This window comes from Elgaria multicarinata, chromosome 5 (genome assembly GCF_023053635.1).
Source record: "Elgaria multicarinata webbii isolate HBS135686 ecotype San Diego chromosome 5, rElgMul1.1.pri, whole genome shotgun sequence".
In the NCBI taxonomy this organism is placed as follows: Eukaryota; Metazoa; Chordata; class Lepidosauria; order Squamata; family Anguidae; genus Elgaria; species Elgaria multicarinata.
Genome location: NC_086175.1, coordinates 13,802,305 through 13,874,393, shown reverse-complemented (window position 1 = coordinate 13,874,393; position 72,089 = coordinate 13,802,305).

Genomic DNA, 72,089 nt, shown 5'->3' with positions numbered 1-72,089 from the left:
AAGAGAAAAGGCTTCAAAACGAACATTTTCAACTCCCCCGATTTTTAAGGAGAAATAGATAAAAGATGGGGTTTGAGGCACTTGGGAGGGCGGTGGGGGGGGGGGTAACAATAATAATCAATGTTTAGGAGGACTTTTAAACATACTGATTTTAAACTCTACAAAACCAGAGGTGAAATTAACAAGGGCTGTACATGACCTAGGAAAGGAGCCTTGTTTCCTTTAAACAACAATAATTCCCCATCCCTGTTAAAAGCTAAAGACCCACATTTACGGTTCATTCCTTGCCAGAAGCCTAAAGTTAGAACCTCTTGAGAAACTGGGAGGGAAATCTTTTTCCTGACTCTTCCACCCCCCCCCCCGCCCCATCTAGAAAGTTGGTGTCCTCCTCTTTAAATGTGATATAACCCATTTGCTACTGTCCCTTTAAAAAAGACAAGCTGAAAAAGCTGTGTAAGCTCTGATTGGCTGCCTGTTTGGATACATCCTTAGGGGGGACTAGAAACTGTTCGCCTGGGTTGGTTGTTTTTTTAAAAACTGTGCTGTTCCAATAAACAAGTAACGCCCCTCCCCCTTACATGCCTATCACCAAACAATTAGAGGCTAGGTCACTGTCCTGGTGGAAAAAACATTGGAAGAAGGAAAACTCAACCCCAGAGTTATTATAAACAACAAGCATTAACACACCCATTAAAGTTCAGTGATGTTGTTCAAAGGTGCATATTTTTTAAAGGGGGGCAGAGTCTTTTGAATGTAGCAAACCCCATAATGATCTGTATATGCATCTTTAAAAAGCGATTTTATGTGAATTTTTGAAGTCCCGTCCCTTCCTTCCTTCCCCCCCCACCACCTCGCAATCTCCCAAGAAAACGATAAAACCAGGAGCTTTGTCTTCATCTTGATTTAATCTGTGCTATATGTGGTAAGTGAGGCTTCCAGGGAAAGGTAACATTCAAAAGGGCTGTAAAGCAGCCGGTCTACGGTGGCCAGTTTAGAGAGAAAACCCTACAATCCTATGCAATTTTAGACAGAAAATCCAACAATCCTATGCATGTTTACACAGAAAATCCAACAACCCTATGCATGTTTACACAGAAAACCCTACAATCCTATGCATGTTTACACAGAAAATCCAACAACCCTATGCATGTTTACACAGAAAATCCTACAATCCTATGCATGTTTACACAGAAAACCCTACAACCCTATGCATGTTTACACAGAAAACCCTACAATCCTATGCATGTTTACACAGAAAATCCAACAACCCTATGCATGTTTACACAGAAAACCCTACAACCCTATGCATGTTTACACAGAAAACCCTACAACCCTATGCATATTTACACAGAAAATCCAACAACCCTATGCATATTTAGACAGAAAACCCTACAATCCTATGCATGCTTACACAGAAAACCCTACAATCCTATGCATGTTTACACAGAAAATCCTACAACCCTATGCATGTTTACACAGAAAACCCTACAATCCTATGCATGTTTACACAGAAAATCCTACAACCCTATGCATGTTTACACAGAAAACCCTACAATCCTATGCATGTTTACACAGAAAACCCTACAACCCTATGCATGTTTAGACAGAAAACCCTACAATCCTATGCATGTTAGATTGTAAGCCTATGCGGCAGGGTCTTGCTATTTACTGTTTTACTCTGTACAGCACCATGTACATTGATGGTGCTATATAAATAAATAATAATAATAATGATGTTTAGACAGAAAACCCTACAATCCTATGCATGTTTACACAGAAAATCCTACAACCCTATGCATGTTTACACAGAAAACCCTACAATCCTATGCATGTTTAGACAGAAAATCCTACAATCCTATGCATGTTTACACAGAAAATCCTACAATCCTATGCATGTTTAGACAGAAACACAGATGTATAAAATAGTTGTCGGCACTTTTGGAACAATCTATACATAGGGTGACCATATGAAAAGGAGGACAGGCTTCCTGTATCTTTAACAGTTGCATAGAAAAGGGAATTTCAGCAGGTGTCACTTGTATGTATGCAGCACCTGGTGAAATTCTCTCTTCATCACAGCAATTAAAGCTGCAGGTGTCCTGCCCTCTTTTAAATCTGGTCACTCTAGTATAGCTCCTGCACCTTGCACTGTTGTGATGAAAAGGGAATTTTACCAGGTGTCATTTGTATATATGGAGAACCTGGTGAAATCTCCTTTTCATCACAACAGTGAAAGCTGCAGGAGCTATACTACAGTAACCGCATTTAAAAGAGGGAAGGGCTCGTAATCCTTTACAAAAAGCCATGAAATTCAATGAACAAAAAACCTACGGTTTATAAAACAACGTTAAGGCCGTACACTTTTCCACCAAGCACCAAAAAGCGGGGAAATTGGGAGTTAAGGCTCGCCAGCCTTAACGCCACATCCTCCCTAAGGAGGCAGAAAGTACCAGTGAAATTCTCATTCTGCCAAAGCAGATAAATCATGAGGACAGGATGGAGAATAGGATATGCAGAGGTGACTGTGGGGTTGTGGAAAACTGATGACGAACAACTTAGAGCCACCTACTTCTTTTTTTGTTTAGAGCAGCCCTTCCCCAACCTGGTGCCCTCCAAAGGTGTTGGACTGCGACGACGGAGCAGGTAAGAAGCCCCACCCCCTCCTGCCTGGCCCTGCTGCCAGGTAAGCCCCAACCCACTTCCGTGTTCCATCGTCACTGTGCCCGGGCTTGAACTGAGCACCCTGGTCCATCCGGAAGCTCAATTCAAGCCTGGGCCTGGGGACAACAGAGCAGGTAAGCAACCCCCTCCCACCTGGGCCCTTACCTGGATCCGCTGTCGCTGCTGTGCAAACTGCGGCACCTGCTCCAGGCAAGCCCCCACCCCAGCCCACCCCACTTACCTGCTCTGTCGTTGCTGGGCCCCAGCTTGAATCGAGCGCCCTGGTCCACCCGGAAGCAAGTCCGCACCTGCAGCCTTGCTTCTGGGTGGACTCGGGGGCTCGATTCAAGCACGGGTCAGGCCATGACGGAGAAGGTAAGTGAGGTGGGGTGGGGTGGGGGCTTTCCTGGAGCTGCCACCGCAACAGTTTGTGCAGTGGCAGCTCCAGGTAAGGGACCAGGCAGGAGGGCGGTTGCCTGGAGCTGCTGCACTTTGTGCAGCGGTGGCAGCAGGTCCAGGTAAGGGGCCAGTGTGTGTGTGTGTGGGTGTTCTTACCTGCTCTGTCGTCACCTGGCCCAGGCTTGAATTGAGCCCCTGGGTCCACCCAGAAGCAAGGCTGCAAGTGTGGCCTTGCTTCCGGGTGCACCAGGGCGTTCAGTTCAAGCCCGGGCCCAACGACGACAGAGCAGGTAAGTGGGGTGGGGCCTTGCCTGGAGGCGCCCCCCTACGTTCCCCATCCTGCTGTCCCAGCATTCCTGACCATGGGACATACTGACTTGCAATGATGGATCGTCGTAGTCCAACACCTTTGGAGGGCACCAGGTTGGGGAAGGGCTGCTCTAAACAAAAAAAGAAGTAGGTGGCTCTAAGTTGTTCGTCATCAGTTTTCCACAACCCCACAGTCACCTCTGCATATCCTATTCTCCATCCTGTCCTCATGATTTATCTGCTTTGGCAGAATGAGAATTTCACTGGTACTTTCTGCCTCCTTAGGGAGGATGTGGCGTTAAGGCTGGCGAGCCTTAACTCCCAATTTCCCCGCTTTTTGGTGCTTGGTGGAAAAGTGTACGGCCTTAACGTTGTTTTATAAACCGTAGGTTTTTTGTTCATTGAATATTATACAAACATACAAAGCAATCCTAAGTATGTTTACTTACCGATAACCTGATTGAGTTCAATGGAAAAGAGAGGGCGCTTAATTGAGGGAAAACAATAACGCAATACTGAGTAGGGTGACCATATGAAAAGGAGGACAGGGCTCCTGTATCTTTAACAGTTGCATAGAAAAGACAATTGCAGCAGGTGTCATTTGTATATATGGGGAACCTGGTGAGATTCCCTCTTCATCACAACAGTTAAAGGTGCAAGAGCTATACCAGAGTGACCAGGTACAAAAGAGGGCAGGGCACCTGCAGCTTTAACTGTAGTGATGAAGAGGGAATTTGACCAGGTTCCCCATACATACAAATGACACCTGCTTAAATTTCCTTTTCAATACAACTGTTAAAGATACAGGAGCCCTGTCCTCCTTTCCATATGGTCACCCTAATACTGAGCTTCATTTGCAGAGACCTGGGCACCAAGACTTGACATGCAAATCTCTGGGGGATGGTAAGGAAAGGGTGTGATGGACCAGCATTCTCTTCATACGTCATACTTTTTGTGAACTGCCCAGGGAGCTTTGGCTGTCGGGCGGTATAAAAATGCAATAATAATAATAATAATAATAATAACAACAACAACAATGCTTTTACTAACACTGGTATAATACTGACCTGTAGGCAAATGTTGGAGATGAGCTAGTAGTAAAACCAAGGACTCAGGAAGATGTGTTGAAATCTTGTTCCTCAGATAATTTCCCATTCCAGACTGGAAGGCTTTTATAACCTGTCCTGTCCAGAAGAGTCCAAAGGTGATCAGGGCTAATCCAGTACCTGAGGCTAATGTTCAATCACACAGGTTTCAGTCCAATGGGGTTGAGGCTAAGGCACAAGTGATTGAGATAGCAGGCAGAGGTTAAACACAGTCAGTTAGTCAGATATATTACACAGTACAGAAGCAGAGTGGAGCAGGAGTCAAGGGTCAGTAGCATGAAACATCAAACACAGGGCACCATCCAAGGAACAAGATAGCAAACACTGTTGCTGAAAGAATAACATTGTTTCCACCACTGACTAGGCAGCCACTGCAGGCTTTTTTTACTGGAGCCTGTTAAGTCCCACCCAGGGCCCAGCTGCAGTTCGTCAGAGCCCTACTTGAGGAGTTGCTATCTCCTAAAGATTCCTTTCTTTTTTTGCAAATAAGCACTCCTTCTCACAGGAGCCCTACTAGACTGCTGCTGGAGGTGATAATATTCTTTGGAACCAGCGGGTTGCTCAGCTTTTGCCTCAAAGGCAGAGTCCCTCCCCCAAACAGGGATGACCCTGCACCATTTCCCCCAAGGGACCTGGCTCCTCCTGCTCTGGTGGCAGTGACTGATCTGGGGTGGTCTCCATTTCTGGGAGCTCTAGCTCTTCCTCCAGTGGGGGCATGACAAGAGAGGTGCAGTACTCCTTTCAGCCCAATGGTGAAATTCCATTTTAGAGAAGCATTCCAGTGGTGTGTAGGACCCAAAGGTTAAAGGGGTGAGGCAAAAGGCAAATAAAATAAAATCCAGCATATTTTAATTAAAAGTTCTTACTACTTGTAACTAAGCAACTGTTAAAGGTCTTACTGCCAGTAACGTAGAAGAGGCATTTCAAACTTTTAGAATTGCGGGGGGGGGGGACTTCACAAAAGTCAGGAAGCCATGAAAGAATTTGTGGTTGGAAGAAAGGGGGGCAGGGAAAGGGAGTGTGGCTATTTGAGGATCCCCAGATTGGGAACTCAGGACGGCCAGATTTGGCCCACAGTATAGGGTTCTGCACCCCTGGTCTAAAATCAGGCAGATGCATACAGAAACCCCTATGATGCAGTCCACACAGTGTAAGGAGCTGTTGAGGGAGGAGGGGGGAAATCTGAGCTTCCTTCTACCTACCCAATCCTCAGATATAACCAATTATCTATGAACTATGAAAGACATTCAAATTTCACTATTATTGGATCAGATACTACCAGATGCTAATATTATTTCACTGAAATATACAACACAAATTTGACAAAACCTAAGTCCAGCTAGAAAAAATATATATCGGGAGAATATTATGAATGAATAATATTTGGCACAAATTCATTTTAGCTACTCTAGAGGACCCAGATGTTGGATTAGGGACTGACCTATCATTATTGCAGTTTACTAGGGAGGGAGGCAGACATCCTCCATGCGATGGATTTGGACACATGGCCTCTGTCCTGAAATGCACAGAGAAGTCATTGAGTGTATGTTCAACTAAAAATGTTACAACTGTCTTCACCCTAAATTAAATCTGTCCCATCTGGAATCAAATCTGGCAGCTCTTCCAGTGTGACTCTATCCTGAATAAAAAGCATGTATTAGGCAGAACAAGCCTCCTCCTCCTCCTTTGTGGCTGGTAATTCTGAGACCAATAATCCTCTACTGATGAGCTACCACGAACCACATAAGTAATAGCTTAGTGTCCTATCACCCTTTGATTAAATTCTTCTTCTTCTTTTGACAGTGACATTTGCACTTGAGTGCTACAGAGGCAATTCTGCATGAGAGATCAGCAAATTAGCACAGCTGAGAGTCCTGTGATCATGTCCCCCAAGCTGTCTTCCTTTTCTCCAATGGAAAAAAATGTCAATATCTGTGTCAAGTAATGGGCAGAGCAATCCTATTATACCAGGATTAGAGATGCCCTGCTGCTATACCAGTAGAACAGCCACCTTGTCAAATAGACGCTCAGCCCAGGACAGGGGGAGAAGTGGAAGAAAAGTTTAAAATGATGAGAAAAGGCCAGTGATGCCCCCAGCATCCTTGGCAAGACCACGGAAAGCACACTGCTCCTGAGAGACTCCAGGCTGCCCTGCAGGAAGGAATCCGAGTCCCCAAATATCACACTCTGTATGCAAGCACCCCAGCCTCAGGACCCGATCAGCCTCCCCCGGCAACCAACGGGAACCCATGCCCATGAGGGAGGCCATCTTTTTTTCAGTTCAGTGCCCTGGTGGCCCCATTTCTCAAAACATCCAGGATGCGACAGCTGTGTTGCAAGAAGGCACCCAGTTGAGCTGCAGCTTCATTTTTCTAAGAAACAAAAAGTCGGGGGAAGCCCATTTTTAAGCACTATGACCTGCACATCCAAATGGCTCCCAACCTACGCAAATATCCCCTGCCTCCCAGTATTTGGATGGGTTTGCACTCCTTATGACCCTCCCTCCCTGGATAGTGAGACATTTGGGGGAGAAGTTCTCAGACATTTGGTTGAGAGGTAATTCCAGACTGGTTCTCAAGCTCCCATATGTGCTCAGTAGTAGGCAAACATTCTGCAAATTGCCCCCTTTTGGTGCAGAATCACCTTTCCCCCACACTTTCCCATTAGCAGAGTTCCCCCTAGGGAGCTCTCTCTGGGTGTGCCTGCATCTGCATGTGCCTGTGTCATGAGGCCAGAGAGAGAGAGAGTTCCATGCCGCATGCCCTATCACCTGTGTTATGTCTCCCTGTGCCAGGTTTATATACTGCTAGTTCTGTGCTGTGATCAGGTGCTGAGCTGCACTGTATCCTATTGCAACATCCTGGGTAGGACTGTTATTGATATGGGCATGGCCTTTTGAAAAACATATATATCCCCCTCCCATTGACGTTAAGGAGAGGGAATTGCTCTGCACCAGCTCTGGGGTTGGTGTGCATTTCACTGTGGTCTGGGGGAGCATAGGGGGCGGGTGGAAGTTTCCTTCTCCCAGGAGTTGCCTACATTCTACCCAAGACACTTTCTCATTTTGGCCATTCCACCAGCCATTCAACCCGGTTATCTTTGCTGAAGGAGTTCCACCAGCATAACTAACATGGTGGGTATTAAGGATGTGCAAAGTGGGTCTTCTCATCAATGGGAATTAACAGAAATGCTCACAGCTTGCTCTGTGTTGACATGCCCAATGATGTCTATGAATTTCACCATACAGATGTATGCATTGTGACATGTTTCTTGGATCATGCCTTGACTTGGGGCCTTCCTAGATGAGGGTTTAGCCTGGTGCGAGGCCCGGGCTCCCTGCTGTGCATGCAGATGACGCACAGGGGATCCCGGGGTCAGGCTGGGCTAAAACCTCCCTTGGCCCGGGATAACCAGATCCACTTTTGGGCTGGTTTTTCCGCAGCCCCGGGCTGAGAACGGGGCTGCGGAAAGTCTAGCAGGTTCTGCGGCTTTTCCCGGCTGCTTGCTTACTCGCGAGTAGCCAGGAGAAGCTGTGCACTGGCCGGGGTCAAGGGAATCTATTTTGTTCCACGTAAATGGGAAGGATCATTGCCCAATTAAAAGTGGAGTAAACCACTTCTGGAATGTTAGGATTCTGGGAGAATATGGGAAGCAAGCAGATTAGCCAGCTTCAAAACTTCTTGAATCAAAGTTGTCTCCACAAATTCTATATGATGTGGAAACTTGTGAGTCTCTAGATCTTGAGCATTTTCACAGTATTTATTGTTGTTGTTGTTGTTGTTGTTGTTGTGACTATTATTATTTGCTGTCAACAAGAGATTAGCAACATAATCAAAACCAGAAGGTATTCATTTATTTATTTATTTCACATATATACTGCCCCCTTAGCCAGGGCTCTCTGGGCAGTTTACAGAAATTTTAAAATTAAGATTAAAAACGAGTATACAAAATTTAAAATTCTAAAACACAGAACATACATAAAGCATTAAAACCGTTAAAAAAAACTAAACATGTGGTTGATTAAGATATCATGTGGGTGATTAAAAATATCATAAAGCTCAAAACATCCCACCTTCTCCCAAGGTCTAAAAGTGCCAATGAACTTCTATAACCTTTGGCCTTAGTCACAGTTAATTCAAGGATGCAGTCAATGGGTAGGGAACTCTTGCATACTCCAAAAGATGCAATATTTGATAGTTGCAATATACCCTATTCCAGCAGGGGGTAGCAGAAAAATAGGGCTATTGCAATAGAGTTTCCAACCAACAGGTGGCAACAAAAAGGCTCCTATAGCTTTTTTTTTTTTGTCTCTCTGCAGCTTCAGGCAAACATGTATTGCAAAACCAGATCCAAACTGCTGGTCTACCTCATTACCAGCTATTCTAGTAAGAATTTCAGCCCAGAAGGATGAGCCCTCCTATCTGTGACTTCAGCCCAAAAAAATCCAAGAAAAGCTTAGCAAAATCTCTAAGCTTTCAATGTAAGAATAGTTTAGCTCTTATAGATTCTGCAGCAACAAGGTTTAACAGAAACCTGTCAGCTCTTGAAGCTTCTCTCCACAAGGGAAATGTGATTCACAGTCTCAACCACCTTTCCTGATCTGTGTCCCGTCCTTCCAGTGCCACCTGTGCTCAGAGTGCCCCAGCACCTAAACTCTTCCTTACTGAGGCTGGATGATGAGAATGCACATATATCCCAAGCAGACATTTGTTTCTTAACACGTTCCTACTTAAAGTATAGTTTGCAGTATCAGCCAAAATGAAAACAATCTTCTTCACAGTAATGAATCTTGAACCAGCTCCCTCCATTTGAGAGCTTACGTGTGGTTTTCCCCTCTCTACCTTTACATTACTCATATTTACAGTGAATTCACTGAAATCAATGGGTCTTAAGTTAGCCATGAGTAGCTCAAGACCCATTGATTTCAGCGGGTCTACTCCGATATGATTAAATCCAACCCTTTCTTATTTTTAGTATCCAATTTTTAAAAGGGTAAAAAAACCTGTTCTTGCCTTGCTGAAAAAATCCATTTACTTTTAAATAATAATAATAATAATAATAATAATAATAATAATGATGATAATGATAATTTGTATCCCACCTTTTGCCCAGTACTGGGCGTCAAAGTGGTCTTACAAAGTTTAAAACATACATTATAAAACCTAGGAAAAGAAATGTAAAAAAAGAAAGAAAAACATTTAAAATACACAACAAAATTATAAGTCATTAACATAGATGGAGGACCAAATTACTCTCCAAAGGCCTGCTGGAACAAACAAGTTTTAGCCTGCTTCCGAAAGCCCATCAAGGAGGGAGGCAGTCTAGCTTCCCCGGGAAGAGAGTTCCAAAGCACCGGAGCAGACACCGAGAAGGCCCTCTCCCATGTTCCCAACAAGTGCACCTGTGAAGATGGTGGGACTGAAAGAAGGGCTTCTCCAGAAGATCTCAAAGCACGGGCAGGCTCATAAGGGAGAATACTTTCTTTCAAATAACCTGTGAAGATGATGGGACTGAAAGAAGGGCTTCTCCAGAAGATCTCAAAGCATGAGCAGGCTCATAAGGGAGAATATGGTCTTTCAAATAACCTGGACCAGAGCCATATAGGGCTTTAAATGACAAGTAAATGATCTAGGCAATAGCTTCTGTGGCTTTGACTCTGCCCAAACAAACAGAAATGTAATGAAACACATGGGCTTGATGGTTATCTGCATCACTCCTGAGGATATATGAAGGATAAGGATATCAGTAAAGCTGGCTGTATATAGCCTCCAGGATCAGAGGCAGGGTGGCTAGCTACAAGTCATGATGGCTATATATTATCTCTAGCAGTATCAGAGGTAGTATGTTACTGGGGAAAATAAATGAGACATTGCTTTTGTTCCCATGTCCTGCTGGTGGGCTTGCCATTGGGGCGCCTGGTAGGGATGTTTCATGAATTATCAGGTGCCTTTTGATCTGTTATCTGCTCGTTGAAAGAACCAGATTTTCCCCGTTTCCCAAATATGCACTTGCATAAATTCACACTTGCACCCCCCAAAAAAATGTTTAAATCCTCCCCACAATACTTTAGCCTGTGAGAAAAATGCACATTTAAAAATTTCATTTTATGTGCTTTTCTATGAGGAAAATTTGCACAAAATTCCAGAAAGTAAAAAACAAACCAAAACAAACAAACAAATAATCCCACTGGTCCAAATGTCCTCACAATCCATGCAATTCAGGACAAGCCAGTCCGTTGCAGAATCCATGAGTTGGAGTCATAGAAAGCTGAACTGATTTGATTTGTGTTGTCAATTACTCCGACATTCCCAGCATCTAGTTGGTGGCTGCGGGAACAGAATGCTGGATTGGCCTGATATAGCAGGACTCTTCACATGTTCTATATTCAGGAAACTATTTCCAATGCTTAACTATTTGTTTTTACCTGTGGCCAGACATAGCCCATACAGTGTCCCCATCCAGCCTGCACCCTTCTCTTCTTCCTCCTTTCCCCTTTCACTGGTAGAGCACATGCCTCAGGTTCAATCCCTGGCAACTCCAGATAGGACTGGAAAAAACCTCCTGCCTGAATCCCTGATATTTCCAGCCAGTATCAACAACACTAGTCTAGATGGCCAATGGTCTGATTCACTATAAAGCAGCTTCCTGTGTACCTTTGCTTCTCATAGAAAGGAACTTCCATGGACTTCAACAGAATGTCTTTAATTGTATTTTATGTATTGCTATATCAAAAAATTGGGTTAACCCTTCTCCATGCACTGTGAGACACACAAACACACACACACATACACACACATCTCAAATCATCCCCATTGTAATTAAGCTTGGAAAGTCTTTCATTGAATTCAGTAGATGACCTTTTCCATGCTTCACTGGAGCTTGGGAGGAAGACAGCAGTAGAGAAGCTGGGCGGCAGAGGTCACAGTTGGAGAATGAAGAGTTAAACCTACACTAATTGTGACGCCTCCTCCCCCCCACCCCCAATCCCAAATCAACAAGCTCATGATACGATTAGACTTGGGAAAAGCCTTTCAAGCCTAATTACAGCATGCTAGAGACCTTTCATATATGTGCATGGGTGCATCATGTGCATAAAAATGTGTGCATTATGTGTGTGTATGAAAGTGTCTTATGCTGGGAATGGCTGAGTGAATGTTATGGGTGGTAGATTCAGACGAATGCATGTGTGTATTGTGTGTGGTGTGGATGTGGATGAATACATGTGTGTATTATTATTATTATTATTATTATTATTATTATTATTTATACAGCACCATCAATGTACATGGTGCTGTACAGATTACACAGTAAATAGCAAGACCCTGCCGCATGAATTTTCTTCCCTTCTCTTTATTTATTTATTTATTACATTTATATACTGCCCCACAGCCGAAGCTTTCTGGGCGGTTCACAAAAGTTAAACAGTAAACATTAAAAAGTATACAAAAAAGAAAAAAACATCAGAGACATAAAAACAACAGTATAAAAACATCAGTATCCATTTTAAAAAAAACAGTTCTGGGGTCCGTTAGAAAACAAACTTAGCATTGTTAAATGCTGTTAAATGCCTGGGAGAAAAGTCTTGACCTGGCGCCTGAAAGATAACAGTGTTGGTGCCAGGCAAGCCTCATCAGGGAGATCATTCCACAGTCGGGGGGCCATCACCGAAAAGGCCCTCTCCCTTGTTGCCATCCTCCAAGCTTCCCTAAGAGGAGGCACTCGGAGGAGGACCTTAGATGCTGACCACAGTGTACAGGGATGTTCATGTCGGGACAGGGATTCCATCAGGTATTGTGGTCCCAAGCCATGTAGGGCTTTATAGGTTGAAACCAGCACCTTGAATTGGGCTCGGAAATGTATAGGCAGCCAATGCAAGTGGGCCAGAATCAGTGTTATATGCTCAAACCTCCCTGTTCCAGCTATCAATCTGGCCGTCGCATTCTGCACAAGCTGCAGCTTCCAAACCATCTTCAAAGGCTGCCCCATGCAGAGGGCATTGCAGAAATATAGACAATGGAAATGTCTTGATCTTAAGACATTTCCATTGTTTTCATTGGTTAGCCTTTTCACACAACATTTTTTGGCATGTGAAAAGAATCTGTCCCCAAAATGTAGGCATGCACAGATCAGTCAGTTTCATTATTCCAATATGAAATTCAGCTTGTCCCAAAGATTGAGGGTTGTTCGTTTGATTTAGTTTGCACGAAAATTCATAAGCATTTTTGTGCACACTACTCTTAATACATGCATTTTTGCTTACCATACAGTTTTTGGCCAGTCATTTCCCTAATATTATGCATTTATTAACATTATTTCCACCAAGATATGCATTTGCTGGTTGCAGAATTCTATTGCAAAATTCTGTTTAAAACACTGAATGATAAACATCCCAGGAACAATTAATAACCTTATCATATGTTGTCTCAGAGCAGAGCAAAGTTTTAACCTAGCATAAAAAAATGACAACATTGGTACCAGGAGGACCTCAGTGGGAAGAGGATTCCACAACTGGACAACCACCATTGAGAAATCTTTCTCCCTTTTTGCCACCCTCCGAACCTCCCTTAGAGGATGCCCCTGGATGAGGGCTTTAAATGATGATTGTAGTGTATGGGTAGGTTCATACAAGGAGACATCCTTCAGCAGGTGTTTTGGTTCTGAGCTGTGTAAAGCTTTATAGGTCAAACCCAGCACCATGAATCAGGCTTGGAATTATCTAGGTAGCCAGTGCAAGCAGGTCAGATTTGGGGCTATATGTCCAGGCCCTCGGGCCCCCATAATCAATCTGATTGCCACATTTTGCAGAAGCAGATGCTTCTGAACAGATTTCAAGAGTAGCTCCATATAGAGCACATTGCAGAAATCTGATTTACAAGCGTGTAGACTAACTGAAGCCATGTTATCCCTGACCAAATAGGAAGCACATTTGGGTCACCAACTGAAGCTGGTAGAATGTACTCTGCATAGGGTGACCATATGAAAAGGAGGACAGGGCTCCTGTATCTTTAACAGTTGCATAGAAAAGGGAATTTCAGCAGGTGTCATTTGTATATATGGAGAACCTCGGGAAATTTTCTCTTCATCACAGCAGTTAAAGTTGCAGGAGCTATACTGCAGCTATACTGTGACCAGATTTAAAAGAGGGCAGGGCACCTGCAACTTTAACTGCTGTGATGAAGAGGAAATTTCCCCAGGTTCTCCACATATACAAATGACACCTGCTGAAATTACCTTTTCAATACAACTGTTAAAGATACAGGAGCCCTGTCCTCCTTTTCATATGGTCACCCTAACACTGCATTACTGGGGGATACTGAGCCTCTAGTGACAAACATGCTGGAAGTCTAATGCTCAGCACGTGATCCCATGACAAAGGGACCAATTGAAAAGGGACCTTCAGATTATCATCTCCAAAGTAAACTGAAAAAGTGAAGTCTGGAATATTCATAAGAATACACTTTCTAATTGACACCCAGAAGCAAACTAAAAATAGAATTATTTCTTTGTAAATTGCTTTCAGTCATAGGAAGCAATATATAAATGTAATTAACTAAACTAAACTAAGGCTATCATTTCTAGACAACAATAGTCTCTTTTTTTCATTTTTTAAAAAAATATATGTTATTTAGTTATTTATGACATAGCAAAGTGGTTGAACACAAGATGGCACCAGAGTCCCTTAAAAAAGAAGTGTTTTTAAAGAATTCTGTTCTGTTTTTCTTTTTCATAAGGACCACACTTTCAAATTGGCACCCACAAGCACACTCCAAATCAAACATCCAAAACTAGTGGTTAAAAAGGGGGGGGGGAATCAATTAGCAGCTCCACCCAGCTATTACTGTCAATGCTATGATCATAAAGCAGTTTACTCATTTTAATAAAAGAAAGATTAAATGCATTAATTAGACAATATTGTTATTAAATGCTACATTCCTATTTGAAGCCTTGCTGTCTTCTCTCTCAGAGTTTGAAACAGAGATACACATTTTCTGCAGGTAGCAGAACTCTTAATTAAATCTGAAGGATTTGACACAATTGTCAGGAACTGTCCTCAATCCTATCTTCACATCTGTAAAGGCTAGAAACCAGCTGTTCTTCAAATCAAAAATTTCAAGAGTGTTGATTTCAGTAAACAGTACTAAACTCCAGTACTTGATTGTGGACTTACGGAATCCCTGACTATAAATTTAAAGGGACCATTAATATTCTGTGTTGCAGGGAATTTTCTTCAGAAACAGTAAGAGCAAAAAAATCTGCACTTCACACTGGAACGTTTCCATATAAAACTGGCTCCACCCAGCTGAAAGTTTGGGTAGGAAGCCGGCCATTGCGTTTGGGGAGGAGCTATAATAAACACTCTAGCTTCTCCCGGGTCACGTGCAAGGGGTGAGGTGGGGCTACTCTATATAAGCAGCCCACACCAGCCTCTCAGCCTCTTTCGGGTTTGCTGACCCCACCCTCCCTCCGCTTCTAGTATGGGATTAGCCAGTCATTCTCTTTGGAGAGGGGGCTGAGTAGGATTTTTTACCCACGGGTTTTTTGCCTACTCCATACTGGAGGTTCTTAGGGGAAGGGTGAACAAATAGGTTAATTTGTTGGCAGGGATGTGCGGGAATTGCATAGTTTGGCTAGGATGGTAAGCACACTGGCAACTGTTTGGGTGATTGGCATATCCAGACGGCCTGCTCCGTGGGGCTCCCCGGCTTACGTGTCAGGATATGGTATGCCTTTGGAGACGCTCCTGTTTCATCTACTCGCTGTCATTATGGCAGCGAGTGGGGGTGGAACAGGGCGGTATCCCCACACTTACATAAGTGACTGATAAGCAAGGAGCCGGGTTAACCGGCTGATCGCTTTGAGTGTGACTTGCCCATATGGACAGGCAGTATGGCCTGAGTTATGATTAATTCCCGCACAGTCACATGAAGATCCAGGGAGGGTTGATTTCTCCAGTTAATTATAAATAAAGAGGCCCAAGTTGTATTCAAGCTCTGTGTCTGTGTCTTATTTACGGCTTCATCCTCCAACATGCAATTACAGTTATCCCAATAAGCAGCAATGGTGTAAAAATAGGGGCCCTACACTAGGGGTGTGCACGGACCCCCCGCTCCGCTTCACTTCCAGATCTGCGATTTGCAGATCTGGCCGCTTCGCTCCGCCCCCACTCCGCCTATGTCCGCTCCACTCCGCTGCGGAGCTCCGGATCCGGATCGGAGCTCCGTTTCTCCCCCCCATAGGCTTGCATTAAGCTTAAAAAGTATACAACTTTTTTCTGTGAAAGTTAGAAACCTCATGTTTGGCACCATGACACCTCATGGAGGTATACACATGCATGCCAAGACTCAAGGCAATCCCATCATCCCCTGAATTTTGTGGAATTTATGAAAATCCAACACCCCATTCACACCCCTTTCGATAGCTCCGTCAATTTGCACGTTAAAAACCTCAAACTCGCCACCATGATAGCTTATCCAGGGATACACACGCACGCCCAGACTCAAGGCAGTCCCATCATCCCCTGATTTTTGGCAGGGCTTAAACCTGCAGACATCTCAATGGGGCCATTTCAAAGGAAATCCCAACATGCCATGAATTGGGGAGTAGAGATAAACCTATATGAATCTTCTTCCACACTTGAAAAATGGATTTGGAACTTCCAAAACTCCAAGTGAGCGCAGGAAGGACTTCTCCCCTGAGTCAAAGCCAGACACACACAACATCCCTGCGAGGCGGGCAGGGGAGGAGAGAGGGAAGGCAGGCAGGCAGCAGACATTTCTGGGTGCATAAGGAAGTGAGCCAAGGATAAGCCAGTAATGCATATAAAATGGAATAAATAAATAAATAAATAAATAAACAAAGGAGGGGTGGAATTAAAAGCAGCAGTGTTGCTGAATAAACAACAAGAAGAACTTTTTTAAAAAGGCTATATCTGTCTTTTACCAGCAATTGGGGGACGTGCCCAGGGGAGGGGGAAGCAGCTGCCAGTTCAACTCATGAAAGCCATTGCTTCACCACGAGAGCTGAGGAGTAGAACTCTCACTTCAACTCATGATAGACATTGCTCCACCGGGTTACTCTCTTTGGAGGGCTCTGATTGCCCTCCAAGTATAGGAGAGAGTGGGGGCACGTCCACACGGAATGCCCTAGGGGAGCTCATCCCCTTGCACCACATCTTTTCAGTTGTTCCCCAAAGTTAGGGTGGGTAGCAGTGCTGTGTTTCTATCTCTTATTATTGGCTTAGTATATGATTTCAGGTTGTGTTTGTGCATTTGGTGGGGCTACTGTTTTAAAAAACACTGGGAAAAGTCCGTTCAGACTAAAAAAGAGAAGTTCCCAGAATCCCAAGTTACCCGTTTTGCCTATCCCCTCCTCCAACTTTGGGATCATGTGATCATGACCGGGAGTTGACTCTGCCCCTCAGCCCTTCGGAAAAGGTATTTTCCCGCCGGTTTTTTAAAAAATTCTAGCACACGAACCGCAGCACGCAGAGAGCTGAGAGTAGGCTCAAAATGACCCACATCCACGACTCTCCAAGCACAACAATTTTCAGAAAGATAGCTTCAAAAACAACACAGTTATCCCCCTTTCTTTTCCGCAATGCAATCCTATGGGCGAAATGTTTCAAGATGGCGATCGGAGCGGACCGCGGAAAGAGGAGTGCTCCGAAAATGGGCGCTTCTCTTCGCCTTGCTTCTAGGGGTCTGCGGTCCGCTTCTACTCTGCCTCTGGGCAAGGCGGAGCAGGCCAATTCGCTCCTGCTTCTGTGCTTCTAATCGGAGTGGAGCACATTCCTACCCTACACACAGAAACGATTCATTTATTTAAAAATTTCTTGTCTGACTTTCAGTGCAGAAGCCCTCCCATGGTGGTTTACAGCAATAAAATATTTTAAAAAGTAGTTAAGATATGAAAAGTAAAAACATATAAAATAAAATAGCAATAAAAGCAGTAACAGCCAACAATAAAATCGCCACCAGCAACAATGGCAATATCAGCAACAGCAGCAGTCATATCAAGAGAAGGCCACAGTAAAGCAGTATGTTTTCATGACCTTTCAACAAGTAGGAGCTGCTTCCATTCTCTCTGGGGTCAGGGCAAAGCTCTGTGCATGCAGTAGTAATTGGGGGCGGGGGGATGAAGCTTTCCCCGACAGTGAAGAAAATGCTCTTTCCTTGTATAGAGCTTCATATATACATATGTGTACCATGATGGAGAAGATGCTTTAGGCAGGAGGAAATGAACTTTGGGGGCTGTTAAAAGCCTGCCTCAACTTAGAGGAGAGCTTTTAAGCCACAATATTTTTCTCTGGACCCCCGTCTATACGATAGTGGGATTGCTTCTCATTTAATTTTAACCCATATTTTAGTTGATTCGAATATAGCCAACGAGCATCACACTACAGCAGCAACAGTGAGTTATATCCTTAATTTTTTTATAGTGCAGTTATTAATGCACATATGCACACATACGAGGCTATGGATTATAGATGAGGCAACCTATAAATGTTATCTACGGGGAAAGGAGTGGGGAAAGGAACGAGGCAGCAGATGAGGATGCAAGCGGGGGACTGAACAGGTCTCCTCTCTCTCGCTACCCGTTCACCCCTCTTTGTTTTCATTTGAAAAGCTCCATCTTAATTCGACATGAAAACGGTGGGAAGGAACGGGGCAACCAGAGGACGCTATAGGTAGGAAATCGGCCAATCACTTTGTCCTGCCCTGAAAGCTCTGCCCACATGTCAAAATGTGGTTTTACTCCCCCAAGGACACATAACTATGATATGGTGCAAGCTTGGACGTGATCAAAAAGTCGCGGTAAATCGCAAATGCGAACATGCACATTATTGCGTTAAAAACGCGGCACTACAGCAGATGGACGGCTGTGTCACGTGTCCTGAAATATGAATATGCACATTTAGGTCGGGGTAAACAGGCCATATAGACAAGCCCTGGCTCAGATTCAAATTGCAGCAGCCATTCAGAGAACTTCTTCTCCCATGATCCATCAGAGAGTAGGGGAAAGGAAAAATGCATCTTAAGACCTTTCTTTGTGCACTTTTACTGCTGTCCCTGCCACCTCCATTTCTTGAAAAGGAAGGAAGGAAGAGAAGGAAGGGATGTTGGAAAGGCTGATGGGGATTGGTGGTAGGATTTTTTATGAGCCCTTGGATTGGCTCAGAAAAGCAACTCAAGGGCCTAATCTATACCTGCCATTTATCCCGGGGTGGTCATGAAGTCGTCCCTGCGCATCCAAATGATGCACAGCCGATCCCAGGGTGAGCTAGGGACGGGCTCTCAGTTCTCCCAGCATAGCTTGGACTGCTTTTTCTCCAGATTTTCTGCCATCTCAGGACCATCCCGAGCTCCGTGGGCGGTGTGGCTCCCCCTCCCATGGTCGTCGCTCTTCCCCACAAGTAGCAGGGCTCAGGAAATGGGCACAGAGGTATGCGGGGGAAGTCTGTGAGCATCAGAGGTGGGGGGGAGATCATTTTCTCCATCTTTGGGATGGTGCTTGGCATCTTCTAGTGCCAAGTTTTTTGTGTTGTTTTTTTAAAAAAACAACACTTTGCTTCGCACAGGATTATGCCAGCACAATTTGAACAAATGCCTCCTCTTTTTTTTTTTAAGTCACCCCAGAACATCCCTCTTTACTTCATGGACAACTGGCTGGTGTGTGGCCCCTGAGGGATGATCCCAGAAATGGATAACTCTGTGATCGCCCCTCCCCACTACCAAAAGAGCTACAGGTGTAGATGAGCCCAAGATCTCTTGAAACAAAACTCTCTTTTTTTTCTTTCTGAGTTAATCTCTGAAAAGATTTGGACAGCTTCAGACCATCTCAATCCAGGCAGTCCTAAGCAAACCAGCCTAGCCAAACCAGCCTTTCTCAACCTTATCCTCCCCACCCCACCCACAATGCCACCCAATTTGAAATACAGAGATAATAATTAGTGGTATGCTGAAAATTCCTCATGCATTTTTTTCCTGGCCATTCTCATTCAATTTGATGGAAAAGAAATGGCTTTCCAAAAGACTTTTGAAAGAGAAGAACACTTCAGAGAAATTCTCATGGGTTGGCTTTAAATGAGAAAATTTCAGCCCTGGTACCATCTCTTTCCTGGTGCTATATGCGACACTACCCCCACCATCACAGAACTGCATTGTGGTGGATGCAAAATGGGAGCCAGACGGCCAGAAGTTGATGCTGTTCCCCCTTGCAATGGCAGTGCAAAACCTCCCAAATCCCTTCAAAAAAAGAAAGAAAGAAAATGTACTACAACTATCTTTTGGAAATTGTTGAGAATTTCTCATTTCACTGGAGAAATTTGGTGAAATTTCAAGAGCCCATTTGCAGACAGCTCCAATAATAATCATTTATATATCACCCTTCCCAGCCTGGTGCCCTGTAGAAGTTTTGGAATGCTATTCCCGCCAGCCACAGCCAGCATGATGTCCGAAGAGATGATGTCCGAAACATCTGGGAGCACCAGGGTTGTGGGAAGCTATTCTTTACTCTTGTTGCAAGGATTACTGAAATCATGTAAGTGAAGTGCTTTAAACTAGGTCTGTGCTCCGCTTCTCTTCAGTTCAGAGAAGCAGGAGTGAGGCGGCTTGATTTGCCTCCAGAAAAGGCGGAGGCGAAGAGAGTTGGGGGGGCTGCGGATCGAGGTGAAGAGGATCGCCTCAATCCGGAGCTCTGCCTGCAGGTAAGTGGAGGGGAGGGGGACTCATCTGGTGCCACTGGTGCCACCATCCATGCGGTGGCGCTGGCGCCAGGTAAGGGAGCAGAGAGGAGGGACACTTACCTGCGTCCATTGCAGGCTTCAATTGAGGCCCTGGTTGAAGCCAGAAATGAAGGCCGAGGCCTCTTCCGGCTTCAACCGGGGCCTCAATTGAAGCCCGTGATGGATGCAGGTAAGGGGGCGGGGAGTGGCCTACTTGGCGCCGCCGGTGCCACCATCCATGCAGTGGTGGCGGCGGCACCAGGTAAGGGAGCAGGGAGGAAGGACGCTGTGTCCGTCGCGGGCTTCAATTGAGGCCCCAGTTGAAGGCAGGAGTGGCGCAAAGAGGATTGGGCCCGATCCGGATTTTCTGGATCGGGCCACGAAGCAGATTGGGGGGTCCGTGCACAGCCTACTTTAAACGTTCTATAAAATCCTGTGTGATTTTTAAATAATAATAATAATTATTATTATTATTATTATTATTATTATTATTATTATTATTATTATTATTTACTACTACTGCTGCTACTATTCCTTATAGATTTTTAGTTATTTTCCTATAAGTAGGCTTCTGATTGTAGAGGGACTCTTGCCTGTAGCATATTTCATTTAATTAGTAATTCAGCCATGTCTTAAATGCTCATTGTTGCTGACCTGAGCAAGCGGCCCAAACTGAACAGGCTGGTAGTAGTAGCTCTACTGAAAACCATTATGCTGTATTTCCCTCCCCTTTATCTTCATAGAATGAGTTACTTTGGTAGGGTAAAGTGATACTCCTACTCAGAATATCAGTTTTGCCTAATTAGTTGCAATCAGATTCTCTCTTCTACCATTAATCATGATTAACTCATGATATATTAATGCAACTGGTTATATCCTTTGAAAAAGCTCTCTGAAAATGAATTGCATCTTTGCTTCTATTCAGAGGAGCAGCCTGCAGAAGAGAGATGGAGAGAAATATTTAATGTGCCTATTCTTAACTCAAGGAACAGAATCTGAGAGAGACAATATGCCCAGGGCAAGAACCATCAGGGAATTCTGCCTTTTTTCATCACTGCGATTATATGTTGCTTGTACAATTGATGGAGGAAAGATGTTATTTCCTGACTGCTTAAGGATAATCAGGTTTAAGTTGCAAATGTATTAGAAATGAAAAGAAAATATTTAGATGTACAACATTTCACTTCTACCCAGCCAGTAATCTATCTCACCAACTCTGAAGCACTGTCCGGTTTCTGCACTGCTATATGCAGAGGATGCTGTCATTGTGTTCTATACCCCGATAGGGGCTATATGGTTGCTGGTGGCTCCTTCCAAGTTTTGTTAGCAAGAATTATTGACAGTGAATTATAAGAAATCAAAGGCTGTTGAATTTGGTAGATCTAGGAAGACCTACCATTGGTCGTTGGACCGCCATAATCTGGAGTCAGTAACTGGATATAAATACCTTGGAATAATCTTTTCAAAAGCTGGCAAATGGGATAAACACATAAAGAGGTTGGCTGAGGAAGACAAACTTTCCAGAGAAGGATTTTAAGGTTTTCAGCCAGGAGGGGAGGGCATTTAATTTCCTCACTTTTAGAACTCTGTTGTTGTAAACTACTGCCACAAATGCTGTAAGGGCCTCGTTATGGGCAAATTCAAATTTGGCCAAGCTGGAGTCAGTACAACATGGTTTTTTAACAAGAGCCATAAATGTAGCAAGAAGCACCCCAAGGGCTATGATAAGAACTGAAACGGGTCTTTTACCTATTTCAGGCCTATTAATGAAGGTTGCGGCCTGGATTTTGGATTAAACTGATTTTCCAGCTAAATCCGTCATTACTCCAATCTTCTTTTGAAGAAATAAACAATATGTCTGGTTCATGGTCTAATAAAATGAGAGCGTATACAGCCCAGATTGGCTTCTCCTATGAATTTTTTTTATTAAAGGATTATGATGTGGCCAATTTGCTCCTAAAGCAGAGAATAGCAAGCAGATATGACCAAGGTGACCGATTGCATCTTATACATCTTTCATGTGGAGTTGCCAGCACAATATCTGTCACACCCAAGTCCTTATCTGTTACAGGTTTACATGACTAAATGCCGATTGAAATAGTATTCCCTTGACGGAAGTAGAAGGAAGATTCCATAAACTTCCCTGATCATGTTGGCTATGTCCATTTGGCTGCAAGACAGTAGAAGATCAAATTCACTTTCTACTAGAGCAGCCTTCCTCAACCTGGGGCGCTCCAGATGTGTTGGACTACAACTCCCAGAATGCCCCAGCCAGTGGCTGGGGCATTCTGGGAGGTGCAGTCCAACACATCTGGAGGGCCCCAGGTTGAGGAAGGCTGAACTAGAGTGTTTAAAATCCAAATATATTTTCCCTGCTTCTGAAGAAGAAAAGGTTAGAAACATCAATGGGAAAGGTGCCTAGGTTATTAAATGGGTCACATTACCATGTTGCCTTTAGAATGGCAAATAACATTAAATCTCTTTTGAATGTGAGACAAGGGGTTTTGAATTCAACCCCCTATAATATATGGAAGGCTGAGATTATATGGTTTACATTTTTACATTTTTAGGGGCTGTTTTCTTGGATGTAACCAGTGTATTTATTTCAGTCATATATGTTTTAGTTTTATGGATAGAGAAACTGTTTTGCAAATGACTGGTTGCCAATGCGATAAACTCAACTCAACTAATCTATCTCACACTGGTTTCTTCACTGTATTGTAGGGGTGTGCAAAGTGGGTCTTATCCACCTCGAAATTTGAGCCTGAGCTCTGTTGAGGTGATTCTCTGCTCTGATTTTGGAGTGGCTCCTCTTATTCCGCCCCAGCGGATTACCGGTCAGAAAACCACCCATTTTCAGGTAACCACTCTAGTCAATATAATTTTTTTTAATACATATATATCAAATTTTTATTGTTTCATAAACATACATAACCTAAAAGCATTACATATAGACATAGAAAAAGAGAAAAGAAAAGGACAAGAAAAGATAGAAAAGAAAACACACATCAAGGTTAAGGTATGTTTTCAGCTCTCTACACATCAAAAATGTGAATTATATTATCTCCTTGTTTAATACATTTAACATAATAATTAGGGCTGTGCTCTGCTTCGCTTCGGATCGGAGAAGCGATAGCGAGGCGGACCAATTCACCTCCGACAAAGGTGGAGACGGATCAGGTTGCTCCGAAAAAAAGGATCCGGAGCTCCGAAAAAAAGATAAGTGGGAGCTTACCTGGCGCTGCCACAGTCCGTATGGCGACGGCAGAGCCAGGTAAGGGGCAGGGGGGAGGGGGGCTTACCTGGCTCTGTCGCAGGGCTCAGCCCGAGACCATGGAAAAAACAGGCTCAAAGGGTAGGGCAAGATCCTGGGGCAAGGGACGGATCACCCCTCCCTGATCCCGGGATCCCCTGTGCATCATGTGAACGCACAGGGACAATCCCGTGGATCGCCCCAGGATTTCGCCCTGTCTAGCTAAGGCCCTGGATAAATCTGCCTGACATTTAAGATCAACACTAAAAGTTCTTCTCTGGGTACCCATACAAAGTTCATTAGATGGCAGTTGACAAGGCAGTGTGGGCATTTCAGCGATGGCATCCAGTTTGTGGACTGGCTTTGCCTGAAAAGTAAGGACAGGTTTTTTTAAAAAAATGTTCATCTAGGGATTTAATAGCTCCAATAAAGCATCCAGTGGGCGAGAGGGGATCTGTGGTAGAGGACCCACCAATTTCTAAGCCCTGCTGATATTGCTGAAGGTGTATGGCAGCTTTCTGGCTTTCCCTCTTTTCTCTTGTTTGTCTATTTTCCCCCTCCAATTGGATCTAAGGGGAGGGAAAATAACTATACTAGCTGCAGATCTCGCATCATTTTTTTTCTCGTGTCCAAGGGCATCTCTGGGAAATGAGGTGGCAGATCTAAAGCCTCCCCTCCATCCACTCATAACACCTTATGCCGTGCCTCCTTACCACTGTCAGAGTAGTGAGGCTTTCCACAGCCAATCAAGGGATGACTTTGTTTGCAGAGGATGAAGCCAACAGCATCCTATGAACCCAGAGATGCCTTTCCAGGGACCACAGGATTGCACCTTCATTAGTTTTATAGTTTTACTATTTTACTGCAGCTATGTTTTTAATTCTTTAGTTTTTAGAATATCTTAATTAGTTATTATCTATGCTAAGATAGATAGATAGATAGATAGATAGATAGATAGATAGATAGATAGATAGATAGATATAGATTGCCCTCCAGCAAACTTTGTCCTGAATAGTCAACATGGACAGAAAGTCTCTGGTTATTGTTTGTTATAATTTACTTCCTTGACTAATGCATATTATGTAAGATGTTGCACAATTGTCTTAGTTATAAAGAGGGAACATATTGAAACATACCCAGTTTAAGAACTCAGACAGGAGCATTTATACCCCAGATGGAAGTATTGTGTGAAATTTCATTTTCTCCCTTTTGGGCTTAGAGGAAACAACTTCAAAGGAGGATGTTTTTAGGAAGATATGCATAGCATGTTACGGCAAATTGTTGACTCAAATTGATATGTGCTTTGGCAGCCATTTATAAAAAAATCAGCCTGCTGCAGAAATGTGAGATTAAAGAACTGGTTCAGGTAAATGCCTAGATGCATAAAACTTTCTTTTAAGTGCTAGTTTGATTATGGAGGTATGGCTAAGTACCATTTTGGCTTCAACATCTAACCTCAATATGACTGGGTAAGTAGACAACCGTGCTATAGTCTATTTCCTATAAATGATTATCATGGCACTATGGATTGATTTGTTCCACTGAAAAAGCGTGAGCCAGGATCTATCTGGCAGGGGAATCATTCATTTACTCATAAGGATCAGTAACAGGCAAATGTAGAACACAGAAGCCTCTAGACCTGCAAAACCTCAGCTGATTTCAAAGTAAATATTTACTTCTTCTTCGTTTTGGGTACATAATACAAAACAGTGGAAGCTGGGGAGCCCTTCCATTACCTGTTACTAATCAGATGCCAGCAATCTATGAACAAACTATGCAAAGTCACAAAAGGAAGGGAGAAATTAATCAATTCCTCTAGACCTATTGTTTGTACAGCAAGAATGAGAGCCAAATGCATTCAATACGTAGCATGCATGCAGCTATGTTTGTTCTTTTTTCTTACTCAAAACGAAGTGCTCCATCACACCGGGGGGGGGGGGGGATGACGACGACACACACACTCCATAACTTTGCTTCTCCGCCAGTGTTTTCGTTCCTCAGTTACTTCCTCTTTCGAAAGAGGAAGTACACAACAAGCACAAGGCCCATTGAGTCCACTGTTCTAATGGTGATGCTTCTCCTGCACACAGCAGGAGAGAGCAGCAATTCTGAGTTTAAAAATACATCGGACTTAACCAGGGTTTTTTTTTTTCCCATCGTGCAAGGAAGGCCACAAGGGGTGGAAGGGGCGCAGGAGGCAGACAACGTCATGTGAGGGACCTGAGCAAACGCTGTGAGTGCCTAAGTAATGAGCGTGCAATAAAACGCTCATTGGATGGAGCTTTAAGTGAGGGGGGTTGTAACATAGAGGTAGTGTGTAAGGAATTAAAGACCCCCAAGCTAGGGACTCAATCTGTATCAGGTTATGCACACTTAATCTTGAATAAGAAAATAAGAAATTATGTAGCTACATGCGACATGTTAAAAGTAATGTTTAGTTTGACTTTCATTTTCATTCCATTCACCTACTGCCCTCTTAAATAAGAGCAGCCCATGATAAGACAAACTGCAATATACTAGGGTGACCATATTTGGGAAACCAAAAAAGAGGACACCTAGTGTGTGTGGGAGGAAGCAGCTTTCTGAGTCCTGCAGAAAGTACGTTATTCCCCCGCCACCTTAAAGAACCCGATTGGAGTGGAGGAGGGGAAAGGATTTCATTCTGCACCACCACCATCCACTCCAATGGGGGCCTTTTCTATAATGTCCACGAATGACCCACTTTCCCCTTTAAGACCTCAATTGGAGCTCGGGGTGGGGGAATGATGTGCCTCAAGAAAGCATGTCATTCCCTCCTGCCATGCTAATGGCAGCCTTAAAGGGGAAGGTGTGTCATTCCAGGACATTATTGAAAATTATAGAAAATCCCCCCTGACACCATGGAAAGAACAAAAACCAGGACAAATCCGGGGAAATCCTGACAGTTGGTCACCCTACAATATACAAGTTCTAAGATCTGCAGCAGATAGAACCTACTCCCCTCTGTTCTTAGTAACCCAAGATTCAGAATGGCAGAAGTGAAATATTTTTCAATGCTTAATATACCTAAATATCGGCGCGCACTAACTCTGGCAAGATTAAATGTCCTGCCGTCTACTCTGTTGTAGGGGAGGTTTCAGAAAATCACTTTTCATGATCGCTTGTGCCCATGTGGAAGCAATGAAATAGAATCGGTTGTCCACGTTTTACTCTGTTGTTGTTTTTTATACAAAGATTAGAGAGAAATTATTACTTGACACCAGTTTAGAAATTAATGCACTTCTTCAGTGCTTCAGGGCCACAGAGGACAGAGACACAATCGAGGCTTTTGCAAAATTCTTTTTGAATGCTATGAGAATAAGGTCACTCCAGAATTGATTCTGCTGCATGCTTTTCAAATCTGTATGTAATTTTGCCCTACTCTCTTGTATGTGTAAAGTCTAGTCGGTGACCATAATAAAGTTGTTGATAATGATAAGACAAACCAAGGTCTCCCTCTTGACATTCCTGGTCCATGAAACTCTCAGTTGCACCTAAAGATGCTTGAGGAATTTGATCTTTGCAAATTCCTATATGAAATGACCTGATGTGCAGCTCTCAAAAGTAATGTAAAGATTATAACTTAGCTATTCACCAGATCCTGCATTTCTTTGAATACAGTTCTCAGTGGTTTAAACTTATCAAATTATGCACATTTAAATACTATTACAATGCATGTTAAAATGCTATTAAATGCATATTTAAGTACATATGTTAGAGGGTGTTTTTTTAAACAAAGTTAATTCAGAAATATAATTGAATTATGTGTAAAAAATGCAAAAGAGACAGACTGGAAACAGGCAAATTTGACCACTATAATTAAACCCTAACTAGGATGGAAGAGAATTCAGCTTGGTCTGGATTTTTAAGTTCTTGAGTCACACTTCCAGGACTAATATTCAGAGAGAAACAAAGTTATCTTTTGGATTGCACACATTCTCAATTTTGTGATACCATTCTCAGCTGAAAATGTGTGTGCAAAAATGCATGTATTAGAGAAAGTTGCATAGAAAAAACCCTGTATATTGGGGGAAGTTGTATTACAAAAATAACAGGTGAACTTTCATGTGGTTTGTTTTTTTTTTAAAAAAAAAAATCATAGACCAATGCAGAAATTAGACAGGATGGATTTAATATATCTGAAACTGACGTGGACCTGAAATAGACAGATTCATCTATCCCTAACCCTAACTAGTATGAATCTACCTGAAGGTTTCCATAGGGTTTGGGAAGTTGATATTCCATTTTTTGCTTGTGCCTAAATTAGACCTTATTCTCATTTGATGGTGTTGGGAGTTACTTCCAAGTATGCATTTTTAGGATCACAACTCTATTTCATAGTAAGTACCAGTGATAAAACATATTCAATGCCATTTCAACTTAAGGGGGGGTCACTGTAAGTTTAGGGTAGTATATCATTCCTTGATCTTCCATGACAGGCAGCAAGTTTTGGGAGCCATGTCATTTTAAATTTCCCAAAATTCTCTAGATTGCCTGAAATAGCATTACTCTAGAGCACAGTGGAAAATTAAAAATGGTAGCTGGGACCCACCTTCTGAGACCCATAGTCCTAAATGTTGGAAATACCAAAGATAATTTTTCAACCTATGCTGGACATGCCTACTTTAAAAACGTACTGGCAAATGATTAAAGATTTCATGGAACAAAATGTGGGTGATTGGGTACTAATAGTTATGTCTATTGCCCTATGACCTGTTGAATCCTAGCTACCGATATCTGTCTTTATTTCCTTCCCCCTACAACAGAAATCACTTGGATCTTTTAAACACACACACACACACACACACACACACACACACACACACAGAGAGAGAGAGAGAGAGAGAGAGAGAGAGAGAGAGAGAGAGAGAACACTAGACTGTGATGTGTTTTCTTTGGTAAAACAGTAAGTTTCATACCAATTTAAACCAGGTTGGATCCAGGATCTGCCTTCCATTGACAGAAGGGCTCCACTCACAGGAAGTGCCTCTCCAATGATCAGGAATCTCTCCCTGACACCATGCATTTGTAACCGGTTATTACGAGTATTGTGGAACAACAATGGTTTCACTGGAATCTTGAGCCTTAGGATTTTTCTTGTGAGCTCTCCAAAAATGTTCCAAGCTGCCAGCTCTGGGAAATGAAGGAGGGTGGGCAAACACAATGTCACCCCATCAATGCCCAACTCCTTTTTCCTACCCACTCCTGAACAAAACATGTCTCCTCAATTAGGCCATGTTCTTTTCAAAGAGATCTATCCTCACAGAACAATACTGTGAGTATTCCTCACAGAATACTACTTCAAAGAATAAAAGTGCTATTTTCCCCTCGCCTCAAGGCCCACATGCAACATCCTTTAAATATAATTATGGGCACTTAACATGAGGAGTCTCGCTCCTCGTAACATTCTGAATTCTCATGTGAGAAATTGGCAGTGCGAGGCAGAGATTGACGTCACGGTCCAGTGCACGGTTTCTTTTCACATTCCTCTGAAAAATAGCCTCTAGGAAAGGCAAAGTTTTGAGACACCCTTCTTGCAAATGCTTCGGGGGAAGGGTGGGAGTGAAGGTTGCCAGTGAAACTATAAATTTTATGGAACGCTCCTCAGTCAGAGCCACACCGTGTGTGTGTGTTGATTTTAAAAGGATATTTAACAATCTGGTCTTTTAAAGAAAAAAAAAAGATTTATGAGAATACACATCCACGAGCCCATGGCTGTTTGCTGCCTTGGCAGGCTGTTCAAAAAGGTATGACCAATTAAAATATGTCATATCAGAATATCACCCAGTCAGTAAAGTATACATACCTATGGAGTGTATCTTGAAGTTATCCTGGTACAAATCTGAAATGTACATGAGCCCCGTGGAGACCTTCTCAACTTGTAAAGTCAACAAGTGGAGGAGGAGGGGTGTGTGACTTATTTATTTATTTATTACATTTATATATCGCCCCACAGCCGAAGCTCTCTGGGTGGTTTACAACAGTTAAAAACAGTAAACATTTAAAAAGTATACATTTTTTAAAAAAAATCATCAGAAACATATAGACAACAACATAAAAACAATATTATCCATTTAAAAACAACAGTTCTGGGGTCCGTTAAAAACAAACTTAGCCTTGTTAAATGCTATTAAATGCCTGGGAGAAAAGAAAAGTCTTGACCTGGCATCTGAAAGATAACAGTGTTGGCGCCAGGTGAGCCTCATTGGGGAGATCATTCCACAGTTGGGGGGCCACCACCAAAAAGGACCTCTCCCTTGTTGCCATCCTCTGAGCTTCCCTCGGAGTTGGCACTCGGAGGAGGACCTTAGATGTTGAGCTCTACTTCATTTGTAGAGCCAGATATCTGAACAAATATATTCACAAAGACCAGTGCAGGGCTGGCTGTGATGTTCAGCTGCCTTATGTGTTATAAATGTAAATATATATATACAAAGTTATTGTTTATATTATGTATAAGGTTCAGGAAATAAGTAGATCTCAAGGTACTTACAATTAGTAGAGGGGGGTTCAATGCCTGTGTGTTGATTGAACGGTTGAGGGGGAGAGCAGATTGACTGATTAAGAGTGGGAGGAGCTAGAGAAATGTATCTATATCTATATCTATATCTATAGTTAAGTGAGTGAGAGGAGGAGGTGAGATGAGTCTGTGGGGTATGAGAGTTTGAGTGTTAGGAGATGGTCTGAGAAGAGAGTGAGAGATACAGTGTGTAGGTTAGAATTCTGTGAGGTAGAGAGAAGTAGAAGATTTTAAGACCATATAGTGGGAACCTTGCAATAAATAAGTTACAAAAACCAATATATTTAGAACCTTGTAACCATACACATTTGAACCGAGGAAACCATTAATCTACTTGGATGGCCGATTCCAGAAGGTGGTGCTGGGGGATTATTGCTCTGTGCCGTGGCACCTAAGCCATGGGGTTCCACAGGGCTCTATCTTATCCCCTATGCTGTTTAACATATACATGAAGCCGCTGGGGGAGGTTATCCGGAGATGTGGACTGAGGTGTCATCAATATGCGGATGATACCCAGCTCTACCTTTCCTTTTCATCAAACCCAGGTGAGGCAGTGGCTGTTCTGAACCAGTGCCTGGGCACGGTAATGGACTGGATGAGGGCTAATAAACTGAAACTCAATCCAGACAAGACGGAGGTACTGTTAGCGGGTGGTTCTTCTGTCCGGCGAGGTGATGTTTGCCCTGTCCTGGACGGGGTTGCACTCCCCCTAAAGGATCGGGTCCGTAGTTTGGGGGTGCTCTTCGATCCAGAACTGTCACTTGAGGCACAGGTGAACTCAGTGGCAAAGAGCACCTTTTATCAGCTCAGGCTGATATACCAGCTGCGCCCTTATCTGGACAGAGATAGCTTAGCTACAGTTATCCATGCTCTGATAACCTCTCGTTTGGATTACTGCAATGCGTTATACGTGGGGCTGCCTTTGAAAACGGTCCGGAAACTTCAACTGGTGCAAAACAGGGCAGCAAGGTTATTAACAGGGACTGGCCGGCGAGATCACATTACGCCAGTCCTTTTACAACTTCATTGGCTGCCAGTCCAGGTCCGGGCCCAATTCAAAGTGCTGGTATTGACATTTAAAGCCCTAAACGGTTTGGGGCCAGGTTATCTGAAGGAACGCCTCCTCCCATATGTACCTACCCGGACCTTAAGATCATCTACAGGGGGCCTTCTCCGTGAGCCCCTGCCAAAGGAAGTGAGGCAGGTGGCTACTAGGAGGAGGGCTTTCTCCGCTGTGGCACCCCGGTTGTGGAACGAGCTCCCCAGAGAGGTCCGCTTGGCGCCTACACTGTACTGCTTTCGTCGCCAGCTGAAGACCTTTTTATTCACTCAATATTTTAACACTTAATTTTAACTTAAATTTAAATTTTACTGTTTTAACTCTGTATTTTAATCCTATATCAACTTTGCTGTGTGGTTTTATCCTGGTTGCGCTTTTTATACTGTATTTCGTAATTGTGTTTTAAACTGTTGGGTGTTTTACTGTGGTTTTAATTTTTGTGAACCGCCCAGAGAGCTTCGGCTATTGGGCGGTATAAAAATGTAATAAATAAATAAATAAATAAAATAAATAAATTAAGCTTATACACACATTTACTTAAGTTAATAAATTCCAATTATATTTACAAACAACTGGTGTGGTCTGTGGAGGTGTCTGAGGAGAAAACAAGAAATGATGGCAGCGGAATGGAAAACTGAGGGCTAGGTTGCTGGGTGGTGAAGCGGTGGGGCCTGAAGAAGAGGCAAGACAGAAGCAGCAGCAGTAGACCTAAACCCTCAAACACGTCATTAGCACAGTGGGGGGGGGGGGATTGAAGTGGTCCTGGATGCTAGTGGCATGGACAGTCCTGTCGGGTGCTTGGGGGTGTCTCAGGTGAAGTTGAGACAACATGGGGGGGCAGGGTGTCACACTGGCATCAAGGTTATGCACGGTTGGCCACCTGCTGAGGGCCCATACCCCAGCAGGGGCCTACTGGCAAGAGCCCCTTGCATTGCTCCTCTTCCTCCTCGCAACCTCATTGCAGACAACAGTGGTGGTAAGGAGGAGGAGGACCAGTAGATGCCCCTTTCTGGCTCTCTGCCTGTCAAGGAAGCAAGTCAGAGCAATGGTGAGAAAGAAGATGAGAAGCAAGAGATGCTGATGGCAATGGCAGAGAGAGGGCAGGCTCACAGAGGGTAGGGACCCATTGAGGATGCCCTGCCCATGGGCCCTCAAAAACCTGGAGCCAGCACTGGAGCAAGGTGTGCAGGGTGCGGAGCCCTTGCTGACAGAGCCCACAGATGTTTCCACCCTTCACAGAGATAGGGAATGTCTGAAAGGGGGGCAGAATGATCAGGAGACTTGGTGGCCAAACACAGCAGACGGCCCTCGGGGTTGTCGCAGGACCATGGAAAAACTAGGAAATCCATGGTTGAATATATCCTGGGGAAAGTCTCTGGTCATCCCCAGTTGACTCCGGTATCCCCTGTGCCTCATTTGGATGCACAGGGATGACTTAGAGTCCACCCTGAGATATATGCATGTTGCAGACATGCCCTGTATGACCAGAACCTCATTTAAAGAGCACTACCCACATTTTACCTCCCATTGTAATTTTGGGTGATGCGTAGGATGCTTTTTCAAAATGTGAAATGTGCTTGTGGGCCCTAAAAGTTTACCTGCCCCTGCTGTTGACTGTGGGGCCCTGGGTTACTCTCCAGGTGGTTTTCACATCCACAGAAGTATGAGCATGTAAGTCATTATTTTCTTCTATTGTGATGTACTTCTTATCCCATTTAATATACTCTCAGAATCTGAATGCTGTTGTAATGAAACATTCTATTCTAATTCATGGAGGTTCAGCTCGAGAACACAGCATGAAAAAGCTTCTGAACACCCATCGTTATCAAAGCAGCACACAAGCACACAGAGTAAAAAGGGACCATTCCAATTAGGAAATTATACATTCAAATTGGATGATGGGAAGAAAATAATAATAATACTCTATTCATTAGTTTTGTGGCATTAGTTTTGTGGCATGATCTTTACCTTACAAGTTGGGGATTTTTCCCTGCCTGTAAAGAACATTTGTACCATAGTGATTTCCAAACTGAGTGTCAGGTGTTAACAACAAGGCACAATCACTGTGCCAGGAAACGGGCTGAATGCTTTGAAAACTAACCCACCATGCAATGCCTTTGGAGTGGGGACACTGTATCCAGCATTGCCTCTTTTACACTCTGTACAGGGAACTTTCTAAACTGAGCCCAGCCCATCATTGACAGAGAATGATCTGTCCAGAAGCCCAAAAGCATTGTCCAAAAAGCACATTCCTGACCAGGCACAATAGGAGGCCAGAGTACCAAAACTCCCCCTCGTTTACATGGAGGATGCCTACACATTGTCCTGGGAACTGAAAACATATTTGGGGGGGGGGGCAGTGAGCAGCAAAAGGTGATCAAAACCAGGAAAGTAAAGGAACCTCTCGTGCAAGCACTTGAGTCATTGCTGACTCCTAGAGGGACGCCTGCTTTCGCTGACATTTCTTGGCAGACTTCGTAGCAGGGTGGTTTGCCATTGCCTTCCCCAGTCGCAGCTACCTTTCCCCCAGCTAGCTGGGTACTCATTTTACCGACCTCAGAAGGATGGAAGGCTGCTTATCCTTTTATCCCTTTGCCCTTCCATCACCACTCATGTGCAGTAGCGATAGTAGGGCTTTTCTAGACGGTCCCCAGCTGGTGCCTGCCATTCCCCGTATAATGCACATGTGAACAATTCTCCGTGATGATGTAGCAGCAACATTCACATGGGACATCATGGATTGAGGGGAGGGGAATTGTGCTCATCAACTGGTTGTCACCAGATCGACACCAAGCAGGATATGACACTTTGAAAACAGTTTGAAAACTGGATATGGAGAGTGCCGTGGGCCCCAACAGTTGTCACTGCTGTTATAAACCATTTTAAAGCAGTAGTGCGCATCCTGCCCTAGAGGATGTACATCCTGCAACCATGGCTGGGAGCAAGGTGAATTTACCCCACCCCTGCAAAAAAATTATCTGAAATGCCTCTTTATTGCACCACCTGCAATTTGGGGGTGGGTGGGCAGGGGACTTTTTATTTATTTTTTGACACAACATTAGATTTAACTAGATTTAGTTCAATTGGAATTCAGATATCTGTGCCCCAGATATATGCTCTATACTGACCTTCGAATGAATATACGTAAGGTGAAGCCTTCTACAAATCCTAGCTCTACACATACACATACACACACGCACGCAAACTCATCATAAACCAAATATCTGAAAAGACTACTGTGAAGTTATGGAGTGTGAGAAATGATGTCATGTGCTTAGTGCTGAGAAAGCTCATGTGCTTTCAGTACTTAAGGTGAAATCGTATACATGTTTTGAAAGAAAAATGTCCTTACTTTGTTTTGTTAAAGAAAACTCTATTTTTCATCAACACTGATTCTACCATGGTGCCATCAGTTACATGCAGTATCAATCATATTTGCACGGCAATGTTTTAGAATAGACAAACAGCTGATAAAGCATTTGGTGGAACAAAATGTGCATCCATCAATCTTCTCATGACTCGTGTGCCATGCATTTTTTTTATTTTTATATAGTACAGATTAAAAGGTGGGTGAAGGACTGTTTTGTTCATAATAGCCACCCTTTTCAAAGTTAACATTCCAACAGTTATTAGATAGACAGCCATCTCTGACTTAATAATGCTGACGGCTTTTGCCACTGTTGTTGATAGTATTTCAGCCTTGTCCTTAAAAAGATATGTATGTGCTATATATATATTTCTAAACTGTATGGTCTGTACCCTATACTATCTCCTTAATAATTGAAATAAGCTTTCAAGGAGCTTCAGCCTTAAAGGCAGCAAATGTCTCTAAATAAACATATTTGCTTTCTAATATTTGTTCAAGCAATCTTATACATGCGTATTAGTGCTCTCTGCTTGATGAAATTAATCAGAGCTAATCAGTGTTAATCACATTTGCTGGGTTTATGTTTTATGTAAATAGCGGTTAACACATTTTGCAAGATGAAACGTTATACCAGACATTTGTCTGTGCGCTTGTATATATGCCCACATACCAACACTATGTTTAGAATAACACGAATCTCTCTCTCCCTCCTCTTCGTGTGTGTGTGTGTGTGCGTGTGTGTTTTACAATAAATGTTGTAGACGTGGGAAATTTTACATCGGTGGTGGACCTGCCTCATTGTTAAGAACTTTTGGTTACAGTTGTGCCAAAAATAAAATACATATGAGTCTAAACTCATCCTCTCCCAGTGTTGTTAGGCTACATTGATAAAGAAAATTATAGATAGATGATTGATAGATAGATCCAATTCATGGTAATATCTGTTAAAATTGCAAACACTACAGTGCAGAAGACCTAAGGTTTATCCCAAGATCATCCCGGGGTCATCCCTGCCTGCTCCCAGGATATCCTGTGTGTGATTTACATGAACAGGGATGACCCCAGGATGATCCCGGGATAAACCTTAGGACTAGCTAAGGCCTAAGTGGAGGACTCAGCAGCATTTTCAGTTTTCTATTGGGTAAATCTGCCCATCACTAACAATATGTAGGCATGCAAGGTCCCCTGAGAGTCAGACCCTGAGATTCTCAGGAAACTGGAAATGGATTGGGACTTGGAAGTTAAAGGTTGGTGATCAGGGGTTTTATTATTGTTGTTTATATGTGTGTTCAGAGTATATTTCATCTAGTTCAGGTCCCAGAAAGTCTGCTTTCCGAGTTAGAATCAGGCAGATGCATCAAGCAACTTTCATTCTCAGGCCTCAAAAGCAACCCATAAAAATGCCAAAATGCATCCTCGGCTCTGAAAGACATCACCATAACTAGGAAGTCACTGCCTTCAAAATGTCACTCCTGGGGCATAAAGAATAACCAGAGACCAAAACCAAAAAAGACATTCCTCCTCTGGTTGCTTTGCCTAAGAAGCAAAATAACTTTTCAATAATACTTTGAAAATTATTCCCAAATGTTCAGAATGTTCCAAAACATATATCGGTAAGCCCACATCTACCCTCATAACTTGGTTATGTTTGTTTCAACTATGCTGAGTTTCCATTTCTTGTTGCACTTACTGTAGTCCTACTTACATGTTCGATACTTTCTTTGCAACTATAAGAGGCAGAAATAAATGTTAATGTTGTGGTACCTAGTATCCTATTCAAGACTTTGAACTTCCACTCCCAAAAGCATACCTTCCCCCACCTAGGGTGAGGAGAGGTGTATTCCACAGTATGCAATCCTATGATCTGTGTTACTGTTAAAATGTTTTTATTTCTCCCCAGAGCGTTAGAACAACTTCCGCTGATCAATAGACTAATAACAGCTTATAAGCAGTAAGCACACTCCTGATGTTTATAAGAGGAAGGAAATAAAAAGGCGAGCACTAATAGCTAGTATTAAACAGGCCATAAAATTGTTGAAGGAATAGGCCAATAACAAGCTAGCTATGAAGAACATGGCAGAGAGATTAATTATAACACTTTCTGTTGAGTTGCCCAGAAAGACTGGTATGGACAGCTACTGAGTTGTCTCCCTTGGGAGGAAAACCCAACCCCCTGACAAACCCAGTTGATTTGTCTTTTATAAATTACCCACTCGGTTGGAATTAGGAATGCAAGAGTTTGATTGATTGATAGATTGATTGCATTTCTATACCGCCCAATAGCCGAAGCTTTCTGGGCTGTTCACACAAAAAAAATCTTGCCAGGTGCACAGAGCCCTCCCATTTTTGCGTCTGTCTGGAACTGCAAAAACATGGCGGCTGCCAAGCACCTGCCTAGCTACAACACAATAAATTATTTTAATTTATTAAAACATTTGTATCCTGCCCTGTTATTACTAGGAACTTAGGGTGGCGTACAGTTAAAATCGGAACAATATAAACATAAATAATTTACACAGCTAAGAATGTATTAAAATTAAAACTGGTAGAACATTTTTTTAAAAAAGCAGTACAACAATTAAAACAATTAAAATTATGTGTAACCATGAAGAAATTAGCTTTGATAAAAAAACCCGATATTTTAACTTGGCACTGAAATGAAGCCAGTGTCGGTGCCAGTCAGGCCTCCAAGGGGAGGGGATTCCACAAGCGGGGTGCCACAACAGGGAAAGCCCTCTTCCACGTTCCACCATACTGTATCTCTTGCATTGGTGGGGCACATATCTAGGGAGTGGCGCTCCCTGAAGTACCAAGGTCCCAAGCCATTTAGGGCTTAGAACTTTGAATGCCATTGCCAACACCTTGAATTCTGATTGGAAACGTATAGGCGGCCAATGCAATTCTTTTAAGACCAGCATTACATGATCTTTATAAAATGTTCTGGTCAGCAGTCTAGCTGCTGCATTTTGCACTAGACAACCTCTGTGTTGTCTTCATCTTTCCAGCTGTAAACATCAACTGCACACATTTTTCAAATGCACGCATTTCTTTCAGTGCATGTTTCAAAAGTACGCCCTTTTCAAAGACATGCTTGTTTCATGAGTCACATCACAAACTCAGAAATGTATGGAGTTCAGGTTGTACATAGATTGCATTCAGGTCTGTGTTCACTTCCAGGAGGTGTGAACTAGATACATTCCAGTAAAAAATGAGCTGAAACAATTTTCTCACCTGTTCCCTAGCTATAACACACAAATTAATACTAGATCCTTAAACTAGACTAATAGGAAATTGCAGCTGACAAAGCTCAAGTTAAAAACTCATATCATTAGGCATTCTTGCCCTTGCATTCTCTTGTATCATTCACTGTGACTGCAAACGCATCATGTCAACAGGAATATACTCTAGATACTCACCGTCATGTATAGCTGCAGTGCTCATGCCAGTTTATGTTAGGCGCAAAGGGTCCAATCTCCCACAGGTCACCAGGTAGATCACCCAAAATGCAAAGAGACAGCATTCTGCAATTTTAAGCTAGCAGAGGCAACCTGCCGGAGGAGGAAATACAACACAAATTACTCCCACCCCACAGCTAACTCAGACAGCCCTTTCATGAAATCCATTCTATTTTTATTTCTAGCTCACTGCTGGGACTTAATTGTGTGGGTGTTTTTATTTTTTTTAAAAAAATAATAATTAACAATTCTGTGTTCACAGTGTTAATCTGCAAAGAAGAGGACAAAATGAAATGGGAAGAAAATTGCCAGCCCTTTGCAAACTTTTTTCCGTATAGACGCCTGATCATTTAAAGAAGACATGTGTGTGGTTATGAAGATTACTGGTTCGCACACTGTCTAATTCCACCTCACTATCATGGATTGTGCAGAGGAATATTCGTTTGAAACTGGGCTGGACTCAGAGGGACCTTGCAACCAATTCTGTGATAGCGCCTATACTTTTTTTGTGATGCAAAAGCCCTATTCAGGTGTTTAGTACCTGGTGGTAGAGAATGCATGAAGGAGCTCTTAAGAACACGTAGATTAGCTCTGTCTCCTCAATGCTGTCATGTACCAGCTATGTTTCACATTATGAGGGCTGCATGTGTATGGATGCCTGTGTATGGGTCCTTCTATGGGACAGGAACCAAGTTAGGCCAAGGTTCTTGTCCCCATGGAGAGAGGCCTATCTCTGTGCAAACATCTGTATGGGTGTAGGCCCCTTCAGACTTACACTGACCATGAGTGATGTGCAGATTGGTATCTAAGGGTCAGGGCTAGCCTAAGCAATCTAAAAAGTCCCTCCATGTATTCACTACCAGGTGGTCAGGACACATGGATTGCTTCTGAGACTGAAGGACAACAAGAAATAAGAGTCCCAGAGCTACAAAGTGTTTTATGCTGCTGAGAAGAGGAGGGACCACAGGTGATGTGCAATCTGAAGGGAAGGCTAGAAGCTGAGCCCAATGGATGCAACAGCAACAACTGATGAGTTTCAGTGTGGGTGTGCTCGAGGGGGGAATTTTGAAGGCCCTGGGAAACAGCGGGATTATCAATTGCAGGTGAAGAGGGGGGAAATAAAGAGATGAAACCAGTATGTATGGTTTCAAATTAGGGCCACATTTATTAAGATCTACAAAGGAAGCACTGGGTGGGCCCTCACTGCACCAGCAACTAGTAGGCATTTTAATGGGCAAAACATTCTATACGTGATGGGTGGTGTCAGCTTGATCGCCACCCACAGGCCTACCCCTTTGGGAGGGGAAGGGAGGCCTTCCTGTGTTGCTCTCCCCCTAGGCTGCAAGGCACTGGGTGGAGCGAGATGAGTTGACCTCACAGGTAACCCTTATCCCCCCACTGGGGCTGCAAAAACCCTCAGCGGAAGGCCTCAAGCATCACCTGTCACCACTTAATGGTGCCACAGAATGATCACCATCTCTGTCCTCTAAATGTGCCTGCCCCTAACCGCCTAGGCCGAATGTGAGCAATTACTAATACTCAGCAAGAATTCCTAAGACACTCTCTCCAGACTTACAGTGTGAAGTAGGTGAAAAACCCGATCATGATCATGATCATGATCATGATCATCATCTAGTAATAGTAGTGATATTTCCTTTTTATGGTTTATAAGTAATATCTTCATAGGGGTGGGCAAGTGTGTCATATTTGCTTTCTCCTGTATATAGGGGTTTTTTTTGTGGGAGGGGGGGGTTAGATCTCATGTTCTTTCTCTCCCAAATATGGAGAATGCATGAATGAGACTTGAGAGTGCATGAAAGCAGCAAACCTTACTGCTGAGTGATGTCCCAAGCATGTTCCCAGCACTGAACCTAGTAAGTTCCAAAGATTGCAGATATCTGTGAAGTGTCAGCGAGTTCAAAATAGGAATCACTGTGTCCCAAGAATAGCTTTAGTGATGATGTCACCACATTAATTCTCACATCAAATTCATGATGTACCCAGTTGTCTTGTACAGAGGAGAAAACATACATAACGCACAGTGGCAATTTGAAGAGGCACACGAGTGTTAGACACAAATGTCCGTGATATATAACACGTGTTCAGAGGAGGGCAAACAGGATGATCAGGGGTCTGGAAACAAAGCCCTATGAAGAGAGACTGAAAGAACTGGGCATGTTTAGCCTGGAGAAGAGAAGATTGAGGGGAGACATGATAGCACTCTTCAAAAATTTAAAAGGTTGTCATACAGAGGAGGGCCAGGATCTCTTCTCGATCCTCCCAGAGTGCAGGACACGGAATAATGGGCTCAAGTTAAAGGAAGCCCGATTCCAGCTGGACATCAGGAAAAACTTCCTGACTGTTAGAGCAGTACGACAATGGAATCAGTTGCCGAGGGAGGTTGTGGGCTCTCCCACACTAGAGGCCTTCAAGAGGCAGCTGGACAACCATCTGTCAGGGATGCTTTAGGGTGGATTCCTGCATTGAGCAGGGGGTTGGACTTGATGGCCTTGTAGGTCCCTTCCAACTCTGCTATTCTATGATTCTATGATTCCTTTGCCTTTGGCTACATCTGAAGCAGGAACGCAGATTAGAGGTTTTATGGCACATTGGCAGTTTAGCCATATTCCACCAAACGCTGAAGTAGTTAATTAGGAACCAAAGTACAATAATTCCTTTCACTGATAGTATGTTTCAGCACTTGGCAGCTCACTATATATATTTATCTTCTCCTGATTTTATTTATTTATTTATTTATTTTTTACATTTTTATACCGCCCAATAGCCGAAGCTCTCTGGGCGGTTGATGGGCAGCTCATGACCTTATAACATCGTTGTTTCAATATAGATTGCTTTGTTTCCTGATTCCAAACCCAAGCTTCATCAGGCATGCTAGAACGATAAGAATGGGTGCCCTGGGCATTCCTTCTAATAGCCATTAATATCCTTACATTCATTTAGACTTTTATAAAGCCAATACAGGTTTTTTGCCAGCAGCAAATGGGCATCATGGTCCATACATTAAAGCACTAGAATTCAGTTTTCCCAGATACTGAGTGTTCTCATGACAACATAAGGAGAACAATTTCATGTCCCCGAGCAACAATTTCATGTTAAGTAAATATGTCCCACCATAGAACACATGTGGATGACATGGGTACTTTCAGATTATTTCATTATGTATAATCGGGCCTTATTTTCCATATGCCCACCAGGCAATTGCCAGTTCATATTAACAGGGTGAGCTATACTAAGTCTGATTAATACATGCTCAAAATAAGATTCTATACTTAATTTATTGGTTTCAGTCTACTGGACACACTTAAATTGTCGGTAACACCTGTAGCTGGCGGACAGGGAGCTATGGAAACTGTGGGACTTGTTCAAGATCCAAAAGTGGCAATCAAAGACATTTAAACCTAATTAGTTACTTAAGGACATACAAAATCTCACAACTTCTAATTAATGTGGAGAACATACTGCAACAGGGTGTAGAAATGGTCACTAACTCAGATGGCTTTTTTAAACAAATATTTATACATATTCAATATTATTAACTATTAAAGAGCTTTTAGAATGGTCTCTCAAAATTCTGTGTCCTATTTGTGGGCAGAAAAATTGAGGAGACAATGGATTTCTTGAGTGGTAGAGGAGATTTTCCAACAATTTCTTTGAGGTAAGGGCACACTATTAACAGTAGTACAGTTGTTTTTCTTTTTTCCTGGGATTTTCATATTTGTTGTCATTGCCATTGCAAGTGGTAGCAGAAGCATCTGTGTTGGCAACATGGCCACCATTATGCATATCCTGCAGTCCTCTGGACCTAACATAATTCTGGGGCACTGTGGGGCAGCTGTCACCCAAAAGATATGGTGGGAAATGTTCAGAGAAAATGATGTAACATATCCTTGTTTTTCTAGCATAGGGGGTGCTCAGAAAAGGGGAAAAAATCAAGACATTTTCTCAGAAAATGGTCTCCTGTGATGTTTCAGCTCAGCTCTAGTACACAGTCAGTATACCTGCAAATAAAAGATCTAGGGATAAGCAACATGGGACTGTCCTCTGTGGAAAATAAAATGTTGGACAAAACAATTGACCTTGATCTGACCCATGAAACCAATTCTTATGTTCTTATGAAATTTTAGTTTCACTCAAATGGAACCCCACACCACCCCAGTGAAATTACCTCAGTGATTTTCAACTTGTATAAAATGAGGAAAACACTGGAAATTGTCTGTTTGGCACAGATGGAGAAAGAGTGTTTTTGTAAGAGGGCTAATCACTTGATGCCGTGGCACCTCAACTCAGGGAAGAACTTCACAGTTCTCCATGCCCAGGTGAAAACACAGTTCACCATGCAGAAAGGGATCCTCACACAGAAATCTGTTTCTACACCATCTGCTTCTTTCTAGCTGAATTTGGACATGAGTGTTGTCGTTGTTGTTGTTCTTTGCTTCTTGATTAATAATAGTTTTAACATATATACTGAGAAAATGCATTGAATTTAAGAACTCAATAAACATTCGGACTGGTACATAAACACTAGAAATTATTGTAATATATAAGCTCTGGCAAAATATTAAAAGGAAAAAACACGTTTAAAACTAGAGCCATAATAGAAGACTGGGTTTTTTTGTGGATGTTTTCCTGCTCCTCAAAGAGCAGTTTCCTCTCGCTTTAATTTTTGATGGGTGCCGAAGGACACATCATGTTCATGGTAGGGGTGTGTCTGTTGCCAGGGCAACAGGTTATGCTCCATTTCGCCATGCTACACTGCCACTGTAGTACTGTGGCAAAGCACTCCAGTTAGTCGAGAATTATTCCCTCTTTCTCCCTCTCCCAATTCAGGGAAATGATGCTTTGTGGATATCGGGTGGACACCATCACTCTAAACAACCAGGTTGTTGTTTCCTGGCTTACGATGCTGCATGCTTGCAAGCACTGGTGCAGTTTTGCCAAGCGTGCGCATGTTTCTCTAATCGACGGATATACAATCCCTCCTCCCCATTTTGAATGAGGGCAGCGAAATAAGTGTGTTCACCCCTTTAGAACAACATCTGGGTTCTCTCCTCATTAGGCATCCCAGGCCAAAGTTCCATTTGGTTCGCCACTCAGGGCTTCCTCTGGCCCTTTTTTCCCAGGCTACTCAAGCAGGTAACATACTTTAGAATTATTGAAACCGATTCTGGCAAGGCCAGTTTTTATAAACCAGACTTGGACCAGACAGTGCTTCAAATACAGGGCAGTTCTTTGTAAAGTAGGACAGCTGGCCACCCTCTCTGCCACCCAGCTGAGGACATATTTTGTGAAGTATTTTATGAGGACTGACCCCAGAATAGCTGTTTTAAATGGATATTGCTGTTTTTATGCTTTTAAATTTTTGTATATTTGTTTTTAATGCTAATTGTTTTTAACTTTTGTAAACCACTCAAAGAGCTTTGGCTATGGGCCGCTATATAAATATAATAAATAAATATAAATAAATATAAACATAAAGGAAAGTACAGGTATAAATACTTACAACTATAAAGGAGGACGTTTTTATTGTTCAAAATCTGTGTTTCAATGAACATACTGTTTCAAGTGATAACATGTTTTTAAAATAGTGTGTTAAATATTTTCTGGTATATTTTATATGGGTTGGTTGAGTCCCTTTTGTTTAAGTATACTATATTTATTTATATTCTAGTTATACTATCAGTATAACTATATTGATATATTTGATGTCACACTTTGAGTTGCTGTTCTTAAAGAGATAAAAGATTTTATATCCCTGCTGTTTGTGAGTCCTGTCTTTTTAGGTTTTGCCATATTATTCTTTTCCTGTTTAATTGTCAGAACTTATTATGCCAGATAGTAATTGAGATTACACCGACATACTAAGCTGAATATTTATTCACTTTCACTTGTCTCTGAGAAGAATCTTTCAATTCAAAATGTGTTGGCCCCAAATAAACAATATTAAATGCATCTTTGAGGCTTTCTCTTTGTTGTCCTTTAGTGACATCATATTTAGATAAATTTGATTTGATACGTGGTGACATGAGATTGCCATATGCACAACAAGATACCTGACTGGCATAGTTCATGTTATGAAGAAGATTTTCTTGGGGAAATGGCACAAAAAGAGTAGCAACTGCAAATAGTCACAACCCCCTTTTTATTATTACTTTAAGTACATGGGCTGGGTTTGGGTAGATAATTCCTGTTGTGGAATGTGGAGTGTAACCCCCCCGCCCTCCTCTCCCGGCCTTACCTGGCGCCACTCCCCTCCACTGCGGAGCTCCGATTCGGAGCCGGAGCTCTGCGGCGAAGAGGAGTGGAGTATGGGCGGAGCGGCGCGGAGCAGAGCGGGCCGATCTGAAATTTTCGGATCGGCCTGCGGGGCGGAGCGGGGGGTCCGTGCACACCCCTATTGATTACTTGAACTCGCACCAAAAATGGACCGAGGAGTTAGCTAACTCACTCGTCCAAAGATGTATGGCAACAAATATATGTCTACATACATTGGATATGTAGAATGGAAGTTTCTAGATGCCTAGGCCTATACAGTACATTTCAAAGTATTTTCTGCTTCTATATCATAACTGAAAATCTATTAATAAACAGACATGGAGGAGAAGAAACGTAATAACATTTTGGCTGCAAAAGCTGTGTTAATGGATGTAACAGCAAAATGGATGATGTGTCACCAGAGATGTAAAAAGCAGAAAGGTAATTTGGGGCCTGATAACATTTCTCATGGTCATTAGAGTTACCATTCCTTTTTATTTTAAACTCTTACTGAAATTACAAAGCTGGCAAGCCTGATGCAAGTGCCTGTCGTTTTGGCTTTGTAGTCAGTCCTAAATTCCAATCCTGCCTACAAAGGTGCTCCAAATAATTTTAGGGCTAACGAGAAAAAAAAAGTTTTATTAGTTAACTCTCTTCCCTCATACATGATTAATCAGTATGTATATATTTGTGTACTACCATTTGAACTATTGAAAGAAGTTTAAAATAACTTACTATTTAATAATAAAAAACTAGCATCATTAGAAATAAAAGCCACCTTCAAAGTTTTTTCCCTATTAGATGAAGAGCCAAATTTTCCCCCAAATAAATGTGTGTCTGTAATTTGCAGCCTGACCTTGCATAACTTGCAGCCTTTACTAAATAATATGTATCCTGCAATCCTAAACTCATTTACTAAAGAGGAAGTCCAATTAAACTTCCCTGGATTTACTTCTGGGAAAACATACTTAGGATCATGTCATTAGTTGATTGTTTTTTAATTTACACATACAATAATCACGTTACATCAACTTTATACCACAATAATAAAATTTAAAAAACTAGATAAAGTAATATAGAACTATCTCATGCACCCCACCCCCAAGGACCCTTATTCTACTTTCCAAAATTGTAATGAATCCTGCACCGGTTTACTCTCTTTCCCTTTTTCCAGTATAAATTTAACAAATCGACTCCAAACCTCATCAAAGTCATTTGGTTTCAATAATCCTCTCTTAACTTTAATACTACACATAAGTTTGTCATTAATAGTGATATCCCAGACTTCTTTGTACCATTCTTCTATTTGATAATCCCTTTGTTCCTTCCAATTCCTGGCAATTATTAATCTAGCTGCAGTTAATAAATTGTTTATTAATTCTTTACTATTTTGTGTACATTTAACCCCTTCATGTATTGATAACAGTGCTGTCCTTGGCCCTAACTTAACCTTCCATCACATTATATCATTTATATCTTTGAAAACCATTTGCCAAAACCGCTGAATAACTTTACAAGTCCACCACATATGGAAATAAGTACCTTTTTCCTGACAACCTCTCCAACAATATACAGAATACTTTTTATCTATATGGTGTAGTTTTACTGGTGTTAAATACCACCTCCATATCAATTTATAATAATTTTCCTTTATTCTTACCGACATAGTCTTTAATAAACGTTGGTTCCATATCTTTTCCCACTCATAGCTACTCAACTGTTTTTCCATACCTTGATCCCATATCATTTTGTAACGCTCATGTTGCTCTTCCATTCCCAGCAAAATCTTATATAAAGCACTCATTATACCCTTACTAACTATCTTTCCACCTCCCTCCTCCCTTTGCATGATTAACTTTTCAATCTCTGTACTTCCCCTGCACAATTAAACCAACATGGCAGTTAGTGTATGTATGTGTAATCACAAACCACACATTAGTTTACACAGCAGCTGCTTTGAAAGGTCACACCTGGAAAAACCACTGCTTTGGGGCAAGGCTCCAGCTCAGTAGACATCACTGGGACAAGGTGGTGTGGTGTGGGCTTTTGCAATGAACAGCATTTTTTGTCTGCTAGGCAAGGATGTATGAGAACTTCAGTTCAGTTCAGTTTTGATAAGGATTTACACAGTTTACGCAATCTGCTGTTGTACTAGCGCTGTGCCTTATCCTGCCTCCTATTTTGGGGATTCTTTTCCTCTCCCTGTGAAAGTGGCATTGTTTTTTCTGCCTCTTTCACACAAAGGGGAGAATTTCAAATAATTTCCTCCTTGGGGAGGGGACAGAGTTTCCACATGAGGAGCCTGAAGGATCTTGTTTCTTTCTTTCGCTTTCATTTTTTAACTTTAAAGATACCCCATACACTTATATCAGCATGAGACTCTTTACAGACTTCTCCAGCCCAGCAGCCCTTTTTCAATTCCCATGAGACCACTGGACATTGACCTTTCTCATAGGCATTCAGGAAGAACTCTCAGGCTGCAGAAGCCTCTCTGCAAAGAGTCCCAATGCTGCTGCAAGGAAGAACAAATGGGACTTTGGGAGCTTTAGAAAAAACTCTTTGCAGAAATGCTTGCAGCCCAGCAGGAGTTCATGAATGCCTCCTTACAGTAAGCTTCACTGCAAAGAGCTCTGGGTTGCTGCATGGAAGAGGAGTTTTCTTAAAGCTCTAAAGCTACCATTTGTTTTTGTTCTGCAGAGAGGCTTCTGAAGCCTGGGGGCACTTCCTGAATGCCTATAGATGAGGGCGTATGGTAATATAGAAATGCCTATAGGTGAGGGCTTATGGCAATATATGGTCTTATGGCAATACAGAAAAAGCTGCCAGGCTGGAGGGAAAAGCCTCTCTTTAAGAAGACCAGGGCTACTGCATGCACAGGGGGCATTTTTGAATAATAATCATAATCATAATCCTTAACCAATGCCTACATTTAAAAGTAAGTGGAAAACTGTCTTCCTCCCAAAGGAGAAAGTTATGCAAAGTTCTTCCTCCTCAGCCTCTTTTGCCAGAGGTTTAATTTTGCCCCCACTTCACCCCCATGAAATACTGAAAATGGAAAAAAAATGCCTATCCGACATGCCCTGGCACATAGGCGTGCAGGGGCCGTTGCGGGTGGGGGTGGAGAGATGTGGCGTGGGCGCAAGCCATTGGCTCATCCCCAGTGGGGTCATCTTCTTGGCTCGCCGCTCTGACCATGTTACTCCACTTCTGAAATCTCTTCATTGGCTTCCAATTCACTTCAGAATCCAATATAAACTTCTCCTGTTGACCTACAAAGCTTTTCACTGTCTAGCTCCTTCCTATCTCTCCTCTCTCATCTCACACTATTGCCCCGCTCGTGCTCTTCGCTCCTCTGATGCCATGTTTCTCGCCTGCCCAAGGGTCTCTACTTCCCTTGCTTGGCTTCGTCCATTTTCTTCTGCTGCCCCTTATGCCTGGAACACTCTTCCAGAACATTTGAGAACTACAAGTTCAATCGCAGCTTTTAAAGCTCAGCTAAAAACTTTTCTTTTTCCTAAAGCTTTTAAAACTTGATTTTGTTCTGACTTTATACTGTTAGTTTTACCCTACCCAGTGCCTGTTTACCCTACCCTGTGCCTGTTTGCATTCTCTTCCCCTTATTGTTTTATTATGATTTTATTAGAATGTAAGCCTATGCGGCAGGGTCTTGCTATTTACTGTTTTACTCTGTACAGCACCATGTACATTGATGGTGCTATATAAATAAATAAATAATAATAATAATAATAATAACAATAATTGAGGGGGGAGGAGGCAGCGCAAGAACATAAAGCGCTTTGCCCCTCCCAGCGCCCTCTTTGGCACGGGTCTCCCTCCCTTGTAGGCAGTATTGGTTCGCTGGTTGCTCATTTGGGGGCCAAGTAGGAATTTTTTGCTCATATCCTAAGTTGGCTATGAGGGTTTTTTTAGGGATGTGCTCTGCTTCCCCTCCCCCTTGGTCCCTTACCGGGCTCTGCCACCATCGCCACACGGGCGGCGGCGGCGGGGCCCGGTAAACCCCCCCTCCTCTCCCTTACCTGCGTCTGTCCGTGGTCCCTCGGCTTCTTCAATTGAGCCCTCGGCACTTGCGGCCTAGACTTCCTGGTTGAGCCATGGGCTCAATTGAATAAGCCGAGGGACCGCGGATGGACGCAGGTAAGGGAGAGGAGGGGGGCCTTACCTGGCGCCACTCCCCTCCACTGCGGAGCTCCGATTCGGAGCCAGAGCTCCGCGGCGAAGAGGAGCGGACCATTGGCGGAGCAGCGCGGAGCAGGCCGATCAGAAATTTTCGGATCAGCCCACGGGGCGGAGCGGGGGGTCCGTGCACACCCCTAGTTTTTTTGCCTACTTCACACTGTGAGACTACAGGGGAGTGATAATTAAGTTAATCTGGCGTTAGTGGTCACAATTTTGATTTGGCGGTTATTTGCGGGCATCGTGGGCGAGCATAGGAATGTTGAGCATTCTTTGGCACTGTTAGTGGTGAGGGGTAATGCCTGAGGCTCACAGCTGGGAGCCTTGTGGCAACAGCTGGTGAGATTGGGCTTACCTCTGAGGCCAACCTTTCTCACTCACCTGGAGTTTTGTAACATGGGGGGGGGGGAGTTACACCAGAAGGCCTACCAAACCCATTATGGGGAAGCCAGAGGGGTGGTGGAATACAGGCCACACCTCTCTGACTACAAATGACTCGCCCGATCCCTTTAAGGCCAGATGGATGGCCAAGATAGGATGCCCGACTAGGCCTCCACCTCTTGCAGAATCACAAATAAAAGTGGCCCTTATTTTAAATCCATTTTCTGTGTGTCATCTCTTTATTTACGCACTCCACTCACACAATGAAAATTTCAAAATAGCACTAGTCCATGCCTTTCCAAGCTTGCAATAATATCTTCATTTCATGAATTATACTAATGTTTTATGTTCATTTGGTATATTTTTTGGAAGACTCAATTCTTTCAATTCTGTTCAAAACTCAGAACAAAATGTTAGTATGTGTGAACACTTGGTAAATTACTGATTTAATGTGCAATATTAATTCTTGGGCCTTCAGAAATCTGCATAATCCCCCCCTTTCCTTTTAGAATTCAACTGTGAGATTTGGAGATCTAGGTACATTTTTACAGAGTTCTGTAATAGCGTATAATCACAACTGCTGTTGGCTCCTGGGGTTGTTTAAGTAGTTTTTGTTTTGTTTCTTAGAGCAGGATTGCTGGTTGAAATGAATAGATAATGTGATTATAAAAGTAATTTTAGACAGGCAATAAGTGCATTCAAGAAGACAAATACCTCTTAAATAATCCCTTTGGAGACTTAAGCTAAAAACATGATACAGCTCTTTTTTTCATTAATTGAGAACATAAGGAAGTATTTTAAATGTGATTCCCACTAGGAGTTCAGTTAATCTCTGCTAAAGAAACTGGATTTAAAAGCATGAATTTTAAAGAAGCTTACAACTTCAGTGAATAGAACTATGCCACTATGGCATTAGTTCTGCAAAATAGATGTTCATTTATCATGGGAATGCTTATTTTAGTATAGGGTGGATCATGGTTTATTGTTAAATTGAGCGCTAGAAGATGCAGACAAACTGTATGTTATCATAAGCCACACTGATGACATGCAAGAACTCATTTTGAAATGTTTTCCAAGCACAGTGGTTGAAATCCACCACTATCACTGTGTCAAGAAAACCTTTTAAGGCTGAATGAAGCAAGGGAGGGAGACTAGCTTTGATCTGAAGACATTATCGCTCTATTCAGATCACCCAGAGTGAGGACAAGTGTAACATTTATAGGGCAAAGAAAAACATTCGTTCTCAAGAGTAATCAATTTTTGAATGCACATTCTCTGGTCTGAAAAAAGAAGAAGTCATGAAACTTCAGTCTGACCACAGGGGGTGTGGATGGATCAAGAACACTCAATCTCTACAAAGTGTACAACTGTAAAAATGGAAACTTCTCTCCAAATGTTCGGGAACCATGAAAAAGCAAGGTTTCTTAGCATATGGAGAGATTCCTCAAAGCTTACCCATGTTTGTCTGGAACTTTTACAGGCATTATATCAAACATGTGGAGGTTGGGAGCATGTGACACACACATGTCTGGAAAACATCCAAAGAGGGCTTCAAGTTATGCAGTAAATGTATGTTCAAATAACTTCCATCATGCTTAAAACGTTATATCTAACTTCACTCCTTTTTTAAAAAAATATTTTTTATTAACACAAATTAAAATACATCAACATAAGCAATCAATCAAAGAAAGAAAGAAAGAAAGCTCAACTGTTAACATTTGTCAATATTCATAATCAAACAATACAATAAAATACAATACAATACAGTTGCTCCCCTTCACCCTTTGAGATCTATTCCTGCTTCCAGAATCTCATTACTTCTTCTGGGGGTAGTTTTCCACTTCCCTTAGAGAACACATGTACCAGGAACTGTTTCCAAATTCCCTCAAATTCATTCGTATTTATGCCTCTTCTTACTCTAACTTCACTCCTAAAGATTATGTGGAGGATAGGGAGAGTATGATATACTTGCCTGAGGTGTGGTTCAAATATATTTAACTGGAAGAAAATATCCCATTGGTTTCAACAGATTTTTTTTTCTTTATATTTGTATTTTATTGATTTTTTTAAACAAATAAAACATTAATAAATAATAAGGCAACTTGGGAATACACTACCATCTTTCATCAATGTCTTATATTATGGTACAGAGATTGCCCCAACAATACTCGATTCATTTAACCTATTCCCCTCATATCCTTTTATCCTAACAAATCTTTCCATAATTGACCAGGAGTGTGTGGTGGTCTTAATGTTTCCTTGTGCCTAATCATATAGGTTATAAATCAATAGGTGGCACGGAAGTTCTGTTTCCTAGTGGCTCTTTTGACTTGGAACTTTTACAGTAGAGTGATTGACCATTGAGGTACCATTGCTGTGATGTGGGTTTGTGTGTCCCTTTCCATCTGGCTGCAATTCTGGACTATAAACTTAAGACATACTGAAACTCAATGGTACTCCCCGCATTTAAGTAACTAACAGTACAATCCTATACATATATACCCAGAGGTAAACCCCATTACGTTTTATAGAACTTACTCCTAAATCTGTATCCATAGGTTTGCAATCCAGGTTTAGTCAATAAATCCATTGATTAAAATGATTACAGACTGCAGCTCTAGAAGAAATCTATACTATTTCAGTCATGGCAATTCATGGAATGTAACTGTCTCTGGTGAGGAATCTAACCATTTCTTAAATTTGAAGACTCAAGCGTATCTATCTATATGTCACAGAAGTGAGATGCAGAGAATATATCTAGGGCCGTACTGCAAAAAAGAAAAAAGAAAAAAAAGTAGCACTACAAGTCTGTCTTGCTTTCAATGTGTCTGCACATATAAATGCCAAAGAAAATAAACCATACAAATGACATAAAGTTTGTTTTCTGTGTATAACTTATTATACATACAGAATTGCAGTTTCTAAAAGATGGATTAGGAATATTCATTTGCAGGGACCTTTCTATTTTTGTCAGTGTGATTAAGTGAAAGACTGTTGACTGTTTTTGATAAAATTCCGGAAGATGTTCTCAGGTTGAAAAACTTTATAAAGAAAAAATTTCATCAGCTTTCCACTGCCTGTTGGCGAGTACAAAGACCAGCGTTTTGGAAGAAGATATTTCGAAACAAGGAATAGCATGAACCTTGTTAACAAATAATTTTGGTCTTGTTATAATGAATGATTTAGATTCAAGTGTTAAATGTGTTTGAACGTTGATGGGTCTGATTGTTTGTAATAATTGTTTATGATTGGATACTAAATGCAAATGTTATATGAGGAAATGCTACACAGGTGTTGAATATCATGGATATGTAATGAAATGTTACACATGTGGTAGTAGCATTGTACTGTAAAGTGGTTACTTTAGTAAAAGATTACTTGGAGTAGAATAATTGTTTGAATGACTATTTAATTCAATGTGTTGAATTTGTTTCTATAGTGGTTGCCTTTAGGGTTCTTTTCTGTACATATTTTCACCACCATTGCCTTTTCTATTATAGCTTGACAAAGAGTGTAACATACTAAGAAAGAAACTGAGGAGCCAGTTGTGGAGAGTGCATGCTGTAGCTGATCAGGAAGCACAATACACAATGTTAAAACTCAGACACGACTACAAAAAACTAATTTCAGCAAAAAAATCGCAATTCCAGAAATACATCTGGGCTGAGCTTGAAGCAGCCGGAACATGGACAAACTCAGCCTATTTTTGGCATTTAGTTGGAGGTAGACTAAAAGAAGTAAAATATTCTTTTGACATCCCCATACCAGCTACAAAGTGGGAAAAATTCTACTCGGAGTTATTCAAAACTGGAAAAGACCCAAGGTCTGAAAGTAAATTGCTCCTGGCCCAAGACCCTAATCTCTTACCTTCATGGCCACCTGTATCTTCTCTTGAGATCAAATCACTCATCCAGACCTTGAAAAACAACAAGGCACCAGGTGAAGATTTTTTACCTCCCGAATTATTCAAGAATGACTTGGATTGGTGGGCCTCACTACTGGCTGGACTATTCACGCATATAAATCGCACAGGCTGTATTCCAAAGGGCTGGAATCTCAGTATAATTATTCCCAAATTTAAAAAAGGCAACCAGCAGGATCCCAACAATTACAGGCCAATCAGTCTGATCGATATTCCTGCAAAAATTTATGCTAAGCACCTCTTACAAAAATTAGAGGACTGGGCAGAGGAAAATGCCATTTTTGCAGAAGAACAGTGTGGTTTCAGGAAACAACGATCTACTTTGGATAACTGCTTCACATTACAACACCTTATAACTAAGTACACAGCTAAGGGCGGACAGCTCTTCGCTGCCTTTATAGACTTAAGTGTTGTCTTTGATTCTATAAACAGGTGCCGCCTTTGGGAAAAACTGGCAAATACAAATATAGATCGGAGGCTCCTATTATTAATAAAAGCCCTCTATTCCGAAAACTATCTGAAGGTTAGAGCAGGCTCAAATTTTGTCCTTACTGATCATATCACTTCACACAAGGGTGTGCGACAAGGATGCATCCTAGCACCATTTCTTTTTAATTTTTATATTAATGACATAGTGGCATTTGTTCATAACCAGAGCTATCATATGCCCAAAATCTCAAAAAGAGCGGTAAACATTTTATTGTATGCTGACGACATGATTTTGCTTTCAACATCTCAAGTGGGTTTGAGAAGACTCTTGAGACAGCTTAGTGCATACTGTAAAGAAAATGACCAACTTATTAACAATAACAAGTCCAAAGTAGTAGTATTTGGCAAAAACAGAAAGTCCTACAGATGGTCTATTAATTCCAAGGTCTTAGAGCAGGTAAAACATTACTGTTACCTTGGTCTTAACTTCTCTGCATCTGGATCCTGGGCGTCACAAATCAAGAAAAATGAACTAAAAACAGTGGCCTCTTTACAATCTCTAAATAGACTGTTAAATTACAGTTACCCAGGCACATTATGCCCAATTTTAAAAATTTACAAGGCAAAAGTGATACCTTCGCTAATTTTTGGTGCAGAGATATGGGGCTTTGCAAACCTTTCAAAAATTGAAGGAGTTCAAAGTTGCTTCTTGCAGCATACTTAACCAGAGCAGAATTGGGTACAGAAAAGATCTCTGGGTTGATATATGCAAGGATGGTAAACTACTGGTGTACAGTAAGTAACTTAACTGAAGAGAGACTCCCAAAGATTTGTCTGGAGGAACAAAGGTTCACTGTGCAAGGGAACTTTTGGTTGCAGAAACTTTTCAAACTCCTTCCAAACTTTGGATTTTCTCACCAGGCACTCAATCCAACACTGACAGCTAGGAGAAATATTTTTAAACAAAGAGTGTTGGACGTAGGAGCGCAAACTGATATAACAGCGCTCACATCCTTAAGAACAGCAAAATGGCTAGCTAGCACAAAATACCTACACCAACTTGAGAAATACCTATCAGTACCCATGAAAATGGAACACCGGAAAGCCCTTACATGTTTAAGGTTTGAACAAATGGATACTGTGATGAAATGGGGGAGATTCCACGGCATACCAGTAGAAGACAGGTTATGTGTTTGTGGAGAGACAGTTCCAGAGGCCATAACACACTATGTATTTGACTGCCCCTTATATATAGATATAAGGAAAAGTTATTTAGAGCCTTTTTTAAAGAAAGTGAAATACTGGGGTGCTAAGGAAAAACTGAGTTATTTATTATATTCAACCAACCCATATGTGATACAAAGGGTAGCACTATTTGCAGTGAAAGCTAATAGATGTAGAGCAAAGTTTTTAGATACAATTGGAGTGTGCTGTTATAAAGATTCAGAGATATAAATGAAATGTCATTGAGAAGCAATTAAAGGTTTCTGTATGTCAATTGTGCTCCTATCTTACTATCCTTTTAGTAATGCATGTTACGTTTTTGATAGCTCTGTAATTTTTAACCGTATGTAATTTTTATCATGTATAGTATAGCAAAATGTCAAGTTTGTATGTGTTGCAATGATCTGTGGATTGAGCAATAAACATATTGATTGGTTTCCTTTCGCAGTGAGAGAAAAAGGCAGACTTTTTCTATTGCTGAGAAAGTCTTTTTGACCATACAAGAAGAGGCACAAAGGATCTCCCCTATGATGTGCACTTCAGGGGAAAGGGGTGGATCCATGGAGTAGTGGGTGTGGCATTGAGGGAGGGGCTTCAGGCTCCACCCCCTGACATTATTTGGCCTCTATGAGCCATAGAGCAGTTCAGCCCATGGGGGTTAAACAATCTTTCACCCCTGAGTTATAAGGATAGAGAAAAAGCATACACAGAAACATACAACTCAGAGGTTGATTGATTTAATCAGTAGGGTAATTTAGGGACGTATCAGGCAGCAAATATTCCAGCAAAAAATCAGTAGGTAACTTACAATTTAGTTAACTAATCAGAATTATCAATGGCTCCAGAAAAAGTTTATACCCTAATCAATAGGCAAGGGGATAAACCTCTTAAAGATCAATCAAAAAATCATTCCAAGAGGGAGGGAGGAGGAGAGAATTGATCCAAGTTAATAAGTTAAGAAAAACCCTGATTAGTAGCATAGTTCTAAAGAAAGAAAAAGACCAGTTGTTAATGTTAGAAAAGTATTTCAAGGAAATTAAAGGTATCATCCTAAATATGTCAATCAATCTCCTAGTTAATTTAGATACAGCCATTCAATCCCAAAACATAATTAATTTTCCTTTTAAAGAGCTAGAAAATGAGTTAATAAGTTCCAGTTAGGCAAAAGGTCCTTTCAAATTAAATCAACCTCTCCCCTACCACCACCTCTCTCTCTCTCTCTCTCTCTCTCTCTCTCTCTCTGGCTGCAATTCTATCCTAACTTAGCTAAGAGCAATTCCCATTGAGCTCCCATTGAATTACTTCTGAGTAGACCTACATTGATTATACACAAATTACATCACTCCCACTGACTATACCTTCTTGTTAGCAGGAATTCCAAAGACTTCGGGCGTGAAGAAAGAGGAAGGATGGAAAGGAAGAAGAAAAATGAAAAGCAAGAGGGGAGGAAAGGGAGGGAGGTTGCAAAGGAACTGCCTGCTGCTGCCTCAGGCTGTTTCTACACCTGCCTTTTTTCCAGGGTTCATCCCGGGATCATCCCTGTGCATGCAAATGACATGCAGGGGATCCTGGGGGCAGGCAGGGGTGATCCCTCCATTTTCCTGGGATAATCCTTAGGTGTAGAAAGGGCCTCACTCTGCCTTCTCCCTACAGTGCTGATGTGCACTGCCATTTCACCTTACCTCATAGTAAGGTTGTGGCTTAGGAGAGGGGAGGAAACCAGGCATATATGGTTAACAAAATATCGCAGTGACTGGGTTTGGATGACACATTAAAGCACAATGGGTTAAATAAACCATGATAGTTTAACTCATGATGGCTTAGCGTGTCATCTGGGGAAGCAGCAAAATAAGCCACCCTGGTTACACATGGTCTGCAGTAAAAGTTACTTTAACCAACGTGGGTTAGTGTGTCATCTGATGCACCAGCATAGATTAAGGACATCACCTCCTGAGTCAGTCAAATGCGCTTCCATTGCTCTGCTCCTCTCGAGTGATCTCTGTTTCCAAGATCTGCCTAGCAACAGATGGGCTGTCGAATATTGCCCCCCCCCCACACACACACACTTTGGAGAAATGCTCTGCAAACTGCCAAAGTTTCTTTCAACTCTTTCAAAGTTTCTTTCCAAGACTTCTACATTTGATACAATCCCTTTGTTTCCCACAGATGGCATAGACTGCAGGTTTTTAGCTGAGCATTGTGTGCCTTCCCATGAGGGGAACCTGTGTATGAAATTCCACCCCAGTCCTGCAAACTGTCAAGGGTTTAGCGCCCACATCCCCTTTCTGGTTCAGGTAGCCAGAGATAAGAGGAGGGCTTGGAAATCCAGCTTGGGAGGCGGGATGGTGGTAGGGGCAGGAGCGGGAAGGTGTTACAAGGTAGCTTCTGCGAGCAGTACTGACTCCATTTTGAAACAACCCAAAACCCCACCTACAGACTGAGAGCATTCACAAAAGGCCTGGGTCAAGTAACCATTTCCTGATAGACTTCTTCAAATGCATTCCCCAGAGACAAAGGTAGGGGTAAAACTAAGCAGAGTATGAATGCTGGATGGCAAGAGTCATACCTGGTCATACACATGCTAATGCAGCCCTGTTGCTGAACTCCAGGCTGCATCAAGTACAGCCATCATCCCAAATCACCCTCTTTTGTTCCCATAGCAAGTAGCTCTTTAGATAAGATCATACAAAAAACCTTCAAGTTTGGGGGAAGATGGGGGCTACCTCTCTCTCTTGAACCAGAAACACAGAGCATACTACAGATTCCAGCTTGCAAGAGCAAGCTGCCATGGGTGAGTGCTTTGCCTCCCTGTATTCTTTTCCTCTTCACCTAAGACCAGGAGTTGCAACGCTCCCCAGTTCCGGTCTACAGGAAAGGGCTGCAGCTCAGGGAAAGGTATATTGCCTTTAAAGATGCCCTCTACTTTTTCCCCTGCTGTCTCTGTGTGTATGCTCTTAAGTCTCAAGTCTATTTTTCAGTCTTGAAACTGCTTCTAAGCCTCTACTTGCTCAGCTAATTTTCTCCAAACTAGCTTGTGCCTTTGTATTTGTTTCAACCTCAATAAATGTGCCATTGTGGCGTTATCCCCTTCAATGCTGTAAGTTTCTTGAGTAAGAATCGCCTTACTTAGCCACAGACGCTCCATTGCCAATGTCAAAAGATTCCTTATAAGCAGGTGTAAGTCTCGTTAGAATGTGTGCAAGTTTGTACACAGGTCTAATGAGAGCACATCATGTAACAAAGGAAAGCCTGGAGAATCGGGGTGACATGGGTTGGTGGGGCACTAAGAATGTGGGGAAGTGGCTAAGGACTGATGCCACATAGAGAATGGCTGGGAATTGGCAGAGACAGGAGACAGAAGAAGATATCCCTAGTGTGAAGCAAGCCAATCAGAGACAGGAAGGTGACACAGTGGTGCCATGAGGGACAGTGGGATATGGATTCCACCACAAAGGCAGCTGGGATACCTGTCTGCCTGGATAGGAGGACTGCAGAGGGTGGAGGAGAAGATGTTAACTCTGCACAGTAGCTTATTTGTCTGATTGTGTGATGGGACACAGTGGGCTATTTTCAAAATAAGCTACTGTGCATCGCTTATAAGCCACCATGGTTTAAAGTGATGTGGTTCTTTGTTGCAGTTTAGGATTTAAAGGTACCTATCTTCTTGACTAGGTCTGGGGGTGGGGTGGGGGACTTGACAACTGATCATATAATTTACTTCAAATTTGAACACTTAATTGAGCTACGCAGTACAGCTAAATTTTGAAACATAATTGCTGGCATAGTTATATGTCAAATTTAGGGGATAATACACTGGACACCTGGTTTCTTTCATTTTGCTCCACAAAATTGTTACTGTAAGCTGCAGTAAACACTTTTTCAGTGAAAAGCCAGGGTGTGAAGTTATTAAATAAAACCACATAGACATGACTTTGTGTTGGAGAGTCTCTGCGCTAGGTGTTTGCCATCTTCAAAAGCAATAGCATGGTCCTAATTTTATATTCTTGTGATTTTGGAAAGGAAATTATGGTGTGGGGACCTAATTAAAACTGATAATAATGAATGATGCTTCAAATACAAGCTGGTATCGGATTGATTTTTTTTTATGCTCAGACATTGCCATGAAAATTGTACAATGAAGAAAAGTTGCAAATGATAGATGCAGAGTGGGGACAGTAGGGATTAGATAGATGGCAGGAAAACCTGAGTTTTTGTCCAGCAGCAGTTTGCATTTTATGATCAAAGATTTATTTTGATACTGAAGTCACAAAATTTTTTATTTACATATCAGCAGAAGGCTCATTCAGCATTGTCTGCCATACTGAAAAAATAACAAATGCACTGAAGGGGGAGCCCCCCCCCACTAATTAAATTAAGGAAGAGGTAAAAACTATGTGTCTAATGTGCTAAACCATTTCTGGCTCCTAGAAATTCTAGTGCATTTGTATCGGTTTTGAAAGAGTGATCAGGTCAAGCAACAAACACACAAAAAGAGAAAAGGAACAGAGACAGCACCGACAAAAGTGAGACCTATGAATGTGGATGATAGTCAGGATCCAAAGAATGGTGAAAAATGAGTGTCAGGTACCCAAGTGGGCTCTGAAGCTGTGTTTCTCAAACTAAAGCCTTACAAACATGCCCAGCACAGCTTGGGCGTGGTGAGGTCATTGCGGGGGGTGTGTGGGGGGGTGCAACGAGGCATGGGGGTCATCAACTGGATGGCCTCTCATCGTGCCACCAAGGAGGGAAGGGTTCCCCTTGCTTATATAAGGGGAAAAACTTACCCTCCCCTCCTCCTTTGTTCAAAGCGGCTCTCTCCCACCCAAATAGGAGTGCCTATTAGGAAGGCCAAATAGGAATTTTTTACTTACTAGCTACTGTTAAGGTCATAAGTTTTTTCACCTACTTCACACTGCAAGACAGGCTCGGGTGTAATAAATAGGTTGATTGGCGTTCTGTTTTGGTCACATTGGTTGGCAGGGAAGCAGACATATCCATGTGGTTAGGGCTGGTGTGCATTCCACGGCACCTAGCAGTGATGGGTAAACACCTGAGGCTCAACAGCTGCGAACCCTACGGTCCAGCTGGGGAGATAAGGGTTACCCTTGAGACCATCCCTTCTCACCGGAAGGTCTTTCGGGGTGACACCGAAAGGTCTCCCACTTCGAAAGGGGAAGCCAAAGGGTGGCGGAGCGTTTCACGCCACCCTCTGGACAGGAATGTTTCACCCAAGAGAATACGGATTCATGCCATTATAGAGGAGATGCCCGCTTAGGTTACCCTTCTGCAGTTATGTTCAATAAATGTGGCCCAGTTTTTAAACCCAAACTCTCGTGTCGCCTCGTTATTTCCACACTCCACTCACCGCAACAAGCTCTCGCCACTCGTTAGGCATGGCAAGACACTTTTGAAGCTGAGAAGAGTTACAAAAGTAAATTGTGATGATGGGAAATAACATACCCCAAAAGATGAAAAGGATCCCACTGGGTATACCTTGAGTTAATATACATTTTATAATTTATATTATAATTATAATTTGTTTATATCCTGTTAAAAACACCCACATTGGTACACAACATAATCATTATACCATATAATATAATAAATAAGAAGTACAACTATATTGACCCATTTTTAAAAGTAATAACAGCCACCACAAAAGAAAATAATAATAATTAATATTTGCAAGGGTGAATGATGTTACATATTTAAACTGGCAACAATAAAATTAGGTGTTGTACCTTAAGTCAAAAGAAACTCTTTGGGTCTCACAACACCAATGTGACATTCGTATAAAGCCCAGTCCAAGGGCCTTGCGAGACTAGGCCTTAGCGCGCCTTCCAACCGGGTTTCCCTGCTGTGCGTCCAGATGACGCACAGGGGAATCCGGCGGCAGGCTGCAGTGAGGCCTGGTCTAACGCGCCATAAGCTAAGTCGCTTATGGCGCGCTTTTTCCCCAGCTCCAGCCTCAGGCCGGGGCTGGGGGAAGTGTGGAGACTTCCGCGGCTTTTCGAGGCTCCTTGCTTACTCGCGAGGAGCCGCGAAAAGCCGCGGACCTGGCACAGCGCTCATAGGAGCGCTGTGCCCATCGGCGGGGGGGAAGAGAGGGGAGGGCGAAGGATGGGAGGGTGAGTGGCACGGGGGGGAGGGCGGGTGTGATCGTGCCGCTCGCCGCCCGAGCAAGCAGCCGAGCGGCGCTTGCCCGGGCAATGCCGCCCCATCCCGGGCATTGACCAGGCAAGCGCCGCTCGGCTGCTTGCTCGGGCGGCGGCGGCGCGATCACACCCGCCCTCCCCCCGTGCCACCCACCCTCCCATCCTTCGCCCCCTCCCCCCCCCCCCGGTTTAAGAAAAAAAAGTAAAGAAGCCACTTACCTTCCCGGAGTCTTCGGGCCACCCAAGGCCCTTTAAACAAAAAACAAAACAAAAAATAATGGCGGACACCGCAGGGCTTGCGTCCTCCCTGCGGCTCCGCCATCTGGAAGCCTGGGCAAAGCGCGCTAACATTAGCGCGCCTTGGCCCTGCCTCCCTGCCGGCGTAAGCTGGCAGGTCTAGCAAAGCCCCAAGAGATCATAGCTCCAAAAGATGGAATGTATTTGTTAGTAGTCAATTTCTGTAGATTACATTGCCTCTCAATGCATGTATAACATTGCCTCTCCTTGTTGGTGGATAGGGAACAGGAGATTACTAGCACCTGGTTACAAGAAATAGGGTTAAAGACATCATTCAACTTCTAAAACAAGCAAACATACTACTTCTTTCTCTAAAATTTCCTGGCAAGACGGAAGCCCTGTGGGTGAGTGGTTCCCGAGTCCGGGAGACAGGCTCATTGCCTGTTCTGGATGGGGTTGCACTGCCTCTGAAAGAACAGGTTCATAGTTTGGGGGTACTCTTAGACCCATTTCTGTCGTTGGAGGCTCAAGTGGCTGCCACGGCTCGGAGTACCTTTTACCATCTTCGGTTGGTTCGCCAACTATGGCCTCTCCTGGACAGGGATAGCTTGACTACGGTGGTACAGGCATTGGTAACCTCAAAATTGGATTACTGCAACGCGCTCTATGTGGGGCTGCCCTTGAAGCTGCTCCAGAAGCTGGAGCTAGTGCAGAATGCTGCAGCTCGGCTGTTGTCTGGAGCTGCCCCTTTCCAGCATGGAACTGCACTGGCTGCCTATTCGCTACTGGGCCAGGTTTAAGGTTATTTTACTTGTGTACAAAGCCCTAAACAACTTGGGACCAGGATACCTGAGAGAGCGCCTTTTCCCTTACTGCCCGGTCACTGAGGTCATCCGAGGGCCTGCTCCTGGTGGTTCCACATAGATCCATCCTCCGATTGGAATCCACCAGGGGAAGAGCCTTCAGCGTGGTGGCGCCCCTCCTGTGGAATTCCCTGCCTCTGGAGGTCAGGCAGGAGCCAACCTTGTACTCCTTTCGGCGTCCCCTGAAAACATCTTTATTCCAAGAAGCCTTTCTTTAACATGCAGCCTTGGATTTCTGTTTTTGCTTCTTTTTAAATTTTGTTTTAACTGTTTTATTCTGTTTTTATTTTCATTTTATCTTGTACACCGCTCCGAAATTTGTCAATGGGGAGCGGTATATAAATATTCTAAATAAATAAATAAATAAATAAATAAAATTGAAAGAACTAATTATTGCTCAGCCACATGGACAGATTTGAAGTCAGGCCCCACCAGACCTTAGTACTACAATGTATTTTCAGTGCCATAGCTATTAGCTATAGTCCTGGAAATGTGAAGCAATAATCCCTGTTTGCTGAGAGTACTTCTCACCACTGCGTAATCACAGCCAGTCTCAATACGTCTGGGATTAGGGAGATAACATTTTCCAGGTTTGGAGAGGGGGAATAGGGTGTCAGTCAGCGTAACATGCAGACAGGCTCGAGACGCCACACTTCTCATTTTAGCAATCTGCTACTGGACAGAACCACCTCAAACAGAACTACAAGAAAGCCAAGCAATACAAAGCAAGCTGCTAAGATAGTGCCTTGGTTAGTTGCCCCCCCACCCCCACTTGAGAAAGCACAGCAAGATTTGATGTCTGCCACAGTGTGTGTGTGTGTGCATGCAGCGGTGGAAAGTGTCCCCCCCCCTAAATTTCCAAACTTTTTAGATAACCTGCCAAGACATTAGTGCACCACACCACAGAGAAGCGAAACAGTGTAAGTCGATATCCATCCTCACACACCGCAAGACACAAATTTCAATAATTTCCAGAGGGGTAGCCATGAAAGTCTGTTGCAGCAAAAACAACAAAGAGTCTTGTGGCAACTTAAAGACTAACACATCTATTTGGGCATAAGCTTTTGTGGACACCGTCCACTTTATTAGATACAATTTAAATATGAAAGACTAATAAAGGGATGTCAGACAGATGTTACCTCTGACCCAACTTTTGTTTACATGATGTTACTGGCACCAATCCAAACATAACCTAGTGTATTCTGGAATCGCATTTAGTGCCCATGTGAACATACAACACGGGAGATGCCAGGCAGACAGAAGTTACTCAATACAGCTTGAAATAGGATTGTAGCTCCAGATGTGCATGGCCATCAGAAGACACTCACATTTGAGGAGGAGCCAAGCACAGTCAGCCCCAAGCAGGAATCAGCCCAAGTATCAGACTCCAGATGCTGATGTTGAAGTGAATCCCATCCCTCCATCCTACTTTGAATCATGGATAAAGGAAGATGGGAGACCCAGGAGTTATTGCCCAGCTGGGGCTCTGAGCATAAGAATTTAAAAAGAGCTCTCCTGGATCAGACCAAAGGTCAATCTAGTCCAGTATTCTGTTCACACAATGGCCAAGCAGCTGCCTATGGGAAACTCACAAGCAAGGCATGAGTGCAACCGTGTCATGCTGCCCATGTTCCCCAGCAGCTGATGTACATAGGTATACTGCCTCTGATATTGGAGGTAGCATATAGCCATTAGGACTGTGCACTATGAAATACATGCCACTTTTGCCATCCTAAACAGGCAGCAAATCTACAAGATCCTCAGATGAACCAACACTAATTCAGCTTGGTAGGTCTCAAACTGTTATGGGCTTTTCATAGTTGCTATATCATTCAAGCAAACCAACTTCGGACCCTTCCAAATCACACAGCAGCTGCGGAAAATTGCTGATATGATTATTTTATTTTTATTTTGCTATGTTTTCCAACACAACTGAATCAAATTCATGACTGCAGCTGACCTGGCGTTTTGTGTTCCAATTTAGAGGCTTGCCCCGGCTTTATGTTCACTGAGGGACAAACTCCAAGGAATTCCAGTCAAAAAGCTCTGCCGCATGCCTGATTCGAAAGTCAGAATTGCTCATTCAAAGGCAATAGATTGGAGCATTTAAAACGAAAGCTGTGTCAAAGCTGCCTTTCCTGGACAGGTTTATTTAGACCCCCTTAGTGAAAAGTGCCATTGATTTTTCTCCCATCTCTGTCATTCAACTCAGTGAAATTTAAATGGTTATTTACAGACATGCTGCTCTTTCATTATGGGATGACACCACCACAATTTCCCCTTGTAAAAGTTATGGCATCATTTCACTATATAACACATGATGTGCTACAATGCACCTGTACGTATTTAATTAATGAAGGCAGCGATAGACACACCACACATCCAGGTCTCACAAAGCAACCTCATGAGACAGAAGATTAGATTTCAGGAAAAACAGCGTACAGCATGCTGGGAATTTGTTTTTTGTGGCACACACTGAAGTGCTATGATGAGAAGCCTGGGGCCAAACCTGCACTGATAAAGGTGCCAGAATTTCGGGAAATTGGTTAAGCTGCCGGCCAAAAAATGGATTTTTTTTTCTTCCCTATGGAACACTAGCTTTCTATTTGAAACACAAACCAAACAAAATGTGGAGATGAGAAGTCCATTTGGCATTTTAGAAGTCTGGAGAGAGGACAGCGCACTGAAACTTTCTCGCAATTTTCAGAAACAAAGAAGAAAGTCTTGAGAATTGCAGGCTTCTGAAAGGCAAAACATATGTAGCTGCATGCGTTGTGTCAGCCTCGAATCATATTTCACCTCCCAGCATCACATCAGAAATGCTTACATGGCTGGCTGCATCCAGCAAAACATTCAGGTTCAAAAATTCAATTGCTGCTAATTGTGCAAGTAAGCAAGCAGATGTTCCCCAACAGGGACAGGCTGGGCTGTTGTTGCTGTTGATTGAGTCTGTCCATTGCGAGTGTTCATGGCGTCCTGAGAACATTCTGTGAAAGGCGACATTTGCCATGCAGAGTATTATTAAAACATCGTATGCACTGGTGACTGAAACTGCTACGTTTTATGATGTTGGTCAGCTAACTGTATAGTACCATTTGGGAAGAGCCCATTTCCTTGAACATTTGTGTGGAGCATGTGTGCATGCGATCAAAAACATGTGTGGAATTCATTCTGTGGAATATTTCTCCCTATCAGGCACCTCTCAAATCCTCTTGCAGTTTCATCCTGTTGGATGCATGTTGTTAGCAACTGTAAATGGTTACAAGAATGCCTGACACCCCCTATGGGGGGTGGGGGTGGGGGAGTGGCTACAATGGATTTAACAATTCACGTTCCAGTTTCCTATGAAGTAAAGCTTAGAGTGATTTCATCCTAGAATGTAGGTCATGAAATAATAAGCTTAATTTATCGGAAGCCTGATTTTGGCTGAATATCAGAAAGACATCCTAATGTCAGACAATGGAACCAACTCTATAGGGAGGTGGTGGGCACTCTGGCGTTGGAGATATTCAAGCAAAGACTCAGCAGTCATCTTTCAGGGATGATTAAACTGGATTCCAACACTGAGCAATGGGTTGGACTGGATGGCTTTAATGGGCTTTTCCAACCTTATGATTCTATGAAGACGAGGGATGTCACAAGCACCCAACTGGCTCTGGGAGTCCAGCAGACTCCCCCATGCCCAGACACCCAGACCCTGCTCACTGAGCCTTGGGGCACTTGTGGACCTACTCTCTGAGAAGCTGTGCACCTACTGAACAGGTCTGGCAGGCTTCCGTCCTCATGCTCCATTTATGCCTGTAATTGTATGGCCATTGTATGCCTTCTTTACAGTGGCCATTTGCTCAACATTGTTTTAGGGAAACCCACAAGCTGCCATTTCTACACAAATGGCAGCTTGCTATGAGGATGGCTGGCTGGCTGATGGACTCACTTGTCAGGTGCATGGCAAGTAGGTCTGGGGGGGGGGAGTGCAGCAAAGGCTCAGCAAGCAGTCACAGGTACTGGATGAAGGTGAGACCATACATCCCTAATGAAGACCACAAGTGGGAGCAGCAGTGTATGCCTTTCTCCCGTCTCCTCTGTGCTGTGCAGAATTACACTGCCCATTCCCCCAAACACCAGCACCCAGTAGAGACCCAACTGGGGGGGGGAACTGAAGCTAGTGGTTACTAGTCCGGGACAGTGCCAACTCTGGGCTCCAAGCATAGCGTGGAGATCCCACTTGGAGAGCCCATCCACTCTTTTACTCTGCCATTACTTTCTGCTTCTCTGACAAAGCAGGTCTTCATTCTCACAGTGGCATTTGTGTGCACTAGCATGGGAATCAGGAATACTTGATTTTTCTTCAAAGGAAATGAAAAGGCTCTCTCTCCTCCATTTGTTCATTTATTACATTTCTCTACCAAACAATAGCCAAACTTCTCCAGGCACATCACAAAACAAGAATTTAAAAAACACCACCATAAAATTCAATCATATAATAAAACGTAAAATAAAACACTCAGATGTTTTAAAGAGAATAGGACTAGATAAACAAAAACAAAATAAGAGCCAGTACCAGTGCAAGGAACTTAAAACACCGTGAGATGCTTTTAAAGAAAACAACAACAATTAAAGACTAAAAAGCCAAAGAAGATAAAAAAAGGTCTTCATCTTTTCAGTTTAACTGGAACGCAGAGAGTGGAAGGTGAAGGAAACATTGGAGAAGCAGGACTTTGCCAACCACTCCCCTGCACCAGGTGCGTTTCCAGTTTGAACCTAAAAAAGTTGGCACTGCAATTGGGTTGGAAGGCAGAAACAAAGAAACAGTTGACAATAAGAAAAACATCAGTGCAACAATTTGGTCAGAATGTCAGCTTGAGTCTCAGAATAAAATGAGGGAATGAATGGTGACAACCCCTGAAGAAAGTGGCTAGAGTGGAGTCTCCAAGTGATATGAGTATGACAGAACTGACTCTTTACAGGGCTGACCCAAGACGTTTTGCTGCCTGAGGCAGAGCAGCGAACACCCTCACCTATCCTGCCAATATTGAAGTACACAATGCCAATCAGGTTAGCTCTCTCTTTCTCTCTCTCTCTCTCTCTCTCTCACACACACACACACACACACTAGAAGTGCCTCTCCTCCACCCTGGCAACAAAAATGCAATAATAATAAATGAAGTTAACTCACAATTTGCTACCTCTTCCATGACACCCAAATCAGCTACCTGAGGTGGCCATCTTAATGTGCTTAATGGTAGGCCTGCGCCTGAACTGTAAGAGTGCAGCAATGAAGGGAAGTGATGCTAATAATAAGTTGAATAAAAGAAGTGAGGTGTTTGTACCTGTGCAAGAGAGAGCTCAAAGGAAAGAAATTAAGAAGAAATTAAGCCATTTATCTCGCTCAGCGACCAAGAGACCAGCTTCTCAATGGTCTTGCCTTATGATACTAAAGAGGAAAAGACTGCCAGGAAAATATTCTAACTTGAAAGCTTTATTTTAATGACTCATCTCCCGGGACTGTGGTTCTTATGGTTTAGAACATTGTTGTTTTAGCTCGCTTACTGGCATCCATGGTCACAGTTGTCTGGTAAATGTAATGAAATACAAATCCTTTGGAACACAGCGTTGTCAACCAAAATACCCACTTCGTTCATATGCAAAATTCAAGGTCATGATGACAAATAGATACAAAGTTGGAAAATATTATATCTGTGCCGAACATTGCTGACCTCTCCCTAAGGCTCACAGCAGCTTGCAATTGCAATTGACAATTATAAGTTATAAAAAGAAGGAAGACACTTTTTTTTTTTTCCTGAAAAAGAATTTTCTTGTACTAATTCCTTGAACAGCCTTAATAAGATCTGGAGCTTATTGCAGCAACCCTGGAGATAGTTGACAAGTTTCACTGATTTTCTGCTAGAAGGGACAGTGCACACACTCACAGCAGCTGTTAGGCCTCGAGCCAGTTAGTGAGAGCTCACTGCCTTTGCTGCTAATTACAAATACTGATGCATTTAAAGCATTTAAAACAATAGCTAAATATGAATATGAATATTAACAATAATAATTAGTCTTCCCAAATCTAAAACAATTAGGGTGCAATCCTATGGTCCCTAGGATGGTTTTTCCAGGACTTCCCCCTCCATGGGCAGAGAGGGAGGTCAACTGGATTTTTTGGGGCGGGGAGATGTACAAAGAATTCTGTTTCTTTGGCAAATGTGCATTTCTTTTAATGCACACTTGCACAACTGTGCATTTGCACTAAAGTGCACTGTGCAAAAATAAAACCCAAAGTAAAACAAACAAAAGAACTGCACAACTGTCTGTCTGCTATGGCACCTGAAGGTGGGATTCATAGAAATCCAAACTCATTTGCTAATAATATCAAGTCCAACAATAAAGAATTCTTTAAATATATCAGAAGCAGGAAACAGCTAGTGAAACAGTTGGTCCGTTGGATGACAATGAAGTTAAGGGAGTACTAAAGGAGGATAGGGAGATTGCAGAGAAGCTGAATGAATTCTTCGCAGCGGTGTTCACCGCAGAGGATACAGGACAGATGCCTGTGCCTGAACTGATGTTTTCAGGAAGGGAGTCTGAGGAACTGAGGCAAATAGTGGTGACAAAAGATGAAGTTCTCAACCTTATGGACAAATTGAAAGCAAATAAATCACCAGGCCCAGATGGTATCCATCCTAGAGTTCTCAGAGAACTCAAATATGAAATTTTGTTGCACAAAAATATGCAACATGTCCCTAAACTCAGCCTCTGTACCAGAGGACTGGAAGTTGGCCAATGTGACACCAATTTTCAAAAAGGGATCCAGGGGGGATCCAGGAAATCCAGTTAGCTTGCCATCTGTTCCAGGTAAATTGGTTGAAAGCATTATTAAAGACAAAATCAGTAACCATACAGAAGGGCAGGTCCTGCTGTAGAAGAATCAACATGGCTTCTGTAAAGGCAAGTCCTGTTTCACTAATCTACAAGAATTCTTTCAAGTGTCAACAAACACGTAGACAGGGGTGATCTGGTGGACATAGTTTACTTGGATTGTTTACTCACCCACCAAGGACTCCTGAAAAAACTGAGTAGACATGTAATAAGAGTCTTATGGATCAGTAACTGCTTAAAGAACAGAAAGCAGAGAGTAGGAATAAATGGTCAATTCCCCCGATGGAGAGAAGTAAATAGTGGGGTCCCATTGGGATTGGGACCAATTCTTTTCAACTGGTTCATAAATTATCTGGAATTAGGAGTGAGCAGTGAAGTAGCCAAGTTTGCTGATGACACCAAATTATTTAAGGTTGTTAAAACACATAGGGATTGTGAAGAACTCCAAAGGGATCTCTCCAAGCTGTGATAGTGGACATCCAAATGGCAGGTGCAGTTCAATGTAAGCAAGTGTAAGGTGTCCTAATGGGAACTGAGCTGGTGGTGACCAAACAAGAAAGAGATCTTGGGATTGTGGTGGACAGCTCGATGAAAATGTCCACCCAGTGTGCAGCCACTGTAAAGAAGGCAAACTCCATGTTAGGCATTATAAGAAAAGGAATTGAGAATAAAACAGCCAGTATCAAACTGCCCTTACACAAATCTATGGTGCGACCACACTTACAATACTGTGTATAGTTCTGGTCATCACACCTAAAAAAGGATATTATAGAGCTGGGGAAAATGCTGAAATGGGCAACTAAAATGATGAAGGGGCTGGAGCATCTCCCCTAGGAGGGAAGGTTACATCAATTGGGATTGTTTAGCTTGGAAAAAAGGAGGCTAAGGGGAGACATGATAGAGGTGCACAAAATTATGCATGGTATGGAGATACTAGAACCCAGGTTCATCCCATGAAGCTGATTGGTGGGAGATCCAGGACAAATAAGAGGAAGTACTTCTTCACACAGCACTTAGTTAAATTATGGAACTCACCACCACAAGCTGTAGTGATGGCCACCAATCTGGATGGCTTTAAAAGGGGGTTGGATCAATTCCTGGAGACAAAGGCTATCAATGGCTACTAGCCCTAATGGTTATGTGCTATCTCCAGTATTCGAAGCAGTAAGCCTGTGTGCACCAGTTGCTGGGATACATGGGTGGGAGGGTGCTGTTGCACCATGTCCTGCTTGTTCTTCCCTGGCCAATGGTTGGTTGGCCATTGTGGGAACAGAGTGCTGGACTAGATGGACCTTTGGTCTCATCCAGCATCAGGATACTTCTTATGTTCTTATTTGGAATCCATTACTGATTTTATCCAACATCCCTAGGATTAACCGTCTCCTCTCACCCTTCCACTCTTCCCTCCAAATTCTTCCCCCATCCCTACCATTAGCATTACAAGGCTATTTATCTATTGTTGGTCACCCCACAACCTAAGTTATCTGAGCAACAAACAACAAAATAGTTTAAAACAAATTAAAAGCATCTCAGGATTGGAAAGTCCACATTTCTCTTGCAATGTGGCTCCACCCACAGATGAATGTTCTCCTGGATGTTCTGTAATGTATCTCACCACATGTCTGTAGATGGGGCATCGTATAATTCTCATTTTCTTCTCATTACTTGATGGCATGAGAGCCTGAAGAGACAGATTCCTGCCTGCCCCCCAGAATTGCCCGGTCATCTGTATCGCCTTGTGAAGTACAAACAAAAGAAGTGAGTCAGGTGGCTACCAGAAGGAAGGCCTGTTCTGTTGTGGTACCCTGGCTGTTGAACGAGCTCCCTAGGAAGCAACTGGCACGTACTTTGTACTCTTTCTCGTGACAGGTAACGATGTCATTAACCCAGTCTTTTAACAATTTATTATCCCTGTCTTTTAACTCTGCTGTTTCAAAACTGCATTTTAAAACTCTGCATTGCTGTTCAGTTTTATTTTGATTGTGCTTCTGCACTGTGGTTTCATATTGTTGTTTTAAGCTTTTATACTTATTTTATGCTCTGCTTATGGTTTTAATTTTTATAAACTGCCCAGAGAGCTTCAGCTATTGGGTAGTAGAGAAATGAAGTAAATAAAACTGAACAGAGTGCTGCCACTCGTCGGGTGCAAATGTGTGATAAATGGCTATGTTTTACCATCCAGACAACCACATTATTTGGGGGTAAGAGCGGTTACCCAGTGTAGTTCGGTTGCCTATCTGGGCTATATGCCACCTACCAGGAGGAGGGCCTTCTCTGCTGTGGCACCCCGGCTGTGGAACGAGCTCCCTAAGGAGGTTCGCTTGGCACCTACGTTATATGCTTTTAGACGCCAGGTGAAGACCTTTTTATTCTCTCAGCATTTTAACAGTCTATAAATAAATTTTAACTTGGTGTTTTAAATTTGTAATTTTGCATTGCTGCTGTTTTTATCTGGTTGAGCTTTTATATTGTATTTTATATTATGGTTTTATACTGTTGTTTTATACTTTGAATGTTTTTAATTTTTGTGAACCGCCCAGAGAGCTCTGGCTATTGGGCGGTATAGAAATGTAATAAATAAATAAATAAATAAATAAATAAATAAATAAATAAATAAATAGACCAAAGAAGCTAAGAAGCAAAAACAAGAAACAGAAAGCAAAACAAACAAAACTTGGGCACACAATGCACTTGACTATATCAGTCATCAGGTGATTGTAAATATACAGAGATCATTTGTGTATCCTTACATTTTGTGCAGTATCAACAGTTTGTGTGAGTCTGGCTTCAGTGAAATATGTTCCCAATTTCTCGGAGAACAAGGACTTCCATAGTTAACTGCAGATCTACCTTATACATGCTCACTGAGCCTGTTAATTCTCCCAACGTCTAAGAAGGATTTGCGGCGCATGGAATGTATGTTACGGGAGGCTTACAGTATGATATATAACATCCTTTTATTCTCACACAGCATTATGGACTTTGCTTTCTGGTAATACAAAAACATAATTCTTGAGCTAATGCTTTTCCTTTTATTCCGTTTCAATAAAAATTGAGATCTAATTGGTATTATACAATAGGCCTTTGAAGGCTAGGATTCACAGATTAATTTGAAGAAAAGGAACATGCACCAGCTAGTAGATTGATCTTGTCTCGTTCTCTTCCTCTCCCTTGCTCTTGCTGTCTCACGCAGGTTACATTGCCCTTTTGTTTTGTCTTGAAGCTTTCTGGGTAATTTAGAATAAAAAAATAACATACATATATTATCTTTGGAAGGGGGCCTTTGGCCCTCTGCTAAAAATAAGTACATCTAGATGTAGCTCAGTTATTAGATGTTGTGGATGGGCAGAACTTGACATTGTGATGTAATGTCCTATGCCAACCCCCATGTTTTTCACTGCAGTGATTAAGAGGGAGAGGGAGACATGGTTCATGCTTCTGCACTGCTGTCCCACTTCCCCCAAGCAGCATGTAAAATTTGAACTGGCCTTTTTCTGATTTGTCCAGGCCTGGAATCTCCCAGATCCAACCCACAATCTGTTCCCTTTCATTCAAGCTGGGGGAAAGACAGAAGGGTTAGTGGTCTCATGTACAGCTACATATGTGTCAAGTCTAACCCTACTGACCCTGTTTTGGGAGAAGAAGTTTCAAGTAATCAAT